The following is a 72089-nucleotide window of genomic DNA, read 5'->3' as shown; positions in this document are numbered from 1 at the left end:
TTAAACAGGAGGAAATTGAGGCAAGAAGATTAGCAACTTACCCGGATTCCCATGCTAATATCGTTGGCAGAGCTGGGAACTCACAGCACCCCGTTTATCCCATGACCTGTGGGTTAGACCCATAGCCACCCCAGGGGCACTCGTGGGACACTCAGAGCTCACCATTTGTGGCCCTCACACATTTTCATTATTTGCTTGTCACTCTGCCTTGACTTTCCACCACTAGCAAAACCAGTGCTTGAACAAGTTATTGTATCTCTACAAGAACCCCCTTTAAAGAATCGATTAATAACTATCATGCTTTAGTGTCTACCATGTGTGGCCTAAGCGGTTTATATACAATATTTCTAATCCTTAAAATAGCCCTGCCAGGTAAGTGTTAATATCTTAATTTTATAGAAGAAGCAGCTGAGGACTGTAGAGTTTAAGAAACTTGCACAAGGAGGAAAATGTAGCTCAGGGAGTTTAAATGATTTTTTCCAGGTGACTCAGATAAGAATTGCTGAAGCTCAAAATCGAGGGATGTCAGTTTCCAAAGCCTGCACTCTTTATATAGAGCCATGCTCCCTTCTTTAACCTTCTCCAAGAGAAACTTAAGCCAGTCCATCTTACTTACTAAATGTATCAAAGATTAATAGACTAATCGCCTTGTAAATTGGAGAGTGGAAGGGCAGGGAGCAGGTGGTGAGTTTTAGGGAGCTGGGGTGAAGGACAAGAAGGGAGATAGCCTAATATCAAAGACACACTTTGCCTCATTTCACAATCTTTCCTGGCCCTGCCAAGTTTACTTCTTGATGAGTAGGCTGTTGCCTGATGTTACAACTCAGCTTTTTAGGCACCTGCCCATTAGGAGAAAAGCCCCTGAATGTCACATTCCCCTGAACACATCCTTTCTGTGCAGACACGATTGTAACAAACTTGATCATACAGAGTGAGGCTCCTTAACACTTAGCCATCATTACATTGCTGTCTAGATTACAAGCTGCTCTAGGGCAAGGGACCGTGTCCTACTCACGTCTGTGCCCCCAGTACAGTGCCCTGACTCATTTGAGGTATTTGATAAATGTTTGTTAAATGTGTGAAAGAACAGCTAGAGGAGTATTGGTAATGACTTTGTTTTAGTTAGTGTCTTCATCACCATGACCTATAGGAGACAGAAAACTGGGTATTTATTTTTATTTTTTATTTATTTTTATTTCTATTGATTGATGGATTGATTGGTTTTTTGAGGTGGAGTCTCACTCTGTCACCCAGGCTGGAGTGTAGTGGTGCAATCTTGTCTCACTGCAACCTCTGCCCCCCGGGTTCCAGCTATTCTCCCACCTCAGTCTCCCAAGTAGCTGGGATTACAGGCGCCCCCCACCATGCCCAGCTAAGTTTTTGTACTTTTAGTAGAGATGGGCTCTCACCATGTTGACCAGGCTGGTCTCGAACTACTGACCTCAAGTGATCTGCCCTCCTCGGCCTCCCAAAGTGCTGGGATTACAGGTGTGAGCCACCACGCCCGGCTGAAAACTTGCTACTAAGATAAGAGGGAGTAGGGAAACCCCTAACTTTCACTTGTTAATCAAGAACCTCCTACATGCAAGGCATTGTGGAGAATACAAAGATTAGGAAAGCTCTTGTGGAGATTACACTGTACTTGAGGAAACAGAAAGGAAAAGAACAAACTGTAATAGAAATTAAGGTGCCTGGCAGCAGAATTCAATGAATTGTGCAATACAGGTCCAGAGATTGCATGGTGGAGTAACTGGTTAAGTTGATATGAGAAATGTTTAATGAAGAAGATGACACATACAACCTTGACTTGGAAGAGTAAGTAGATAGAGGACAGGGATCCCTAGAGGGGAGCTATTCTGCCTGAAGGAACAATATGAGTAAGGTCAACCAGAGGTGACTTCATTTAGAGGAAGGGCAAATAGAAAAATACACTGAGAGCATAGAATACATGGAGAGATATAGTGGAGCATGAAGTAGAAAAATAATTTGCAGAGAGGCTTAAACCTTGTTTTAGAGAAATAAGGAAGTCAGTGAAGATTTTTCAGAAGTCAAGCAACGTGATCAGACTTGTGTTTCAGAACCACCCTATGGATGCTATGGAAAGAAAATTGCTCCATGAAAGTGGGGCAAGCTAAGTGATTTCTTGACTATTTTCTTTGATCCTAAGGTAAGAGCCCTTTGCAACGTTTACTTTGTAGAGGCCATAAAACCACATCAAAATGAATCATGCACTATCATCCTCTATGTTTGTGGTTCCAGTAGGCATGATGAAATGCTAAGGTTTACTGAAATTTCAGGTAATCGGGGCAGGAGGGAAATCATTTTAGCAAACACAGGCCATTTGCATGGAACACCAGATCTACTCACAATCAAAGTCTGTGTCAAGGAGAGGCAGCACTGGGCAGGTACTGGAGAGCCCTCCTATTTTCAGTGCACAGTGTCCAGCCGAGTGGGGGTCCATTTTTTTCTCACCCAGGACAGTTATGACTTGAGACACCTTTTGCAGTGAATCTGAGAATCTCAGCCCCAGGAATACTTCGCCTAGTTTGGGTAGTTTGTGTTTTTGTTCCCTCAGGCATAATGCTGCAGAGCACTTAGAGGCACATTTTCCACACAGTGTGTAGGGATTTAGTCCCATTCGTGTTAATGGAAATCCCGCCAGGAAATCTCCATGCTGGGTCACACTGAAAATTCACCCCTGATTGTTCTGTTTGATTTGTTTCACCTGTGTCTTCCTCCATTCTGCTCTGAGGATGTTTGCGGGCTTGTTAGTGCCAGCCTGAACCCAGTGCTGAGTCTTAACCCCATACACAATCGAGGAGGCTCAGAGGCATCTTTACTACAGAAGAAAAGGGAATGCCTGGTTGGATTCAGTGCACTTACATGTGAAGCTATATTGGTTCTAAGAAAGCCAAGGATCCCCTGTGTTGCTCTCAGAACAGCAATATGCTCATATTCAAAGCTCGGTTTTGTTGCGTCAGTTCAGGAGGGAGAGAAAGGGAGTAAGCTCCCAGTATGACCAGGGGAGACCTAAGAGCCACTCACCTCGGTGTTGAGGACACAGTGAAGCCCAAACCTGAGCAGAAACAGGCTGGCCAAGTGCCCATGCCTGGGGAGGGCCCAGTGAGGGGAAAGAAGCTCTCTCACCCCCACGTATGGCTGGGAAGAGTGATCACCCTTTTCATAGCACCTGTCCTATATGGACTTCTGAGGGTAGCAAAGATTATTGCTAACAGTGCTGAGCTGTTATACATTAATATGTTTTCTCTAGCCTCTAATTTAATAGTTTTCTTCAGAATAGCTTGATTTGCTCTTGTGCATTTAGGTACCATGACGTGGTGATTATTGGACTTTTCTCTTCATGATGTGGGAGTGTGGTTGGCAGGTCTGACACCAGGACTCAGCTAACAAGTTGTTTCTGTCGTTGGCCACTGTCACATGTCCTGTCTGATGTTCATGCTCATCTGAGCACCACTTGTCTCTGTGCCCTTTCCATGTACTCTTGTGTGCTGACAAATAAATGAGGCCTAAAGCTGCGAACTCCAGCTCTCCCCTTGGGCTCTCAATGCTATACATTAAACCAAGAGCTTAGAAACTCGACTTTGGATTCAGGATAGAATTTTGCCTTACAGCCTCCTCATACCTAAAAATGTGATTAAGAGTGTGGGCTCAGGAGTCAGACTGCCATGGCTGACATTCCTGGTGTGCCCATGAACATATTTAACCTCTCAAGTCATAATTCTCACTTCTGTAAAATAAAAGTAATAATGGTACTATGAAATAGGTAAAAATTCAATGAGATAATCCATGCAAAGAACTTAGTTCTGTGCGTCTCTTACAATAAGAGCTCAAAAAATGATCAGTATTACTCTATTTTATTACTTCTGCAACTCCAAATAACGCTGCAGATATTTTATATGTAGAGGTGGAAATTGTAAAGGGGCCTTTGAGTATGCTATTTTTCATTCTGTGTATTGTCTGCTTATTTATGTCATGTTTCTTTAAATAATAATCTTTAAAATTCAGCTCCAGTAAAAAACCATTGTACACATAGGGCATCCTATGGCTTGGTCTCAGCAACCATGGGAGACAGGCAGCACTGGCATGCTCTGCTCATTTCACAGGTTGGGAAACTGAGTCTTAGAATGGTAAGTGGCTCCCTAAGAGCACATAAGCAGTATGTGATGTGACTGAGACTTAATCTCAGTTTTTGTTTTTTGAAATAGAGTGCCTTTTATACTTGTTGGGGAAACACAACATGGAAAGAAAAAAATTACAGGATTTTCTGAGCAAAAGAAATAGGAAAAAAAATCTGGGAGAGTCTGTGTAATTCATTATCAGAAGAAGCCAAACAACACTTTTTTTTTTTTTTTTTTTGATGCCTCATAAAGCCAGTGATCTTGGACTTGTAGATGTTTAATTGAAGATGATTTGGAAAAATACAATTCTCCTTCTGCAGTAGCACTTATTCCGCTAAGGGTAAGTTTACCCTTAAATGATTTCAATTTCTACGAAAAAGATATAAGCAAGAATATTGTACCCTGGTGTTTTCAAGGAGCAGCATTTTTAACATCATCATAAATTATTTATTAAGAAACAAGTTGCATGTGGGTACATGCCTAAAACAAATTTTCCAAACAGTCTACATGTCCTACAATTCATATTTGTCTCTGCAAGTCAATAATCTAATGCAATTCCACAAAAGCAAATACATACACAAACAAACAAAATAATATTAAGCCAAACAGGTCAACACGAAGTGAGTAATACTATATAATTGAGAGCCTCTGCATCTCTGTTAGGTATTTTCTTTTTCTTTTTCTTTCTTTTTTTTTTAAAAAAAAAAAAAACTTTTAAGTTCAGGGGTACACGTGCAGGATGTTCAGGTTTGTTACAAAGGCAAACTTGTGTCATGGGGGTTTGTTGTACAGATTATTTCATCACTCAGGTATTACGCCCAGTACCCATTAGTTATTTTTGCTGGTCCTCTCCCTCCTCCCACCCTCTACCCTCCAGTAGATCTCAGTGTGTGTTGTTCCCCTCTATGTGTCCATGTAAGTGAGAACATACGGTAGGTATTTTATTTTTCATGCCAAGTTTGAGTCTGAATGGCTTTATGAATTGGAGGAAAAGCAGCAAATGGTGCTACTTTTTTCAGCTTCTTGAGGACTGGTCTGAACTCATACCTTGCCTTATACTGTAAGCATTTGTCCTAGAGTTGGCACATAGGAAGCACCTGGTAGATGCTGGGTAAGTGAAATTGGGTAAAGCAAATGAGATAAAACAATAGATACGCAATTACTTGGAGACATATTGGTGAAGGGAAAATTTCTAGGGTATCCTGAACTACATCATGGAAAGGGTGACTGTATTAAACAAAGGAGCTTGACTGTTATATAACTCCTACTGAGCCTCCACAGAAGTCTAGTCACACAACCGGAACTCGAAATCGCTGAGGGAAGAAAAACTAAGAATGTCTCAGATACTTTGCAAAAAAAAGACATATAGATTTTAAACGTTTATATATACTAAAAATATTTAATGAAGTTTTATTTTTAGTTAGGACTAATATCATTATTTAGTGCAATGAGATGTGAAAAGCTCACTTTATTTTGTTATGTTTAGTCCAGCATATGGTAAAAAGTTCAGTTTGTAGATCAATTTACAAACAAATTAATGCTTTGAACTTGAGAAGTTAGATGTGAGAGGAAGAAGGGTACCAGAGGCTGATATTCAGAAAAAAAATTCCAGAATTAATTTCTCTTGCAATGATTGTCCACTTTACTTAACCCTTGGCTTAGAAGGCCATTCAAGTGAAAACTTTGAATAAGCAAAAGACAAAGTGTTTCCTCAAAAGTCTCAGAAATCTAGAGTTTGAATGGTCCTCAGTGTTTCAGAATCCCACGTTCTCTTTTTCCTTATGTCCCCTGGAAGAGTTTTGATTCACTCCTACAAAGCAATATCCCCTTTTCTTCAAAGAATGTCTGTATTTCAAGGCTTCTCTTTGAATGCCATGTCTCAGATGCATCTACACTAGAACTAGTTTAGCCAAGTTGGCCAGTGCAGCGGTTACCAGGCAGAAGAATCTCAATAGCTTGCCTCCCAGCTTGTACACAACCGGGAGGTGGCCATGGGGGCCTTGGTGTTTCTTGGTGAGAACTGGGGCTGTTTAAGCATCATCTGGGGTGGAACTAGAATTCCCAGGAAGACTGATTAGAACTAAATGTTCTTTTGTTTGATCTTGATCTTACTTTAAAATCTCTCTGTAACAAGGGAGATTGTGCTGGCTAAGACACATGTATATTTTCCCTTTCCTGTATATGGTATTCCCATTGAAATAAAAATGATTTGGCCAGGCTTACCATTTTGTGCCTACACATGCACTTACAAGCATATCAGTCCTTGTTTTCTTTGTGCCAAAGACCTCTCAGCACTCTTTCAAGTAGGAGAAATAATCTCCATTTTCTATTTGCTGTTGACTCCATTTCTCCATTTGGTTTGTTTAATAAACATTGAATTTACACATAACAGGGGGATAAGGTTCAGGACAAACAACCACAGTTCAAGGAAGAAAGTGACACAAGACAGAAAGGTTATGGGGTAACATGCACACCTATCATTCAGTTAAAACTATGGGTTTTGATGTTTGAATCAATTTGTGGGGTTGTTGGGGCTTTCTTTTTTGTGGCGATAATATTGGAGCTATGGAGGTAATTTGTGTTATTTTTCTTTTTTCATTCAGTCAATCGCTAATGGTTTAGGAATCCAGTGCATCCATGCCAACTTTGGAATTGCTTTTGTTTCCTAAATGTTTAATTAGAAATCAGAACCAATTTACAGAAATAAGGCTGAAATAAATTTCTCTGACATGTATGGTATTTCTTATTTCTTCAGTTTATGACATCACTATTCCTTTATCTCTGTGAATAATGAGAGCTGCAGAGATGTGACACTGAAAGATTGAAAACGGACTCGCTAACTTATAATGTGGCTTTCTCCAATAGCTAATATTTGAGCACTCAATCTCTACTAAGTAACTGCTTTTTGTGTTATTTTATTCAATACTCAGGAATCCTAAGAAGAGATACTATTATTCTTTGTATTTAACAAATAATCCAGATAAATTAAGTAATTTACCAAGGCCACACTAATCTAGGATTTAACCCCAGGCAGCCTGAGTCCAGAGCCCCCTGCTTTGCTATGTCACAGCTTTACTGGGGGCTTTCATTCTCCACCCAGACATTACATTCTCATCTTCAACAAAGAGTTAAGTGTTAACCTGTGCCTTCTACTAGATGCTAAATATTCCAGTCTAAGGATTATTTCCTTAATCAAATGGGATTACCCATTTGAACTAATTACTTCAAATATAGTAGATGCTCAAATATCTGAATTGATTACTTCAAATATAGTAGATGCTCAATACATTTTTATTAAGTTGAATTTAGCTCTTATCTTAGTCCATGTGTTGTTATAACAAAATACCATAAACTGAGTGGCTTATAAGCAACATAAATTTATTACTCACTGTTCTAAAGGCTAGAAAGTCCAAGATAAAGGTGTCAGCAGATAAAGGCTAATTTCCTGGTTCATCCATGTTACCTTCTTGCTGTACCTTCATATGGAGGAAAGAGTGAACTAGCTCCCTTAGGCTTATTTTATAAGGGCACTAATCCCATCTGTGACATAAACCAATTATATCCTGAAAAACCCTTCCTTCCTTCCTTCTTTCCTTCCTTCCTTCTTTCTTTCTTTCTCTTTCTTTCTTTTTCTTTTTCTTCCTTTCTTGCTCCTTCTTTCTTTTTCTCTCTCTTTCCCTTCCTTCCTTCCTTCCTTCCCTCCCTCCCTCCCTCCGTCCCTCCCTCCCTCCCTCCTTTCTTTCTTTCTTTCTTTCTTTTCTTTCTTTCCTTCCTTCCTTCCTTCCTTCCTTCCTTCCTTCCTTCCCTTCCCTTCCCTTCCCTTCCCTTCCCTTCCCTTCCCTTCCCTTCCCCTTCCTTCCTTCCTTCCTTTCTTTCTTTCTTTCTTTCTTTCTTTCTTTCTTTCTTTCTTTCTTTCTTTCTTTCTTTCATTCTGAGTCTCGCTCTGTTGCCTAGGCTGGAGTGCAGTGGTGCAGTTTTGGCTCACTGCAATCTCCAATTCTCCTGCCTCAGTCAGCCAAGTAGCTGGGACTATGGGAGCCCACCACCATGCCTGGCTAATTTTTGTATTTTTAGTAGACACGGGGTTTCACTATGTCGGCCAGGCTGGTCTCGAACTCCTGACCTCGTGATCTGCCTGCCTCAGCCTCCCAAAATGCTATGATTACAGGCGGGAGCCACCGCTCCCAGCCAAGGCCCCACTTTCTAATATCATCACCTTGGGGGTTAGGATTTCAACATAAAAATAGGGGTGGGGTGAGGTGGGACACAAATACTTAGATCAAAGCAGTCCTTAATACTATTCCTAATCTACATGTTCTTAATATACTGATAAATTAACTTCAAGTTTTCTTTTGAGCTCTCAGCCAGTCCTTAAGCAGCCTACTAGACATTTCCCGCTCAATGTCATACAACTAGTACTTCCAGTGCAACTCGTCCCAAATTCAGCTCAGTGTCTCTCCCTTTCCCTTTCCTCAGATTAGTTCTCCTTTGTGTTCTCTGTATCAGTTTATAGATAGCATTCCTATCCACTATGAGCCTACTAAAACTTAGGAGTCATCCTCCACATCTTAATTTTCAACACACTTTCCCTATCATCCAGGAAAAGTGAAGCTTCTTAGAAACATTATCACACATATCACATTTTAACATTCATTCATTCCTTTGAAATACATGTGTTGAGCACCTGCTCTGGGCCAGGTGCTTTCCTAGGGACACAGATGAATAAGATGAGGCCGTCCTGTGAGAAGACACAATATAGTGAGGAAGGAAGAGGTTGGGTATAAAGATGGATTGTAGTTATTTATTTCTGTTACCCGTGAGAGAATATAGCTGCATGGAGGGAGGGTTTTTTAAAATCTTCAATATTTAGCACAATACCTGGTGTGTAGTTGGTGACATATATAAAGGCTTAAATGATAAATGAATTAAACTACTACCTATATGGTATATTATGGATTCCTTCATTTGTTCTTTTCATAATATGCTACTTATGCTTGCCACCATTGAATTCTTATTTTCCTCTGATTTATTCTATGGTGAGTTGTTGGAGATCATCACTCAATCTATAGTATTAGCTCTCTGAGTCAAGAGGTAGTATGTGTAAACCCACATAGTTCATCACAGTGGTTCCGGGTCAACAGACACTCAATATTTATCAAACTGAGTGGGCATATGGGCCCTATTGGTTTGAAGTATGGGAGTCACTGGACACTGAACATTCTTACTTTAACCATTAGTTTATGCTATGTCTGAGTAATGGGTCATTAACATTAGGTTGGTCTTCAGGGTTTCCACCTGAATAATTTTATAGGATTGAGGGTAGGAAACAACCAATTTAGAACAGGATCACTCAATGAGTTAAGAAAAGTTCATATGCTTCTTTTGAGTTGATATTGGAGTCCCATTTAGTTAAATGGTAGGTAAACAGTAAGTAGAACATAGGGAGAAACTTGATGGTGTCTGCCAAACTTGCCCCTTCTGTTTGCAAGTCAGACTTGCTGCATCCTCACTCAGGTATGAAACAGTAAAGAGGAACCAATCAAGGTATTTATTTATTTAGCACCAGAGTCAGCAAAATCCTGTCTTCCCTCAAGTAGTTAAAAGGAATAGCACACTGGAGAGAGAATTGCAAACATTGGTTCCCATAAAAGAAATGTGAACTGGTTCTGATAATGCCAACGGTTACCTGACATACATTCTTCCTATAGTGTTTTAACAAGCGGGACTATTTTTAGGGAAATTCTTTGCCTTGAACTAAATTTATGGCCTTAAAGTCTTCTCGTCTATTTTTCGTGTGTGCGTGCTCCAACGGTCCAATTTATAACTGACACCTTTACTACCTACCAGCATATCAGTTTCATCTCCCAGAGGAAGAGAAAACCAGACCCTGTGACTAGTGAACTGGATTGAAAATCTAGTCTAATGCTGACAGATAAATGCACTAATTTTCCTCTGTGACCGGTTCTGCATTGCAGGGTGAGCCTGCTTCTAACAACTCCCTCAAAAGGCTCTGTAACCCGTCCAAAAGATGATGTCAAGTGCTACAAGGACCCAGGTCAGCCCTGCATCATAGGTAACAGTTACCCCAGTGATAAAGTTACCAGGCAGGTTTTGAATGAGATTGTGTTTTTAAATGAAAGACTGGCTGGAAATGTAGACTTGGACCAAGCATTAATAGGGGAAAATTTGAGACAAACAGAGGTTAGCATTTGGTTTCTTTGTGGTGTTCAGCAAAGGTCAGGGAAGGTTCTAATACAGAAGGAACCCAAAGTTTCAATGAGAAGTCGTGGTGCTCCAGCAATACACGAGCATGTAGCTTAGACAAAGTGAACTCTAGCTTTAGCCAAGAGCAATTTTATGACATGGGAGCCCCAGTCATTCAACTGAAACTGGTCACTTATCTTGGATAAATCCGTGAGCAGTTGAAGACCTGCTGAATATCTTATTTAATTTTATTCTGAGGAAGAAGTGGCACCCCTCAACCCCCATGCCAACTGTTTAGATCAAATGGGGAGGGAGGACATAAACAGCAGGCATGGGACCTGTCAGATAGCTTTAGAGATTAACTTTATGGTTTTTCTCCTATACACCAGAGTCATGGCTGTAGAGGCAGCTCATGAATTGACCAGACCCCAAATGGCAACCATGTTCCCATTATCCATCTGTTGTGTTCCTCACAAAGGTTTAAGTACAAGATTGATTATGCATGTCTGACAATGTGAAGTACCTCTGAGTAAAGAAACTAGAAACAGTTTCTCACTCTGGACAAAAGAAAGATGTATATCCAGAAGATAAATAGTGAAAATCCGGCAATAAATACATAGGAGATACCTATGTTGTCATAAAAAAAAAAGGGAACAGTTTTTGAATGATCTGAAAATTTTAATACCTTGATTTAAAGTGCCTATACAAGTTGATTTTAAAAATAAGTACGTGAAACTCTCTTCAAAGCAAACACAGCTAGTGAGAAACCACATCTCACTGAAAACAAGCTTTATGTGGAGAAAAGTAAGGAATTGTTACAGCACAAATCTAAAATTAAACTTGCTGCAACTAAAAGGAAAAATCAGATTGTTTGCTCAGATGAAGAGTTTATTATGTTGGCATAAACAAAATGAAAATATTTTCAGTTTTGAAAAGACAACAGAGAGGGAATGGTTTTGCATGGATGGTCACGAAGAGGGGGGATTAAAAGCACAGAGGTGCGGAGCATACGTGCTGCTGAGCTTCTCTCTGTGCAAGGTGGAGATTAGACTCACGGAAACTCTTGCTGCTGTAAACCCGAGGGGACGTGGTTCCTGACTCCTCCACCAGCTGCTGCCCAGCCGGCTCCAGCACAGGCTGCCCAGGCCATGCTTCCTGGCCGAGGGCCCTCCACGTGGGCGTCAGCCTAGTCCGGGAGAGCTGGCGGCTCCACGATGGTAATGTCTAACCCTGCATCCTTCCTCGGGCGCCACCTGTTTCTTTCTCTGTGACTCTTTTTTGATTGGGAAGAAAGATGTTTTGTCAATGATTCCTGACTCCAGAGAATTTTAGAAGGGTCTTCTTTCTTTCCCTCTTCATCCTGAAAGGGGACTTTGCTTGAAATTTCCTCAGTAGAAAGAAGTCAGAAAAATAATACCTTCACAGTGTGGAACTTTATCTACTTCAAAGCCCTTTCCCATACTTTATCTCCTTCAATACTACCCTATGAGGTGGTAGGGCAGGTGTTCTTAAGCCCCATTTTGCAGATGATGACCCTGAGGCTCAGAGAGGTTAAATGTTTTGCCCAAGCTCACACAGCTGGTAAGTGAAGTCCAGGGTAAGAACTCTGACTCCTGGCCTTGAACTTTTTCAGATTTTATCACAATGAGCATGTGCTGCTTTCTACAAAGAGATTTGGAATAATATAGATGACAAGATGTATTTTTCACTTCTTATTTACTCGTGTGTATTGCTACTACTGCCTTATTTTCACATTCCAAAGTAACTTATTTATTATTCATCTTCTTGAGAAGTGGGTAATTATGTTTTTATATGTTTTCTTTTAGATAACTATAGCCCTGTTGTGGGTTATATGCTACTTATGTGTCCTTGGGATCTTTCGATAGATAGATGATAGATAGATAGATAGATAGATAGATAGATAGATAGATAGATAGATAAACAGATAGATGACAAAGATATGCAGACATGTACTTTTTGATATTGACAGTAATGTATTCATTTGTATTTGTTTCCCAAAGAAATAGTTTTACTTGATGGTATTTTGTGTTTTTCTCTAATTCTCATTCAAAACTTATGCAAATTGTTAATGCCCAAAGATTTTTGAAGGAAAGAATTTAGGAGAAAACCTTAATCACGTTACACCCAATATCTTCCAATGATTTTAAAGTTTCACTAGAGGGCACTCCCACTTCATGGCCAGAAAGCAGTCAGGACAAAGGACCATAGTGGTTTGGATATTTAACTTGCTGTACATACTATTTTGTTTTCTCTTTCTCACTCTCTCTCCTCTCGCCTATTGTATAAAAACTAACTGAAATTATACAGGTCTTCCTTTAAACATATAAATAGAAATGAACTACATTGAAAAACTAGCAAACATCTACAACTGTGAATTATGGTTCACCTTGTGACATAGAGCATATTATTCAAAATCTTCTGCATTGAAGTTTTGGTTGTCAACATAAATAAAAGTATGAAATATAGTGTGAGACATTAGCTTAGTACATTAAGAAATATGTCCTTTATTGAGCAACCTGGGGAAGAAAGCCAATAACTACCCAGCACTTATTTCCAGCTTGCAGGATCATCATGGTCATCTTTTCTGGTAAATCTTTGGGTAAATCCAAATCACAAAGATGTGTAGGGTCAGAAAATGAGAATTAAAGGAAAATCCAAATGGATAATCAAATAATATTGCTTTAGAATAAATTAAACGTTAGGCCCCACTTTTTAATGTATATATTTTTATGTATTAAAGAATCTGAAGATTATTTTAAATACATATTTTAGCAAAACAGTAGAGCATTTCTTGTGAGAGGAAAATAAGGTATTTCAAAGTTAGAAGGGAAGTAGCCATTTGCCAAGTATAGAACCCCACAGAGCCCTTAGGCTTGAAGTTTCAAACTGATTTCAACCCTTTGGGGGTTTGAATTTCTCTACTGTTGGCAAAACACAACTTCTTGCTTCAAAGAGAAATGGCATTAAGAAGGCCTGTTACAGAGAGACTCAAAAGACTTGTTGGACACCAAATCACTCTTACAAAACACCATTTTGATGAGTTTAGTAAAGATTAATCACAAGCATATGGATTAAGTTTTTCTTTAAAATTATATTGGCTTATAAAACAAGGGAAAGGGGGCATGGTAAAAAAAAAAAATGTTTCAAGCTTTGCAAAACTCCAAAACATTTGAAAAACGGATTAAGATGCTGATGGACCCAGGGAAGCAACTGGATTTTCCCTGTGCTAACTTGAACCATCTTTATTTGATTTAAATTCATATCAAAGGCAAAATAAACAATATGACTGTCTGCCATTATTATCCACAAAGGGAAACACACATTTGCTTCTTAACCATCCACTTACATACTTCGGTGAAAATGTAGGCGTATGTGTTTATTTCACAATGATGTAAAACTTAATTATTCATATGACCTACAAGGTTTCATATTATATGAATAGAATGCAGTGCCTCTAATGTAGCCTAAGCTGAGGACTCCTTGGGAAACTTATCCCAAATAATTAATTACTGGAGTTAAATTCTTTTCTGACAACTCTAGAAGTAAAGTACACCTGATGTGAAAGACCTACAATGGCCATCATGTGGGGAAAATTCTCACTCCAATGGGTGATACCAAAACAACTTTACTACCAATCACCAAACCAACTAAGAGTGAATAGGCTTAAATAAATCATGTTTTAAAGGCATCTAAGGTGAACAACAAAGCAATCCTAGGCAATCAGGAATTGATGACAGAAATCACTAAAAATTGGCAGATCCTACTGAGTTTTCTCCCCCTAATCCAAGTAATCAGAACTGAAGTACAATGAAAAAGAAAAAAAAAAAAGAAATTTGAGATGCAACTAATGGATTTTATAAGTCATGAAATACAAAGTTTCTCCTTTCTGCCAATGAGTCAAGGGATATTATATGATATTATATGAAGTTGCCTTTATCATATATATATATATATATATATATATATACACACACACACATACATATATACACATATATATACACACATATATATGTGTATATATATACACACATATATGTGTATATATACACACACACATGTGTATATATACACACATATATATACACACATGTACATTTAAATATTTTAACTTTACTCTTATAAATGTTAAATAATCATTTGTAGCAAGAGTAGACAAATTTCAGAAGTCCTATCTTTAGATATATTTCTAATAAATGTTACCCTTTTATATAACAAAATAAAAATGTTTTCCCCAGGAAGTGTGGTGATGAACAGTTGGTCTATAATCAAAAGGTTCTTTCTATGAAGCATGTTCAGCTTTCCTTTTAAACATGTACATGGAAAATAATACCAACTCTACCAAGCGTTGGATTTAGCCCATTATCATGTGCAAATGTACCTGCCTATTAACTTACAGATTGGGCAGGTATTTTACTCTAAGGTGCAGTATTTCTGTCCTGGGTCATAGCTTGAGTTATTCTCCCTTTCAAGGTCCCCAATGCTTCATCTGTCACTCTTATTGTCAAATGTTCTATTTTTCCTGTCCCTGCCAGCAGTGATTTCAATTTGGGCTTGACTTCAAGACAGGCCACATTGTATCTGTGATGTCAATGGAAAGGGGATAAAAGTCATTAAAGATATTTGTTATTTTGAAAGGTTAAAAGAGTTTTTCTTGGTGGGTAACACTTTCTCTGGAAAGAACCTCAACTAATTGTCTGACCAGGGAATGGGCACCTAAGTGAGAAAAAAATATACTTAATAAAGCATTGACGTCTATTATTTTTCCCCTTTTATTGTCCAGTGCCTCTGGGCCTGGTGGGCTTTCTGGAGGCATCTGAGCTCAATATTCCTTCAAACAGCAGAGCAATGATTACACTGCTGGGCTGATTCTCTTTCTGTCTGCCCTAGGTAAGGGATTCTTGCTTCAAACACCATTTATTGTAGAAACTGTTGCTAGGGTTCTAGAAATTGTGTGTGTATCCTTAAAAGAGTACCAAAAAGACAGAATTAGAGGTTCACATAAAATACCATTTTGTTGTGCTTAGTACCCACCTCACGTAACATTCACTGCTCCATAGCAATACAGCAAGAAATTAAGAATAGAATGCTTTCTAAAGGGCCAATGGTACCCACATAATTTGAGTTCTTCTAAGAAAGGTAGTGATGGTAAAAAGCATATGAACTCAAGAACAATAAGCCAAACCCACACCAGCACACAACATCCATCTGTGTAATGCTTTGAAAATTAGAAAGAACCAACTTGTGTCATTTACTTTTGTCAGATTGTAGGGGAGAAAACACACAAAAAAATAGCATACTTTTAGTTACATTAGATTTGGGGTTTAATTTAAAAGACCCTCACAGATTATGAATGATCAAAATGGAATAAACTCATCCTTCAGTGGGAAAGTTAAGATTTTTCTCTTGATATCATTCACATGTGGATGGCAATGATTCTTTGACAGTCACTATTTTCTAAAATGTAGTTACCCGAACACATCTGAATAACACAAAAGAGAAAGGAACATTTTGATGTGTTGAGGAAAGTTGTTTTGACAAATGTCAGTGCCTGGGTCTTGCTGGCTGAGGCCTGTTGTTGACTCTGCAAGGCTGCCTGAGTACTATAGCTTATGCCACTCTGTCAGGGGGAATTGGACATGCCCAACACAATTCATTTCCATTTCTCTACAACATTACAAGCTTCCTTGGCAGCAAAATCACATATTCTTATCACAAAAATAAATGAGAGAAAAGAAGACATACATTTCTGTCAAGTTATGTCAAGACATATTTGGTATGTATTTCACTTCACTATCACTGACAGCAAAGATGTCACGTATTCTTAATACAAAGTAAAGAAGTATTTTCCTTTTTTTCCCCTGCAAGGCATCAATTTCATTTTATTCACTTATAAGCACTGGTGACAGGAAGGTGTCTTTTTAAAACAAAGCTTCAAAAAAGGCAAAAAAGGGAATAGTTTTTGTGTTTTGCTGGATTTCTGAATGGACATATTGTACATGCATTTAATTTGACAGTATCATAACAACCACGATAATAGTCATCTATCACCACTTTATTATACATTTTCACAACACACATTCATTGCTCTGATTTACCCTTTCCGTGCATGTAATAGGATGGTTTAAAACAAGTCATAGTGATATTGATTTTCCTTTAAAGATGCCAATGGACGAAAAAAGAAAGGAAGGACAGAAGGAAAGAAAGATGAAGGTAAGAAAGGAAGGAAGGAAAGCAAGATAAAAGGAAAGGAAGAAAGGAAAGAGAAATGAATTAGTTTACTCAGAAAGAGATACAAGTCCTTAATATTAAATAAAACAAAAATCTTGAAAGATCCAAGTGTGACACGTTAGAGAAAGTTAACATTAGATTATCATTTGGGCAGTTTATATTTGCATCAATATTATAATGAACGACCTTTATCTTTTACTTCATGATGTTCTAGTTAATTATATTTTGACAAATGTGCGTAAGAATTCAATTCAATAGAAGAATGTTTCCTCTAGCTACCTCACCAGAAGTGGGTGGAGCTCTTGCTTCTGTGGTTGACAACCAAACCACACTCAAGTGGGCCAATACCATTCAGAGGAAATGTGGGGTTTCCCAAGCCATTCTTATTCCCATCTTCAGGAAGAGCCTTCCCTAAGAATGTTTTGCTTATTGTTCTTTAAATGCCACTGTACTCATATCTATGACACTTATAAATCTATAGAATGTGGGAGCTAAGAGTTATTTTAGAGACTATTTAGTCAAACAACCTCATTTTACAGCTGAAAATAAAAAAACCCAGAGCAGATGAAATCAAACAGGCAGCTTGTCATCAAATTAGACTTAGGAAATAGTATTTAGTCTGGTAGTAATGAAAGATCATTAGAGATTTCTATGTAGGGAATTAATATAATAAAAGTAATAAGTATGCATCACTGTTTTCTAGGCTTTTCAGTTATACAAAAAGTCCAAAAAAGTTCTTAGAAATACATAGACAGCCAGATATACACAACTAAAAACTAAGGGAACCAAACATAGTGTTGCAACTTTTTTCATCAAGTGGAGAAATAAAAACAAATGCATTATCACTGAATAAATACTTAACTAAAATTTTGCATAAGAAATGTTTTTAATAGAAAAAAATGTTGAGGCCAGGCCCGGTGGCTCGTTGTCTGAAATCCCAACACTTGGGAGGTTGAGGTGGGAGGATCACTTGGAGCTGGGGAGTTTGAGGCTGAAGTGAGTTATTATCACATCACTGCATTCCAGCCTGGGTGACAGAGTGAGACCCTATTTCTAAAAAGAAAAAAAAAAGGAAAAAATTTCAAATTTTTTCAAAACTGAAATGTAAATCACTCCCTGGAGATTCTGAGTCCACAGGTCTAGGATGAGGCCAGGTTTGGCGGAACTACTGATTTATTTCACCTACCCCTCCAAAGCAGGACGCTTTCCCTCATCTTTGAGAGCCAGTGCCGCAGACTGCTGGATGCCTGTTCTATTTGGGATCCTTCCTCTTTGAAAGAGATGTTAAAAATCTGTGTCTGTAAGGGGCTGAAGATTTGGGATCTGAAGGTGGGCATCCAAGTTCAGCTCATTTTCCTCACATTAAAAAAAAAGAGAATTATGGTAAGGAATTCCCACTCCACAGGACTGTCATGAGGCTTAAATAGGAATATAAATGTGAGAATTTCTGTGTAAACTGTAAAACACTTCACAAATGTTAGTTACTGTAATAGTATGTAGGATCTGGCATTTGATTTGCCAATTTCCTTAAAGGCTAAATTAAAAGCCAAATAATATTCCTCTACCCTCACCCCATACCTGAGTACAAAAATTCTCAAAGTAGAACATGCTAAACCAGAGATATTTTGTCCTAGATGAAACCTGAGGTTATTGTTTGAGGTTTCATTTTAACGTTAAAATTACTAGAGAACAGAGGGATGTCTTAGAATCACACAGCTGTTTCTTGGAATCTTCGTCAAGAAGAAACGCCGTACTTGTGCCCTTTTCCTGACTCATGTTTCTATTGTAGAATTAAAGGGCATTCTTTTTCCAAGAAAACCAAAAGCACAAGAGAATCCAAGGCAGTGCTTATTGGCACCTACACTAACTGGGTATCAATAGCATTAGAAACAATGAATGCAATCCACGTTAGAACTGAAAGGTACTTTAGATTTCACAATCCAGCTCCCTTATTCTGTAGATGAGGAAACAGAGACCCTTTCAGTGAAGGGGAATGAGTTGCCTCACATACCACAGATCTCCCAGTCTCGTGTCCTTTCTGAGACAATACAACTGGAAAGGGCTTATCCTGCTGTTTCTATCCCACCTGTGAAGGTGCAGCTATTGAACATACACAAACAATGCATACACAATCACACATTCGTATATGGAACATACAAAAACAGCAAGACGGCACGTGAAGACGCTGCTCCCTTCCTCCCTCCACCTCTCCAGGGACCAGGTACATTCATTTGTTTGTTCCTTCCTTTGCTGATTCTTTCACTGGTTCATTCATTCAACAATCAAGTGACCCTCAAATATTTGGTGAACAGCTACTATGTGTAAAGCACTGAGCTCAGCAAAGCAAGAAATAGGAAAAGCAAAGGCAGTGTGAAAGGAAAGACTTATGCATGTGGAAAATAAACCATCACTGAAAATATAGAGGTCCAGTGTGAAATGCAAGAGTTAGAGCAAGACAGCATATTTCAGTAGCGCAAAGAATGACATAGATGAGCAGCGAGTAAATTTACAGCAGCTTGAAAAAGAAAAGCTTGGTTAGAAATAAAGACTCATTAAAAACAAACAAGCAAGAAAAGCCAATGAAGGGCTCAGTAGAACGTGAGTCCCACGACATCAGCCTCTTGTCTGTCTTACGCACTGTTGTACATTCAGTGGGTGTTCAGTAAATGTTTGTGAACTGAATGGCATAGTTGCAGGACGTCTTCTCCTTGAATCTGGACTCTCAGTTCCTAACCTGGGATAGGAACTTTAACCCACAATTAAGTGGACTTAAGACACTATATTTGTTAAATGTTTGGCCCAGAACTTGGGGCCTTTTCATTATGGTTGCTTTTGAGGAAATCACTGAATTTGAGGAGTGATTTTTGTATCATTTCATTCCTTTAGGAATAAAAATACACCCATATTTCAATGTTTCAAAAGGTTTAAACTACTTTAATGTTCCAGGAAAAATTAACTGCTAAAAAAGTAGATACAAACATGTTTACAGGTGGTGTACTTTTTTTTTTCACCTTAGGCTCCAATGTGGCTTGGCATCTTGGCATGGTACTGGACTTTATTCAAAATTTCAATGTTTGGTTATCATTGATTTTTGCATTAATTTTGATGCTTAAAATATTACATTGAGATAGTGTTGAGCTTGATTATGAGTTTTTTTGTTTCCCCCCACCTCCTAACCTTAAATTTTGTGCCCAAAGCAAGTGTCTCACTTGACTTAAGTTAATCCCAGCCTGAAGAACAACCTTTTCCAGTCAGTTTCACTGCAGCTCTGCCTGAGCTTCTTTACAAATTAGAGCCTGATAAGTTGTCTAAGGGGAACCTGGAGATTGACAGGAGATGGAGAAAGCAATGGATCCTGAGAAAAGAAGCTGGGGAAACTCGCATCTTCAAGAATCATATTGTGGTTGGGTGCCATGGCTCATGCCTGTAGTCCCAGCACTTTGGGAGGCCAGGGCAGGTGGATCACTGGAGGTCAGGAGTTCAAGACCAGCCTGGCCAACATGGTGAAAACCCAACTCTACCAAAAATACAAAAATTAGCCAGTCTTGGTGGTGGGCGCCTGTAATCCCAGCTACTCGGGAGGCTGAGGCAGGAGAATTGCTTAAACCCCAGAGGTGGAGGTTGCAGTGGGCTAAAATGGTGCCACTGCACTCCAGCCTGGGCGACAGAGTAAGACTCTGTCTCAAAAGGAAAAAAAAAAAAGAAGAATCAAATCGTATTTTAAATTCATTGCTGTAGATTCTAAAGGTGAACTTATGAATGTGAATTGTTTGTAAAACAAGGGATTGCTTTTTAAAAAATCATATATTTGTTTTTATAATACTGTTTTGACTCAGAACAAAGCACCCACCAAGGTGGGCAGATCACTTGAGGTCAGGAGTTTGAGATCAGCCTGACCAACATGGTGAAACCTCATCTCTACTAAAAATACAAAAAAAATTAGCCGAGCGTGGTGGTGCATGCCTGTAATCCCAGCTACTGGGGAGGCTGAGGCAGAAGAATCGCTTGAACTCGGGAGTTGGAGGTTGCAGTGAGCCGAGATTGTGCCACTGCACTCCGGCCTGGGTGACAGAGCAAGACTCTACCTCAAAACAAAACAACAACAACAACAAAATGCCACAAAGCACCCATATATACCTTCTCGCTCAGTGTGGCTGTTTATTATCTTTTTTTTTCTACCTCATTAATATGAGAGAGAAAGAATAAGGTGGGTTTTAAGACAGAAATTTACCAGTGGATAGAGAAAACAATGGGGTGGGGTGGGGCAGGTGGTGCAATTTGTGAATAGCTTTAGAGATCAGAATCTCTTGGGGACTGGGAGATCTGGGGGTGGGAGTGGACTCTGTTCAAAACTCGTATTTTATATCTATTATAAAGTTTAGTGGAATTTGTTATGAACAGAAATAATTAGTTCCTTTCATAAGGCCTAAAACAACTATAACTGTGCAGGGTTTTTTTTTATTGTGTTTTTAAACCAATTAAAAAGTATTACATGCATATAGTATATAAAGTTAGGAAATATTTATAATAGAAAATAAAATGAAAATCATCCATAATCTTACCACCCAAAGATAACCATTGTTAAACAGTTTAGTATGCTAATTGGTAACTTCCTCCCAGTCTTGTTATGGTGCATATAAGTGATATCATACTTCATTTGCAGTTCTGCATCCTTTTTATTTACTATTATATTTTGAGCATTTTCTCATGTCTTTAAAATCATCAACATATATCATTTCTTTTTCTTTTTTTTTTTTTTTTGAGATGGAGTCTCACTCTGTCGTCCAGGCTGGAGTGCAGTGGTGTGATCTCGACTCACTGCAACCTCCGCCTCCCAGATTGAAGTGATTCCTCTGCCTCAGCCTCGAGTAGCTGGGATTACAGGTGTGTGCCACCACGCCTGGCTAATTTTTGTATTTTAGTAGAGACGAGGTTTCACCATGTTGGGCAGGCTGGTCGTTTCTAATAACTATATAACATTCTATTGCATGGGTTTAACAGGTCCCCTGTTGTTGGACATTTAGTTCAGTTTTAATAATTACCATTATAATAATTCTATAATAAATATTCATCTTTGTACATAATTAATTGGTTTAACTTCTGTCCATTGGCTTAGGCCAGATTTTAAAAAGTGAATATCGACCAGGCGCGGTGGCTCACACCTGTAATCCCAGCACTTTGGGAGGCTGAGGTGGGTGGATCATGAGGTCAGGAGTTCGAGACCATCCTGGCCAGTATGGTGAAACCCCATCTCTACTAAAATACAAAAATTAGCCAGGCGTGGTGGCACGCGCCTGTAGTTCCAGCTACCTGGGAGGCTGGGGCAGGAGAATCTACTGAACCCGGGAGGTGGAGCTTGCAGTGAGCCGAGATCGTGTCACGCACTCCAACCTGGGCCACAGAGTGAGAATCCACCTCAAAAAAAAAAAAAAAAAAAAAAAAAAAGTGAATATCAAATGTTTTTATTTTTGAAGAACATATAAATTTTATTTATTTATTTAACTCTTTTTTTTAGGTATAACTTAAATACAATTTCACACTTTATTATATATGTTCTCAACTGATCTTTCTACTGATTTAGTGTCTATGAGATATACCAAGGTTCTTATAATAATTGGAAAAATGTATCAGTGCAAATGCTAATGAGTAAATATTTCAATCAGAAATTTTTCTGGAGAAACCCACTGCTATGGATTTTTTTCTTTTGAATAAAGATTCTTTGAGTTATTGAAAGTAAATAAGAATTTGCCTGTTTTTCTAATATTTTTTGAACATTTTATTTACTTTTGTATGTGATGTCCATGATAAATAGGATGATAGAAGAAATACAGCCTCTTTTGTACTTCAATTCCTCAAATTTTCCTGGGTCACAGTTAGGGTTAGTGCGCTGGATAGGCTGCATTTGAAGATATGACTATATTTCCTTTGTTTCCTAGTTTGGGTTAGTCTGGTATGTTTTAAAATATGGTTATGCAGACACATTTCTAAGCATTCCTTCCAGCTGCTGGCTGTTGCTTTCGTGGGTGGCCACCCCAGGGTTTCCTGAGGCCTTCTGTTGGTTCTACTCGCTGGCTGTCGCCAGGGCCTTCCCTCTTCCACTACCCTGGGTGTCTGTGCTTGTTACAATGGAGGCCGATCCCTCAGCCACACCAGGAGCAGATATGGACATAAGGGAAGTTTCTCAAGAGCCATCTGGTGGCCAATTGTGAAGTTTAATGTCGTTATTGAGAGATGCATCTCTGGGGCCATCAATTATTGGTTCCATGACCTTCTCACCTCCCCAGCTCCTGAAAATAATCAATGCAAATCTTTTTTTCAGTGCCTAACTTGTGTCAGACACTTATGCTGAACTCTTTACAAACATCATCTATTAAATCTTCAGAGCAACTTTCTGAAGTGGGTACTATTATTTCCATTTTACAGATGAGAAAACTGAGGCCAAAATATTCCAGAGCTCAGATTCAAGAGCCCATGCAGCCCTCTGCTGTGCAGCCTTTATCCACATTCTTATACATCACTTCTACATTCTGGGTGGGCCGAAGCTGATGGGTGCCTAATGACAAAAGGAACTGACTAGACAAAGATGGAAGCTCAAAAGCTCCCTCTCTGCCTTTAGGGTAGAGGGGTGGGGAGGGTGCAGGCCAGCAGCAAAATGTCAAAGCAGGGCTCCTCCTATCTCCTAACCTAGTCTCTACTACTTCCTAGAAACTTCTCTGTCTCCCTCCTGCCTCTCCCAAGAGCTTAATGACCTCTCTCTGACTCTGGATTGCCCAAAGTCCTCCTCTTTAGCCATCTACTGGCTGCAGCTCCTACCAAAATGCCTCACAGTCTAATAATGCACTGGAGACTAAAAGGAACACTCGCTTTTTACCTCTTTTTTTTTTTTTTCGAGATGGAGTTTCACTCTTGTTGCACAGGCTGGAGTGCAATGGCACAATCTCGGCTCACTGCAACCTCTGCCTCCTGGGTTCAAGCAATTCTCCTGCCTCAGCCTCCTGAGTAGCTGGGATTACAGGCGCGTGCCACCACGCCCAGCTAATTTTGTATTTTTAGTAGAAATGAGTTTTCTCCATGTTGGTCAGCCTGGTCTCGAACTCCCGACCTCAGGTGATCTGCCCGCCTTGGCCTCCCAAAGTACTGGGATTGCAGGCGTGAGCCACCACGCCCGGCTTTTTCTTACTTCTTTAGCTCCTCTCTCCGACACTGGCCTGCTCCACTCAGTATTCACAGAAGGTCTAGTGGTGCTGGGCTCTACTACACGAAAATGCTACCCCAACCTCTAATCATTTCCAAAATAAAACTCTCTTGGGAAACCACTGTGTGGGTATAGAAAAAGCTCTAGTTGGAGCACTGGAAACCTGATTCCTCACCCTAGATTTGCCATTGATTCAGCAGCGATTTGCAAGTGCCTTATGGACTAGGATTGTCTAGACAAAGGAAAGCACACTAAAGTAAAAAACATGGGTCCCTGTCCTCAAGAAACTCCACTGGGGAGCCTTGAGAATTTGGTCAAGTAAACTAACAGGCATCTAAAATGTATCATCCATAGAATGGTAACTAATAATATTTTCATTGTTTGCCTCACAGACTTGCAGTCTCTTCCTGCCCCATCACCACTTCCACTTTTCGTCTGCTAAATGACTGCTTTACAACACAGTACTGATTATGCCATTTCCTTGCTTAAGACCTTCCGCGATGCCCTATTTCCTTCAAGATAAAACTCTGTCTCATTGGCCTGCTGTGTAAGATACTTCATGGCCTGCTTGCCTATCCTGCTTCAGCTCTCTGTCCCACATGTCCTCACATGCAACCATGTCAACTATTCCACGGTGTTTTCTGTCTCCTCTGCAGGAAACCTTTCCTGATCCCAAGGCCCACTCCTGCGGTCTCTCTCCATGTTTTATGCTTGCTTCTACCAGCATTCTCACTCTTCTTAACCCTGAGCTTTTGAAGATGGAAACTGTGTCTAGCATTACGTTTAGCTTATAATAGGTGCTTAATAAATGTTGGATAAAAGAAGGGAAACTCCAAATGAGCGGAGTGGTTGTATTTCAATAGCTTACTCTTCCCGGTGACACTTAAATCCTCACACAGCAGAACTACTGTTTGGTAATGTTCAGTCCCAGTGGTGGGAGAAGCAGATGTCCCCAGGTCTCTTGTCACTAAGGGAAGAAGCTCATGATGGCTCATACTTTTTTTTTTCTCTTCAAAGGAGCATTTGTTAGACCACCGAAGACCTTCTGAACTACTAGAGCTCCCAGATTATTATAAATACACATGGATAATTCCATGAGATAGAGCCTTGGATGACCTTGTCAAGAAGGACCCAGAACCTCAACCCCTTTCCTGTTCTGGCCCCGGCATGCAGGGCAGACAGCCATACCAGCAGGGATCAGCCGATACAAGAGATGACTCAAGCCAAAGAAGTAGAGGACTTGCTGGGTATTGGATTGGGATTTAGGGGTCTTCAGAGAGTCTCAAAGCAGTGTCTAGTGCTAGTTCCTTTCTCCCAGCCAATTCCAAAAGTGCTGTCTGTGTCCCAATCCTCATAGTCCTTTTACTCCCACCCCACACCCAGTGCCTGGCCAATGGATTCTGCTGCAGAAACTTGGGCCCAGATTTCTGCTTTCCTGGCTAGTTTCTAAGAGAAAGCCTTGATCAGAAAACCAACTCACAAAAATCACTCCTGGTTCCAGCCCCACTCTGGTTGATCCCACCAGCTTGTGAAATTTCTTTGGGAAATAGGAGTATATTGAAATGTGAATAAACTGCATAGCTCACCCACTAAAGCCATACTCTAAAATCTCTAGCCTTTATAACCTACCAACCATGGATCATCATAGTGGGATCATCTGCCACATCAATAAAAAGAAAGATAACTATTTGGAATAGGTTCCCCTTTAAATCTTGTATCTAATTTTCGACCTATTTTTTTCTTCCACTTATATATCCTCTTCTCCTCTCTCCCTATCCTCCCCAGCCCCCATCCCATCCTGACACACAGACACACATGCAACACAGGGGTACCTGTCTTGTTTCCCCACTGTTATACCTTTGTTCGTGCTGATCCACCTACCTAGGGCTAACTTAGACCCAATTCATCCTGCAAAGCCAACTTAAGCCCTTTTCCTTCCATGTTCTTACAATATTCCCGAAAACCATTCCTAGCACTCACTCACTGCACCATTTAAACATTGCATGTTAATACGTCTTTCTTTACTGGTTCTAAGCTCCTTAGAGCAAAGGCTGCACCTTATTTAGCTCTGCCTCAGTATCTGATTCATAGCAGTCACTCACTGTGAGACACTCACCAAACCCAACACTTCTGTGCAGCTTTCCCTGATCATGGCAGCCCATGCCGTTACTTCTCTCCAATCCCATTGTGCACACTCAGTCCTGTGCAACTCGATGTCTAGACTCCTCTTGAGTTGGGTCATGCTCTTTCTGTGCTGTTCTTGCAGTGAGATCCTCAAGGATGCAGAACCTGTTGCATATCCCTTCTGTCAACCCCACAGTTCCTGGAAGTGCTGGACGAGAGAGGTACAAAAATTAGTTGTGGGTTATTTGTTTTCTGAGAAAGGAAGAGGTAGTAACAAACGGATCATGAACCACAACAAAAAAGAGGGATTTCAAGAATCGTGTGGGCCTGGATTTTCTCAGGAGTGGTATTGCCCTGGTTAAACACGATGGGTTTTATTTTTTATTTTTTGTAATTAACTCCCATTTCCTGAGTGCCATCTATAAGCCAGACATTTTACTGAACATGTTTACATGCATTAAACCATTTAATTTTCACAAAAAATACTGCAGGATAGACATCTTTGTCCCCATTTTACACATGAGGAAATTGAAGCTTGATAGGGTTTGTGACTTGCCAAGGTCACCCAGCTAGTTAGAGAAGGTCCAAGAGTCCAACCTAGTTCTGTGAGGCTTTAGACCTGTGTACTCTTTCCACATACTACTGAGTTTAGCCTGGCAAAGCACTCTTTGAGCCTTCTTTCCTCTTGTTTCTTAGTCATAGCAATAATCCCAACACATGGGTCTCTCCTCTGGCTCAGAGAACCTGGAGGAGGCCATGTTGATTTGGGCGCTACAGGGTGACTGAATTTCTGTTGGTGAGCCTGGATGTCCAGTTCATCTTGGGGCTGTGGAAAGCTTTGGAGGCTCTTGAAGCAATCTGGTTTACCCAGAGTTCAAGAGGTTGGGAGCAACCTAGAGCCAGCAAGGAGGCCCACAAGGGTCAATGCTAATTGGGGCAGATGCCCCAGGGGTACATAGCCCAGACTGTTCCCAAGGAGTTCAGCTGGAACCAGATTGCCTCAGGAATGTGAGTGAGGCAAACAACTACTTGATTGTTTGAGCCCCTACACTTGGTACTGGGTGCTGCTTCCCAGCTAAATGTAGGCCAACAGGATTTCTGAAAACTGTTTGCAAAGCTGAACGCAACACTTCCTTCATTTGCATTTAAAAAATAAACTCAGCCTTGAAATGGGCATTAGGCAGGCCCTTCCTGAAAACTGAGAAAGAGTGTAATGGGATAGATTTCTGCTGTCCAAATTGAGGGACTTGCAGGTAACACTAGAACTTTTCTCTAGCATTACGGTTTAAACCCTCCATCCTGAATGACCTACATTAAAGCACATGTTCAAAATCATTCCTAATCCGTAATATCCATTATTTCTAAATTAAGTTTAGGACAGCTCCTTGATTTCCCTCTTGATATCACAGTGGAAAGGCTCATATCAAACAGAAATAGCTAACACTTTCTGTTATCTAGCCTATCTGCTCTTGCCCTCTCAGTCTCCAGCCACCTATACTACATATTTAGTCAAACAAAAGTTTTGTATAACATTTTCTAGCTTTTGAGAAAGTGATTACATTTCTATTGCAAGTCCTCTGTATCTCTTGCATCAGATCTGGTCTAATAATACTGAGGCTGGGTGTAGTGGCTCATGCCTGTAATCCCAACACTTTAGGAAGCCAAGGCAGGTGGACCACTTGAGCCCAGGACTTTGAGAACAGCCTGGGCAACATAGTGAGACTCTGTCTCTACAAAATGATTTTTTAAAAAATTAGCCAGGCGTAGTGGTGCATGCCAATAGTCCCAGCTATTCAGTAGGCTGAGGTAGAAGGATTTCTTGAGCCAGGGAGGTCAAGGCTGCAGTGAGCCTGATAATAATATGAGAATAATAAGATAAAAACTTGCCAGATTTAATCTCGTCATATGCCTACTTTTTAAACATCAAACTCTTTGTAAAAGTACTGTGACATGTCATTCTGGGCTTCATGGATTTGCTCCCAGGGAAAAATACATCTGCATACATAGTGAGTTAATACATATGAATGAAGGTTTCTAGATGAGTTTTGAAGATGACCTCCATCTTTTTTTCTTCTTCTGGACTTTATCCACATAGCCATTTTTTTTTTTTTTTCAGGAATCAAGAATGACTGTTCTCACTGAGAGCAGATGTAGCTAAAATGAACAATACATATTCAACATGTGGCTGATACACTTACATATTAAATGATAGAGAAAACTTTCAGAAATATGCTTTCTTTCTTCCAAACTTAAAACATTTTTCTTCCTTTTGAAAGCTTACATTTCTCACTCCATTGAAATGGACTGTTTTAAGAAATCAGTGGGTAGAGTCACGTCTTCAATGTTCTTTCCTCTGATGACTAAACAAAATTATTATAGTTCACTGGTTTGAATGCAGTTTTGGGTTGCGTTTGCATGTTTGCCTGGTCATGTTATTTATAAAAACCATGCCTCTGTTGGAATAACTGCAGGGAAAAAAAAGACCTATCTGGAGAAGTTTGATTTGTTTTCTGTGTCTGTAATCAAATTACTTATAAATGATATGACATGGTTTATAATGCTTGAAATTTTGCTGTCAGAAACACATATATACACTTTGTGGTTGAATTCTCCCAGGTTTCCTTTTAAATCATGTAGGTCTCTGAGCCATTTCCACCAAAATGTGGTAAAATGCAGAAGTTGGCAATTCAATTTTATTCAGCCTTTCAAGAAGGAAGGCCTAGATAAGCTTTGCTTGTTCATGTCAGTGATAATATTCATCAGTGAGGCCTAAATGTAATTCTGTAGGCTTGCTACTGCTTTGTTGTACTGTCATTTCTGAACCTCAATCTCTCTCTCTCTCTCTCTCCCTCTCTCTCCCTCTCTTTTTTAATCACAGCAAAAAGTTTCTTAAGAGCTTAACTCACAGCCAAGTGCCAGCTCCCCCATTTAATTTGTCCTGCTTCCCCACAGCACTTGTACTTTATGTTCAGGCAGAGGTGAGGTCAGTTCTCAGGGCCCAGCTCGCTGGACACCCTCAATGATGACCTCATTAGAGTCACAGATGTTTGCTGCACTTTGGGAGATGTGGAAAAAACAGAGCAGTAAACTAGGCCAGCTTGCAGTAAGGCTGTTACCCACAATTCAAGATAAAATGCTGGATAGTTCCCACTAGGTTCTGGTCGGCTAGGAAACGGCAACTTATTAATCTTGTGTCAGAGAGCCAGCTGCAGCCGTGGCAGTTACCATATTTCACCACCAACTCCATGTCTGGACAGCCATTGTCTTTTTTTTATGAAAAAACTCTACAAATCAGCTGCGTTCTCCCACTCCCTCTCCCTCTCCTTTCCCCCTTACACTTAGCAAAGCCCCCCGCTTGTCCTCCTTGGAGAAATTGCGCTCCAGCACTGAGAGAGTTGGGTGTATCGTCGATCCTGTGGTTGGTTTACTAATTCAGAGAGACTGCTTACTTTCCAACTTTAATGATATTCCCTCAGCATATCACTTTGGTTGCCTGGCGACCGGATTTGAGCTAGGCCTCTCATTTGATTCCCACACATCAGACCCTGAAAAGCACTTTTTTTCCCCCGTCCCTCAGCTTTTGATTCTTTCTGCTCTGAAACCCTTCCCCCTGCGGTGTCAGTATGGGTGGGCAGAGCCGTGGTAGAAGAAGGGCAAGGGTGAAGGGCGGCCCGTAGCGCACTGGTCACACATCAAGGCCTCAAAACAAAGCCTCCAGGAACCCTTCCTGACGAACACAAATTCCCCTCAGAAAAAGCAAATTTGGCTTTCCCTTCATAGTGTGGGTGTCATTTTAAGACTTTCCTTAGATACTTTATTAAATCTGATGCTTTTTATTGTTTTTCATGCCGTTTCTCACAAAAGACTTCCTATTATCAACAAGTTGCTATAGGAGTAAGCAAACAGATTATGAAGAGCTGAAATAGTCTAATAAACACTAGCCTTCCATCCACCTCCGTATATGTTTTAATATTATAATACGCGTGTTAGTATAAGAATTATCTATCTTAATTTGTACAAGAATGCACCACTTTTCCCACAGTGAGAAGATGTTTTATGCTAAAATCTGCATGTGAAAATCCAGTGTTGCTTGTAAAGGAAAATGGAAAATTTGCTTCTTTTGGTCTTTTTAAAGAAAAATAGAGATGCTTTATCTATTGTTGAAAAGCCTCCTCTGAGAAAAAATGTAATGAACATATTTTTGTGTGTTTCATGGTTGAGCCTACTAAAAAAAACAGGGGAAAAAAAAGCAAAAGAAAAATTCATATGAAGTGCATTTGAGTTTTTCCATAGTATTATCTCAATTGTTTAAATTAAATCGTATATGCTGTAATCATGTCCTCAAAACAGCACACACACACACACAAAATACTAGGAGCACTTAATGAGCTGTTTTACTGACTAGAATTAGTGCATAATCACATAGATACATGCAGATTTCAAATATATACGTATATTTTATAGAGGTATATAAATACACATCTATTTAGACGTACTTATACATTATTCTTGAAATATTAAAATTCCTATAAGCATGTCTATTATGACGATTCATCTATTATAAAAGATAGTTCAAATATTCTTGTTAGAGTTTATTTTCTCACAGATCTCTGAAGGATTTGATCATGTAACTCCCATTCATTCTCATGTGCAAATCCCCTGTGTATTGATGGGCAAATGGACTTCTAATTCCACACTAGAACTGAAAGTAGGATTCTTAACCTTTACTCTCTTGTTGTTGAACTTATCTAAGGCTAACAAAAGTTCTTTACCCTTTTCTCAGCAATGATTAAAGTGTGTACAAAGTTACTGCTTTTCCAAAACCCTTTTTGGATTTCTCCCCACACTCACTCCCACAACTCCCTCCATTTTCTGTACTTACAAGATCTATTACCTGCTACCTTAATCCTTGCTTAGTTATTAAGTGGCTGAGCTGAGAGAGACAGTTTCATACTGCACATCCCTACATGCAAACAAAGAATGTTTTCAGATTAGCATTTAAATTTCATTTTTCTTTCCATTCTAAGTTTTAACTAATATATTATTTGCATTTTAGTGGTATAGATGGGCAAAACAAATATCTATTTATAAATTCTATTGATTCAGTTATTTTAATATTTGGTAGTTTTATACTTCATATATGCCAAGAACTTTCTTATTTTTAAAAATATTATTATACACATACACACATCTCTCAGAAGATATTGAATAAGTACTGTATAAAATATTTCTATGATGAGAGCTACTATTATTAACAAGACAAGCAGGCTCCATTCAATTTAACTTTTTTCTTCTGAGTGGAATGATTGGTAGATAAGACCAAAAAGATGCTTTCAAAAGTCCAGTAATAACCATACTAATACCAGCATCCCATATTTGGATTGTGTTTAAGGAGGCAAAAGGACAGGTAGAAAAGAAAATTCAATTGTTTGCAGGGGAAAAACCTATTGGGATACTCAATACAGAGTTAATGAAATGACTTAAACAACTGTGAAGGATATCTCAAGTATACTAAGAAAAAAAATGTTTAAAACCATCAATAAAGAGTTTACCTGAGTTTCTGTGACTTTTCATTAGTAAATATTAAAAATTAATGCTAGAAAATCAGTGTTCCTCAATGTAATGCAAAGTACAATTGTTATTCTCTTAGCTCTTTCCTTTTCTTTCTCACTCTAATTTGATATAGGCTAGAAATGTAGAAAAAACAGGAACACCTAAAAAGAATCTCCTTAAAATATTTCCAATCTTGCCAATATCAAGTTTCTAAAAATCCTGTGATGGAAACCTGATCATTTCTAGTTCCTTTTCAGGAACTAGATCACTGAACAGATATGTGCTTTTGGATGCTGGCCTAAACTGTTTTGTGCACATTCCTACCACTAATAGCAAATCACCTAGGCTGCAGGATGGTCTTGATTCTAGACCCCTGTTCATACAACAGGGACAGAAAGCATGGGTGAGGACTGGATGATGTTTTACTGTTTCTTTCTGTAGGGGACAAAACAGAGTCACGTCTGAGTTTGGGGAAAAAGAAAAAAGCTTATAACTCTTGTCAATGAATGGATGATCCTCAGAAACTTATAATTATTTTGTGTTAGTTATGTTCACATGACAAGCCGTGCATTTATGTAAGATAAAGTAATAGGCAGAAATAAAATATTTTTGATCCACGATTGTTGACCGAAATGAATGCTTCACTTGTTAAGAACTAGTCACAATTTTTATCATTATTGTCATCAATATGTATGCATAACATAGTCCCTACATCGAAAATAGTAAGTATGTCACATTCCCAACTGGTACCTGGCTCTTATTTATATGCTGTTCTTATAAACAATACCTATAAATGATGAGCTGAGTAATAATGAAAGGAACAGGAAAATAGAGAAATCTGCAGTTGTGTCCTCATTCTTGTCATGGCACATTGAGCCACAGTTTCCTCACCTGTAAATCCAGGGAATTGGGTCACAGAAAATCTCAACTGGTCCTTACTGTTTGCTTCTTACTACATGGTTCTGCGGCCTCTAGGAAGAAGGACCATAACGATAGTTTCTATTTCTATGTCATGGAGAGAAAAAGAAGGTTCCTGTTCACCTGTGTGTGGGGGTGTGTGTGGGTGTACCAGCCTTTCTAAAATGATGCTACTCAAATAGGTCTACATGGTGAATATCTGTACGGTCGCAGCCTTGAAACAAAGGCTCATGATGTGGGGGGAAGGAAATAGAAAAAGAAATCACTGCCCAATATACACTCCCCGAAGAAATCAGAAACCCTTCAATTTATTGCTCTTTGTGCATCTAACAGCTTTTAAAAGTCACAACAGACTTCTTTTTGAACGTTTCTAGCAGATCTCGCTGTTCCTGTTGTTGCATGTACCGAGTTTAAATTCTCAGCACAGATGAACACAGCCCAGCGGAAGTTCTAATCCTCAAAAAGTAGACAAATAACAGGGAAACTCCAACGGCCCCTTAATACAGCTGAACTCTCAGGCCTCCCCGGGATGCGGGATTCTGAGCAGTGCCGGAGTTGGGGTTGCTATTTTGTTTGTCCCCATGAGCCCCACCTCGGCGTGCCGATGCACTGATGTAAGAATTCCAAATGAGCTTGCTCAGAAGGGCCCAGATTAGCTGGGTTGCTAGGATCTGGCCATTCCAACCCCCTTTTCCACTTCAGTGGACTGAGCTTTTGACACTATGAAAAGCACCATTTAAAATTAATTAAAGCTTCTTATTTGGTACCAAATCTCATCACTGCTGACTACATTTAATATGTTTTATGTGTGGCTTTAAGTCCCTGTCGCATCATGTGTTGTATGATCCTGCAATGAAGCAGCTGCAAGTTAGAAAACACAGAAGCAACCTGAATTTAGCTCTTGGGTATTTTATCTGGTGTGTGTGTGTGTGTGTGTGTGTGTGTTAAACTGCAGAGCTAGTCTTCTAGTCTCCTGGGTCATGCAAATTTTGTTAAATGATAGAATGACATTCTATCTGGAATTGAAGGCAAGAGACCTGAGTTCTAGGCCTGCTCAGTCACCAATTTGTTATTAGGGTGATGAGAAAGACATAGTTCCTTTTTAAAACTTCAATTTTCTCATATGTACAAGAAAGAGGCTGGACTGCAGTCTCAGAGGTTGCTTTCAGCTTGACTATTTTAGGATTCAGAGTACAGAAGGCAAAGTTGTGTTGTAGATTAGTCCAACAGGTTTTGGGGTAAAAGAGATCTGGGTTTAAATCTCAGCTTAACAACTGACTCTGTAGCACTGAGCAAGTGATGATCTCTCTAAGCCTTGTTTTCACCATCTGTAGAGTGGGGTCAATAATAGTACTCTCTCATAGAGACTGTTGTGAAGTATAATGAGATAATGCATGCCAGTGCTTAGAACAGTGCTTTGTGCATAGTAAGCCCTCAATAAATGGGAACTGGTATCATTATAACAACAGATTACTTATTACCATTGCATTTAGACTCAATATCATTATTGAACAGTCCTGTGGGTTCTCAACTCCTAAACACTTGCTATAAGCAATGTCTTCAAATTAAGGATATTTTATCACTTACATAGGCCACAAATTATTTTTCCAGTCTATTAGTGACAAATGACTTATTAATAACCCTCTCCAAAAGCCAGAGACCCACTTGTCCATCTCATTATTGTTCTTTCAAAAGACTAATTGTGTCAGTTATGTTAAATGATAATAGTAATAATAATAAACACTCATTGAGGTAGAAGGAAGTCTTGTAGGCAGACAAAAAGGAAGTAAAATTACCAAAACCATGAAAAAATTTTCTTGGTATCCTGCTTGACTAAACCCAGTCTGAGGTTTTATCTGCCTCTAGGAGCTGTGATTTTTTAATGGTGCCTTTTATTTATTTATATATATATTTATTTATTTATTTTTAGTGTGCTATGAAAATGTTTGTTCTAGTTTTGTTTTCCATGAATTTTTTTAAATTTTACTTTAAGTTTACCTATGTATGGTGCCATTTTTAACAGCAGTCTGCAAAACTGCAACAGCAGTTTGCATGTTGCGTGTCTATTTGGACTAGAGAATTTTCCCCCAGTCCTGTTTGCATTTTGGTTTTAACAGGAGGGAAAAAATAAAGTCTGAGAAGGAATGATTATCCTGAATTGCATTTTAGGAGAATTTTGTCTATGTGGGAATCAAATTATTTGGTCTTATTGGTGAATCAAATAAGTATATGCTTGTATATAACCAATCTTCATATACAAGTAATCCAGGACTTGGATGTTTCTGGAAGACTTAACAAAACATGCTGTATTTGCTGGCCATGAAAAAACTTTGAACATTGAACAACAAATAGGGTGTTTCTTAAAACACTATTGTATCCTTGTATTTTTATATTTTTATCCTGCTCACACTCTGAAAAAAGAGTTTTAGAGAAGCATCAACATAAAAACTCCACGGTGGGAAAAAAATAGACTGTCACACACAGTGAGTGGTGAGTGGACTTCCATTTACCTGGTGTAGCAGCCGAAAACACAGGCTGGCCACTCTATCAGCGCTTTAAGCAAGGTCAGGAATCATCCCATGTTTTAAACAAGTGACTTATTCAAACTGAAAAATTCTCCAGTTACAGTAGTTTGTTGAACTGTCTTGAACGAAAATGCTTTTCAGAGCTTTTCCACCCAACTGAGGCTTTTATTTTTAGGTATCGGTTGGCAAGTTAATCAGAGTTGTGTAAGGTCTCAATTCAAACAATTTTGGAAAGTTACTACATCTGAGTCTCAGTTTCTTTATCTGCATAATGGGAAGGAAAATAATGGTATCTAGCTCATGAGGTTGTTGTGGTGTGATAGTTTATGTAATATATTTGCAGTATCTGCAATATATGCAGTGCCTGTCACAGAGCAGGTCTTCAGTAAATGGTATTTCTCATCCCCATTTTTACAGCAGGGTATCAAAAAGGGTTTAGACATTATTGTGTATTACCACAACTTTGATCAGATCTAAGCCATCCCCACCAATATTACGCGTAATTGGCCTTAATAGAAAAATCATAACAAAACCCTGAGAAGCATATGATTATCTCAGAAAGCACCAGAATGCTTTTCTCAGTGTAGGAATGCGACAAATACAAGGGGTTTCCTTGGAGGAGCAAATACAACTATTTCCTTGCCTAGAACCAGCCTTAACATTTAATAGCCAGCATACAGCTACTTTCAAAAGAAAGCCCTACTGTTCTGGACCTTTTGTTTCCTGGGTATGACTGAGAATCTCTGCGTATGACTGAGATCAACAGCCAAGATATCTAGGAGCTACAGATCAATTACTATTTCCCTCTAACGTGGCTGTATGCAACTTAGCAAAATGCTGGTATGTTTGTGTGGTCCTCTACCTAAGTAAAGCTTAATGAATAAGAGAACCAAATAGAAGTGATGAGGGGAAAGTTACACAGTTACCAGGTATACTTAAAAGAGAAAATGAATATGAAAATATTTATTCCCTCTGGCAGGCAACAACAGAATATTCATTAAATTTAAATTTCATTTGTGTTGTTTCTTTGTGCCTTTTCCCTCAACTTTAGTCATAAAATATTTTATGAAATTCAACTTGACTGTTAAATGTTTTCCGTAACAAAGATGTGTTGTGTTTTTTAGTGTATTGCTCTAACAATATAATTTATTTGGTAACAGTGGGGGACAATTATGAACATGAGATTTGGAAAAAATTAAAGTGTGTCTCCCAACAGAACATTTTGTTGCTGAATGTTCTATTAACTAATTATTACAAATGAGTGTCCTTCTAGACATATATGTACAAAAGTCTTAACGTATTACTCATCTAGTATTGTGTAATGCAAAAAAAAAGTACTACTAATTGCTTTTTTCTTTCATTTGGTCATTTAAAACATGTTTTAAACCAGAAAAGAATAATCAAGTTACTTCAGCTCTGGTATCAAGCAAACTGTGAGTAAACGTTTCTGTTTTTGCCCTAAGAATTCATCACATGAAGATAATTAGTGACTATAGATCAATCTTTGCACCAGTAACTATAGAAGGAAGTTTATTTTATTTCTCCTAAGTCTGATAAGGACAAAGTAAACCCACTAATACCTGCTATAGGCTGGTAAAAAGTTATCTCTCAAATAATCTCAACCCAGAGTCAAGATGTCACTAACAAAAAGATCCAAACCATGTAACCTGCATTGAATAGAATACAAATGAACAGAGATTTTATAAGTAAACATGTGGCATTTACACATCACTTTCCAAATTAGTGTTGTTCCTGGAGACCACCTGAATGAAAGTGGTAGATCTCTTCTATCACTATTACACACTTTGAAACACTAACAATAACATTAAGAGTATCTGTTATAACTATAGCTAAATAATTGTCCATACTGAGTCTAAATTTAAATGCTAGATTAATTTGATATCTAACCGATTAATTTATAATTCCTCAGATGACGTTTCGGCATTTGCCACTCACAAGATCAATATCTTCCCTCTTTTGATCAGCCCAATTTTGAACATGGATTTTCCTTAAATAAATCTTTAAAGAGAAAAACAATGTAAGAATACATTCTGCTTTCCTGTGAAAATACAATCGACAGGGAAGTAATTCCTTGCTGTATTTTAAAATTTCTCCCTACCCTTCCTTCTGCCTCAAAGATTAAGAACATTTGCTTTTCTTGTTTTCCTGAACCACTCTTTGAACATCACCAGTCTCCCGTTAGGCTTCAGGAAGTTTGCTGATCCTATCAGCTCAGGAGCAGCTAAGTTCACAGGAAGGACAATTCTGAAAGCTGTGTGAAGACATTGCCATCAGACTCATCTGCTTGTCATGGTGTGTAACTGAGATTAAATAAATGAATACTGAGAACTAATAGGTCAATTAATATTTAACCCTCGAGTTGCCAAAATAATTTCCACCTTGTGCCAACTGCCAATTGCCTGTCTTTAAATACTGGCTCAAATATTAGAGTAACTATGGATGAAGGTGATGTTTCCTGGTCTCTGAGACAAACTCCATAATTTTTAATTCATCATCCATAATCAAGATTCTCAGAACATTCTCAGCTCAAAGGAGAATGGGGTTGCAATAGTTGAATTGAAAATAAAGCATCTCAGTGATTTCACATTAAGAAGTTGTTATAAGACTTTAGATCTAAAAAGAGACTTGTTTCCTGTGAAATCTTCATTAGCTATTATGAAAAAGATGTTCCCAGGTTTTAGCATTTGGAAAGAGAGGAAGGGAAAGAGTATCATTGCAATGACAATGTCAGATCTAAAGCTATGGGACATTTCACCTGTACCAGATGAGAAGGAGGGAAGGAAATTGCCTTATTTGGCCAGAGGAATGAATCAGAGTTTCTGCTGGTTAATTGGGCAGTTAGTGTAAATAGCTAGTATGGAACAAATAGCTCCAGCAGAAAAGTCCTTAGAACCTTGGATAGGTAGGATGTGCTTTCATTGACTTCATAAAGGCACTAGAAGAGAGCTAAAGGAAAAATTGAGTTGTCGTAATTGTGTGTACTTAGCCTCTATAGATATACACAAACAGTACAAACAATTAACTTGTTTTCTGATAATAAAAAAGCTAGCATCTTTTAATTTCATGAAGAAATAGGCTGTAATCATGGACAAAGAGAAGCACATCCAAAAAGAAAACCAGATAATCTTTCTTCTGAGGTGGACCATGCATTAGTGAACTTAAAGCCCCCTCTGCCCCATTCATATTCGTGACCTAACATAATAGAAACCTAATATATTTGCTATTTTACAAGTGCTCACATGCCAAAAGACCATTCTTTATGTCATATGTAATATTTCCTTACTTTACTACCAATCAGAAAGTCACTAGATTATAATGCACGTAGAAGCAGTTATGCCTCTTGTTTGGTATGGATGGAACTTGACATCAAAGTTAAAATACAAAAAGGAGATGATTTTTTTTAAGCCAGGCAAATGTTAAATGAATTTATGGGAAAACATTTTTTAAATGTCAAATGTGTTGCCAATTAAGGGAATATTGCAATTTAATTGTTTTAAGTGTTTATTTTCACTAGGAAATGATGGCTTCAAGAAGAAATGCTTTATGTTCATTTGTAGGTTATGTCTTATTTAGAAGTAGGAAAAGATAAGAATGAAATACTTAAATAAAAATAATGAAAAAATAAAGTTATATTTCACTGGTGTCATTTGAATTCTGTATTCCTTGCAGGAATTTTAAATTGTGTGGCAGACTTGATTTTCTTTAAGTGACTTCTACTTGACATCTAAATCATAATAAATGGCTTGGGTATTGATTTCTTAAACGTACTTGATTTTCTGAGAAATAAATCATCAAACCAAATATTAACCAACCTACCAACTTACGTGAAGGGTAGGCAGTCAATTATATTTTTCAAAATCACCATTTCAACACCCGTCCCCCAACAAGTCAGTTCTCAGTATAGGGGGAGATAAAAGAAGAGACTGTACTTAACTCAATTAATACTATTAAATTCTACAGATGGTCATACCTCATTTTATCGATAAAATGTTATCAAACAGCATCCCATGCTATAGAGAAATTTTTCGTGAAAGGAAGAGACAGTTAATCTAGCAAACTTCATTGTTGTCTTGTTTTAAGAAATCGCAACAGCCACCCCAGCCTTCGGTAGCCACCACCCTGATTAGTCAGCAGCCATCAGCTGATATCAAGGTAAGATCTCCACCAGCAAAAAGATTCACTATCACTGAAGGCCCAAATGATCATTAACATTTTTTAGCAATAAAATATTTTTTAATTTAGGTATATACATTGGCTTTTTTTAAAGACATAATTCCATTGCACACTTAACAGACTACAGTATTGTGTAAACATAACTTACATTTACTGGGAAACCACAAAATTTGTGTGACTTGCTTTATTGTGATATTCACTTTATTGCACTTAGCAGACATGCTTTTTACAAATTAAAAGTTTGTGGCAACCCTGTGTCAAGCAAGTTTATCGGCACCATTTTTCCAGCAGCACTTGCTGACTTCATGTCTGTGTCACATTTGAACAATTCTCACAAATTCCAAATTTTTTCATTATTATTATACCTATGATGGTGATCTGTGATCAGTGCTCTCGATATTACTATTGTAAGGTCAAATGTTACTATCAGGGTGCTATGAATTGCACACATGTATAGATGACCAACTTAATCAATGAATGTTGTGCATGCTCTGACTGCTCCACCGCCTGGCCATTCCCCCATCTCTCTCCCTCTCCCTAGGCCTCCCTATTCCCTGAGACATAACAGTATTGAAATTAGGCCCATTAATGACTCTATAGTGGTCTCAAAGTGTTCAAGTAAAAGGAAGAGTCTCGTATCTCTCACTTTAAATCACAAGCGGGAAATGATTAAGCTTAGTGAGGAAGGCAGTTTGAAAGCTGAGATAGGCCAAAAGCTAGGCCTTGCACCAAACAGTTAACTAAGCTGCGAATGCAAAGGAAAAGTCCTTGAAGGAAGTTAAAAGTACTACTCCAGTGCACACACAAATGATAAGAAAGCAAAACAGCTTTATTGCTGATATGAAGAAAGTCTTAGTGATCTGAATAGAAGATCAAACTAGCCACAACATTCCCCTAAGCCAAAGCCTAATCCAGTGCAAGGCCCTTACTCTCTTCAATTCTGTGAAAGCGGGAGAGGTGAAGATGTAGAGGTTTGTTCATGAGGTTTAAGGAAGAAAGCTATGTCTATACCATAAAAATGCAGGGTGAAGCAGCAAGTGCTGATGGAGAGGCTGCCGCAAGTTATCCAGAAGATCCAGCTAAGATAATTGATGAAGGTGGCTACACTAAACAACAGGTTTTCAGCGTAGATGAAACAGCCTTATATTGGAAGAAGATGTCATCTGGGACTTTCACAGCTAGAGAGGGGAAGTCAATGCCTGGCTTAAAAGCTTTAAAGCAATAGGCTGGCTCTTATTAGGAGCCAAGGCAGCTGGTGACTTTAAGTTAAAGCCAGTGCTCATTTACCATTCTGAAAATCCCAGGGCCCTTAAAAACAATGCTAAATCTACTCTGCCTGGGTTCTGTAAATGGAGCAACAGAGCCTGGATGATAGCACATCTGTTTATGGTTTACTGAGTGTTCTAAGCCCACTATTGAGGCCGATTATTCAGAAAAAAAAAATTCTTCTCAATATATTACTGCTTATTGACAAGACACTTAGTCGCCCAAGAACTCTGATGGAGATGTACAAGGAGATTAGTGTTGTTTTTATGCCTGCTAACACAACATTCACTCTGCAGCCACACAGATCAAGGAGTAATTTTGACTTTCAAGTCTTATTCTTTAAGAAATACATTTTGAAAGGATATAACTGCCATAGCTAGTGATTCCTCTGATGGATCTGGGTAAAGCAAATTGAAAACCTTCTAGACAGGATTCACCGTTCTAGATGCCATTAAGAACATTTGTGAGTCATGGAAGGAGGTCAAAATATCAATGCTAACAGAAGTTTGGAAGAAGTTGATTCCCATCTTCGTGGGTGACTTTAAGATGCTCAGCACTTCAGTTGAGGAATTAGCCACAGATGTGGTAGAAATAGCGAGAAAACTAGAATTAGAAATAGAGCCTAAAGATGTGATTTAGTTGCCGTGAGCATACGATAAAACTAATGAATAAGGAGTTGTTTCTTACAGATGAGCAAAAAAAGTGGTTTCTTGAGATAGAATCTACTCATGGTTAAAATGCTATGAACATTGTTAAAATGACAATGAATGATTTAGAATATTACATAAACTAGTTGATGAGACAGCAGCGGGGTTTAAAAGGATTCCAATTTTGAAAGAGTTTCTGTTATGGATAAAATGTTATCAAACAGCATCCCATGCTATAGAGAAATTTTTCGTGAAAGGAAGAGACAGTTAATCTAGCAAACTTCATGGTTGTCTTATTTTAAGAAATTGCCACAGCCACCCCAGCCTTCAGTAGCCACCACCCTGATTAGTCAGCAGCCATCAGCTGATATCAAGGTAAGATCTCCACCAGCAAAAAGATTCACTATCACTGAAGGCCCAAATGATCATTAACATTTTTTAGCAATAAAGTATTTTTTAATTTAGGTCTGTACATTGACTTTTTTTAAAGACATAATTCTATTGCACACTTAACAGACTACAGTATTGTGTAAACATAACTTACATTTACTGGGAAACCACAAAATTTGTGTGACTTGATTTATTGTGATATTCACTTTATTGTGATGGTCTGGAACCAAATCCGCAGTATCTCTGAGGTTTGCCTGTATTTTATCAAAATGTTTAATTTAGAGGTAATAATTTAGTTTAAAAACAGTTGTTGAGACTAACTAGATGTGTTAAAGAAGTTGATACGAAAAATGTTGAGTGTCAGTGAAACTTAGCTGAAAGCCAATAGGATTGGCCATCTAATGGCGATTAAGTATGCTATAAATTTAAATCTTTGAAATACTTGTTAAGATTTATTCAGGCAGACAAACAAAGATAACAAAAGTCTTTTGTGTGTTTGTCAGTCATTTCCACTCCTCTGTTGTTGTAGTGTCAAATAATGTCAGTTATTTAAGGGCAATTACTGTAATTTTAAATTCTCAACAAATTAAACTATAAAGACTACAAGTCCAAGAAGGACCTTACTCATTTTTCAAGCACATTTTTCATCTTCCATTTTTTAAAGGTGTTTTAATTGCTTGAATGTGGAGAAAGGAAAAGGAGATTTTTGTGTGTGTGTTGCTGCTTTTTAATTTTTTTAAAATAAAAGAACCATGTTTGGATATTTCTTTTTCATTGAACTATGTTTTATGAAATTTTTCCAATGATACCCTGGTTTTTCAAATGGGTAAGTTAGATTATTTTTAATTAGATCTTATCTTTTTTTTATATTGGAGTAGCTATGTTTTTAGCCCTCTTTTGTATTCTATATATATAATCTAATGAATATAGGTTAGAGGCAAGAAAAAAAAGTCCATGGAAGCAAAATAAAGTCCAAAATGAGTGAAAAAAATGTGGTTAAATTGTGTTGGATAATAAAATGTCCTACCAATAAAAATATTGAAAATAAAATATAAGCATAATTAATTTGAATGAGATCATTAAGGTGGTTTCATAAAATAATTTCAAGTGAAGCAAGAAAATAATTACCTCCCCTAATCTTTAAGCTATGTTGACAAAGTTTAAATGTTATATAATTTAAGAGGAAGAATTCAATACATTTTATATTTCATGAGATCTTTTTTTTAAGATTTAGAGCAGCATCTAGGGTTTCTTTGCAGTAATAAAGACAATGATCCATTATGTTCTTCTATTACTAATTATTCTGTAAAGATTGTCTGTTCCAAAAGATAATTAGAAGGGGTGAAATTTAATTCCATTAAACAGAACTCAACTGGGACATAATGAAATTTTGCTGGGAAGTTGAAGACTTTGAAGCCAAATAAAAAGCTTTTACATAGAGAAATTAGACTGTAAATCTCACACCTTATTCATGCGGGGCATATTTAAGACATACCAGAATAAGATGATATTTAACATGACTTTTAAGTGTTCAGTTAGCCCAAATATTCATAAAGAATATTTCTTCACTTATTTAAATGAGAAGTTTAGTGATAGACAAAGGTACTTTTAGATTCCAAGTTTATTCATTCATTTATTCAACAATAATGTTTTGTGTAGCTGCTATGCATCTGACCCTAGACAAGATATTAAGGGTATCAAGATTAATAGGGAAGCAGTGACTGCCATGAAACAGCCCGAAGTCTAGTCCTTTTATGATAATCAATTGAGTTCATTTCATTTAGCAACAAAATTTGAAGTGTCCACCATGAAAACCTGGACTTAACAGATTTCCATTAAGTTCTTGCTTTCTGTGGTGGATAAATTTATGCAAATGAAGAGGACTGAGTTCTTGCTGTCAAAGAACTTATCAACCAGCAGAGGCAAACATGTACATTTACAACTGCAACAAACTCTAGCAAAATTAAAAAGAGATTTACATTCCCTTAAATTCTTGTCTATTGCACTTTACTTAAGTCACCATTGCACAATGCTTATTACACTGTCCTAAGATTTTTAATATGTCTTCCCCTTTAGATTGGAAGCAACATGAGGGCAATCTATTATATAGGTTATGTTTACCTTTGTGCTCTTCATACCAAGAACTTAGCACATAGTAGATGTTCAATGGATGAATAATAGAAAACAATGATGGATAACTAGCCTTCATGGCAAAGACAATGACCACTCTAACCTATGAATAGGTGAAAACAGAGTTCCAAGAGATTTCACTTTTCAAAAAGCACATTGTTGTTAAAAAGCAGAAACAGAGTTTGAAATCAGGTCTAGATGGTTCCAAAGACCTGTTCTTCCCACGTACTGAAGAGTCATACCACTCGAGGGAGCTATAAGCAATAGAGAAGGTGAGCCCAGTTGTTTTGTTTTGTGTTGTCTTTTGGAATAACAGAACGTTTTCCTCTAGTTCTATGTGCAGCAGAGTAGAACAAGAGCCCTCAATAGGAGGGGTAGTAGGAAGATGGATGACGTGAACCTTTATACAAAAAATAGAGACTCACAATGTAAAAGAAAAACGAAATCCCTGTTACCTAGCACTGCTCACTAAACCTAAAGGAGAAGATAGGGAAAATTCCTAGTACAAAGGAAAATAAGAGTTTACAGCTTCTAACAAGGTCAAAGTAACTAACACTAGAGAAGCCAGTTTCTGAACGCCTCCCTTTAGGTTCAAGAGAACTTTAGAATATCTTGTATTTAATCAAGAATAGTTATGTGAATTAGTAAGGTCTCCCCTCAAAAATCTGTTTTTAATGGTCAGTTTGGAATGATAGTTTATTTCCTTGGTCCTTGAATTAATTGAAGTCCGTAGCCCTTAAATATAAGAATGATATTTTGGCTCAGGGTAAATTGTACCTAAGGAGCCTAGGCCCTGAATATCTGGTAATTCTCAATAATGTCTCAGCAGAACTGAACTCATTTGACCCCCAAAATAAAGAGGGCCCAGAGCTATATATCAGGGTCCCATGTACAAACTAATTCTATTGTATTACACCTATTGAGGCTGATAGAATTGTTCTCTTTCTCTTTTTCTCTATTTCATTCTTTCTCCCGGTGCTCACAGATGAAAAAGTTTATAGCTCTGTGTAATAGACAGATAATGTCTCCCAAAGATATCTTGATCCTAATTCCTGAAACTGTGACTATGATACATCATACAAGAAAAGGAAATTAAGGTTGCAGATGTAACTAAGTTTGCTAATCAGCTGACCTTGAGATGGAGAGAGTATCCTGGATTATCCTTGTGAACCCAATGTAATCACAAAGGTCTTCCTTATATGTGAAAGAGGGAGGCAGAAGAGGGAGAACCAGAGAGATTGCAGTATGAGATGGTCTTGGCCAGACACTGCTGACGTTGAAGATGGAGGATGAAGCCCATGAATCCAGGAATGTGGTGACCTCTAGAAGCTGGAAAAGTCAAGGTAATGGATTTTGCCCTAAATCCTCCAGAAGGAACATGGCTCTGCCAACACCTTGATTTTAGCCCAGTGAGACACATTTCAGACTTTTGATTTCCAGAAATGTAAGATAATAAAGTTGTGTTGTTTAAAGCCACCAAATTTCTAGTACTTTGCCACAGCAGCAATAGAAAACTAATATACCATGGGAGCCTTTGTACCATCACAGGAAAAGTGACAGCACAGAAAGCAGGGTAGATAAAGAGGTTAGGCCTTTGGGGACATTGTTTAGCCACTGAAGTAAAATGTATTTTTGAGAGAGAAGGAACATATGTTCTCTACAGAAGGATTCCATATAATAAATGTAGAATGAAAATTAAATAACCTGCTTCTGAATGAATTTTGGGTAAATAATGAAATTAAGGCAGAAATCAAGAAGTTCTTTGAAACTAATGAGAACAAAAATACAATGTACCAAATTCTCTGGGACACAGCTAAGGCTGTGCTAAGAGGGAAATCCATAGCACTAAATGTCCATGTCAAAAAGTTAGAAAGATCTCAATTTCACGACCTAATATCAAACTAAAAGAACTAGAGAAGAAGAACAAACAAATCCCAAAGCTAGCAAAAGACAAGAAATAACCCAAGTCAGAGCTGAACTGAAGAAGACAGAGACACAAAGAACCATTCAAAAGATCAACAAATCCAGGAGCTGGTTTTTTGAAAAAAATAATAAAATAGATAGACCACTAGCTAGACTAATAAAGAAGAAAAAAGATAAGATACAAATAAACATAACCAGAAATGACAAGGGGGATATTACCACTGACCCCACAGAAATACAAACAACCATCAGAGAATATTATGAACACCTCTATGCACATAAACTAGAAAATCTAGAAGAAATGGATAAATTCCTGGACACATACATCCTTCCAACACTGAACCAGGAAGAAACTGAATCCTTGAACAGACCAAAAACGAATTCTGAAATTGAGGCAGTAACAAATGGCATAGCAACCAAAAAAAGCCCAGAACCAGGTGGATTCACAGCTGAATTCCACAAGATGTACAAAGAAGAGCTGGTACCATTCCTATAGAAACTATGCCAAAACACTGAGGAGGAGGGACTCCTCCCTAACTCATTCTATAAGGCCAGCATTATCCTCATACCAGAACCTGGCAGTGATACAACATAAAAAGAAAACTTTGAGTCAATATCCTTGATGAACATTGGCGCAAAAATCCTCAACAAAATGCTGGCAAGCTGAATCCAGCAGCACATCAAAAAGCCTATCCACCATGGTCAAGGAGGCTTCATTCCTGGGATGGAAGGTTGGTTCAACATACATAAATCAATAAATGTGGTTCATCACATAAACAAAACTAAAGACAAAAACCACATGATTATCTCAATACATGCAGAAAAAGGTTTTGATAAAATTCCATTCATGTTAAAAACTCTCAATAAACTAGGTATTAAAGGAACATACCTTAAAATAATAAGAGCCATCATCTATGACAAACCCACAGCCAACATCATACTGAATGGGCAAAAGCTGGAAGCATTCCCCTTGAAAACCAGCACAATTCAAGGATTCCTTCTCTCACCACTCCTATTTAACATAGTATCGGAAGTTCTGGCCAGGGCAGTCAGGAAAGAGAAAGGAATAAAAGGCATCCAAATAGGAAGAGGGAAGTCCAACTATCCCTGTTTGCAGATGACATGATCGTATACCTAGAAAACCCCATAGTCTCAGCCCAAAAGCTTTTTAAACTGATAAACAACTTCAGCAATGTCTCAAGATACAAAATCAATGTGCAAAAATCACTAGCATTCCTATATACCAACAACAGTCAAGCTGAGAGCCAAATCAGGAATGAACTCCCATTTGCAATTGCCATAAGAAGATTAAAATACCTAGGAATATAGCTAACTAGGGAGGTAAAAGATCTCTACAAGAAGAACTACAAACTGCTGCTCAAAGAAATCAGAGATGGCACACACAAATAGAAAAACATTCCATGTTCATGAATAGGAAGAATCAATATAATTATAATGGCCATCTGCCCAAAGCAATTTATAGATTCAATGCTATTCCTATTAAACTAACATTGACATTCTTCACAAAACTAGAGAAAACTATTTTAAAATTCATATGGAACCAAAAAAGAGCCCAAATAGCCAAGGCAATCTTAGGCAAAAAGAACAAAGCTGGAGGCATCATGCTACCCAACTTCAAACTATGCTACAGGGTTACAATAACGAAAACAGCATGGTTCTCATACAAAAACAGACACATAGACCAAGGAACAGAATAGAGAACCCAGAAATAAGGCTGCATGCCTACAACTATCTGATCTTCGACAAACCTGACAAAAACAAGCAATGGGGAAAGGATTCCCTATTCAATAGATGGTGCTGGGATAGTTGAGTAGCCATATGCAGAAGATTGAAACTGGACCCCTTCCTTCTACTATGTACAAAAATTAACGCAACATTGATTAAAGACTTAAATGTAAAACTCCAAGCTACAAAACCATGGAAGACAACCTAGGCAATACCATTCAGGACATAGGCACAGGCAAAGAGTTCATGATGAAGATGCCAAAAGCAAAAATTGACAAATGGGATCTAATTAAACTAAAGAGCTTCTGCACAGCAAAAGAAACTATCAACAGAATAAACAGACAACTTATGGAATAGGAGAAAATTTTTGCAAACTATGCATCCGACAAAGGTCTAATATCCAGAGTCTATAAGGAATTTGAACAAATTTACAAGAAAATAAACCCCATAAAAAAGTGGGCAAAGGACATAAATAGACACTTCAAAAGAAGACGTATATGTGGCCAACAATTGTATGAGAAAAAGCTCAACATCACTGATCATTAGAGAAATGCAAATCAAAACTGCAATGGGATATTACTTCACACCAGTCAGAATGGCTATTATTAAAAAGTCAAAAAATAACATGCTGATGAGGTTGTGGAGAAAAAGGAATGCTTATACACTGTTGATGAGAGTGTAAATTAGTTTAGACATTGTGGAAGGCAGTGTGATGATTGCTTAAATACCTAAAAACAGAAATACCATTCAGCCCAGCAATCCCATTACTGGATATATACCCAAAGGATTATAAATTATTCTGTTATAAAGACACATGCACACATATGTTCATTGCAGCACTATTCACAATAGCAAAAATATGGACTCAGCCTAAGTGCCCATCAATGATAGACTGGATAAAGAAAATCATAAACACCGTGGAATACTATGCAGCAACAAAAAAAGAACGAGATCATGTCCTTTGCAGGAACATGAGTGGAGCTGGAGGCCATAATCCTTAGCAAACTAACACGGGGACAGAAAACCAAATACCTCATGTTCTCACTTATAAGTAGGGCTAAATGATTAGAACACATGGACACAAAAAGGGGAACAACACACACTGGGGCCTATCAGAGGGTGGCAGTTGGGAGGAAGGAGAGGATCAAGAAAAGTAACTAATGGATACTAGGCTTAATACCTAGGTGATGAAATAATCTGTACAACAAACCCCCATGCCACAAGTTTGCCTATGTGACAAACCTGCACATGTACCCCTGAACTTACAATAAAAGTTAAATGAAAATAAATAAATGTAGAAGCAATGAGGACAAATAGAAAATTACCTTTAGAACTCCACAGTAATAATTTCTGTAAGCAAGATCCAGTACTGAATGCTAAAATTAGTGGGTGAAACTTTAATGAGAAACCAAACATTTCCATAGCCTCAAATGATCTCCACTCCCAAATGTTTATTACTTAATGTGCTGGTTTTACCATATCTCCACAAATTCTTTGATATTCCTCCTTCTAGAAGGTGGAGATTAGCTCACCTCCTCTTCCAGTACAGGTTAGATTTAGGGACTCTCTTCTAACAATTGAATATGGAAAGAGAAAAATGGTAACTTCACAGTGGAGAAACTCAAACTGAGTGACATTCTACAAAACATTTGATAAGTACTCTTCAAAAGTGTCAAGGTCATGAAAAGTAAGGAAAGATTAAAATTGTTATAAATTAGAGGAGACTAAGGTAACATGACAACAAAATGCAACGTGGTATTCTGGATTGGATCCTGGAACAGAAAAATATAGTGGAAAAAAATGGTGAAATCTAAATAAAGTCTATAGTTTTGTTAATGGTATTGTATCAATGTTAATTTTGATAATGGCATTGTGATTATGTAAGTTAACAGAGAAATCCAGATAAAGGATATGTGGGAGCTCATTGTACTACTTTTGAACTTCTCCCATAAATAAAACTGTTCAAAAATAAAAAGTTTAAAACAAACAAATAAATAAACAATTAAAAGCCAAAGAACGAATTGAAGAAAATGTTTAATACAGATGACAGAAAAAATGACTAGTAGTCTTACTACAAAGGGGCTTTCATAAACCCATTGAAAAGTAAGCAAATAAAATAAATAAGCAATACATAGTGAGAAATGCAAATGTGAGAATTATAGTGGGAAATACAAATAGACATATAGGAATAATCAACTTTACTAAGAATCAAAGTCATGAGAAATAAAATCATATTTCTCTTTTGTCAGCCTATCTAATTAGAAAAACGTTAAAAAGAGATAATACTCTGTCTTTGAGGTTATGAAAAGAATAGACACTCATATTTTCCTGTTACAATAAATAATTATGCAAAATGGAATACTATAAAGACAGAAAAATGATGTTATAAAAGAACTTTTAATGGCATAGAAAGATGCTCATGCTATTTTATAAAGTGATTTTTAAAAACCTTGGATTTTAAAAAAAATCACCTATGACATGATCTGTTTTCATATAAAATATACATTATGTGTCTCTTAAAAGCCTGGAAGGTAATATACCGAAATATTAACTGTGGTTACCTTTGTGTAGCAGGACACAGAATTTTCATGTTTTTCTTTCTCTTTATCTCCATTTTCTAAATTTTCTGTAAGAAATATATATTAACTTATGTTTTAAGATTTTTCCACAAACAAATGAAAAGGGGCCAAAAAATGGCAGTCAATCCATCTCAATCAGTCGTATTTATCATCAAAACTGTTATGGAGTGCCTGTCTCTGTGTGCGGCCCTGCCTGTCTTCAAGTTTATGGCTCCGTCAACCTATGTATTACAGGCTTTGGTGATCTGTTTTTGAAAGGAACATCTTTGATCCAGGCTCACAAGCCATAGGGAGTAGACTTTGAGTTGATGTTGGTTATGGTTGGGAACAAAAATAATCTTTTGTTGAAAACATCACTATTTTTATTGAGATAAAGATGATCTTAAATGGGTAATGAGCAAAAGATTCATATCAGGCATTGGTGAGGGGAGTGGAAGTCCCTCTTTCATTTTTTAGAAACAGTTTGAGAACCATTGCTCAGTCACTAACTTAGAAAAGAATGGCTGGTGAAATACAAAGCCATGTCAATTCATGTGGAAACAGGGGAACATTCCACAAAAGAGCTGATTTGCTAACGCAGGTCTGAGTACTCATCCCAGAATCTTGGTGGCATCTCTGACTTTTACCCTGGACTCAAAATTCCTCTAGGCACAAGTTACAGAACCAAGGATTAGTTGAAGAATACTCATAGGCTTCTGGCATATAAAGGGCTAATTAACTCCTGATTGGATCCTACTAAATCCCTATTTCCCTTTGAATTACATCCAGACTTTTCTTCTACCCCCTAAAAAAGTTAAAGTACTGTATAAAAAACAAAATTTGCAGCTGAGGGTCTTAATTTAATAATCTTACTTCTGCAATGGTATGTGAAAACACTGGTGTTTGAAAACAGTGTGTTTACCTTTCTGTTGAACAGTCACTTAAATTGTTCATGGCAATGATCTGCCAGGCAAAACAAGCACAAATCCAGGCCTGAACCAACAGTCTCAAACGGGAAAAAGATTCCCATGGGGAAAGATGATGTTTACATTGCGTAAGTGATGCTAAAGCAAACCTTGTTCATTTAGGTGGACAGAGTGAATAAAACCCTTGGGGTGGATTAATAGCAAAGATGTGTTTCAGAAGAAATGCTCTGTGCAAGTATCCATTTCTGCATTAGGGCCACAGGTACTGAGAGCTACCTCTGATGCTTCACACCTTTGCCAACATCTCCCTGTTTTCAGAAAGGAAAAGCACTCTCAAGCAAAACACAGGGCTTTGAATTCAGCGAGGCCTGCCTTTGGAACCTGTTACCTATTAGCAATGTGCCTCAGGCAAGTCAATAAATCCCTTTTTGGTCCTCAGTTTCCTCATCTATAGAATGTGAACTAAATAAAATAAAATGAAGACATTTTAGCAATAAATTCCTTAAAAGATTGTTGTGAGAACTCAATATGGTTCTATGTTAAAATGGCAGGTACACTTGAAATGGTAGTTATTATCACCATGAACTTCACATGCATGCTGACTCTCCATCTGAAAATATGGTTCCTGATACCCTGCCTTGAAATATTTAAAAGCAACTGGCATAGAGTTGAGGACAAGAGATCTCTTTTCTCTATTACATAAGCAGAAAGAAGCACCTGAATATAAACAGTGTTGGAAGCCCTAACATAACATTCTAATGATAGGGTATTGTCTAGCTAAAGATATGAAAAAAATCTTAGAGTGATGAATTTTTAACATTGAAATTTGACTTACCTCTTGGCTCCACTGCCTTAAATCCATTTTGGAAACAGGCAGAGTATAAATAAATAAACAGTCAACTCTTCTCTGGATGTTTGGGTGAAAGCAGATGGTGATTGAGAAGACATGGGTCAGTGTGTGTGAGAGAGTTAAAAACAAATGTCTTATGAGGTAAATAACTTGAACAATAAGAATGGAAATCTTTTTTGAATGGGAACCCAGGTCACTTGGGTCTTTGCTCTGGGAGCCTCTTTGTTCTGTTAGCAACATTTGGGTAAATTGCAAAGCACAGTCCTCCAAGTGTGGCCACTTTCTCTGTCCTTGCCTTATCCTCTTCCCTTTCCATTCCTTTATTGTGTGGCAGGATTTTTCTCTCACTTGATTCATCTTTCCCCATTGCTCTCCTCTGTTTGCCCACAGCTTCATGTTGGCTCACACATTACCTTGCCCCAATCCTCACCATTAGTAGGCATTCAATGGTATCTTTTGTTGGAAAACAGGAAAGAACATCTGATGCTACCCAAATGCCTTTCCCTTTTTGTTCTCCATACCAGCCTCACATATGCCCTTTCTAACTGGTTAGCCCAAAGGGATTGTTGAGGGCACCCTGGGGATACTGCCTGTTAACTGAGAGTCATTTCCTTCTCTTAGCACCACTAATAGAACATTCCATTTGAGCTCAGAACTTATATTTGGATAACTGTGTTGAGATGAAACTTTCTTCCCATGCCCTCTGCTCTGTACTCCCAGATCGTTCTGAGAGCTTGTAGCATCCTATATTGTAATGTAATAAATATGTGTGAAGACCAATGCTTCCTCCAGCTTATTGCTAAATTATCCACAGGAAAATTAAATACACACTTTGGGCTCTGGCAAAGCAGAGGCGTTAAACAAAACAAACTACTAAAACCATCAACACAAAAAACAAAAGCAGAAATGTGCAATTAGAAGACCTCGAAAGATGCAATTTTAATGTAGAACACTTCATTTTTATGTCTTTAAAACAGTTAAATTGTATTTTGAAACATCTGTGGGAAGGGAACACCACCAACCTTCCGGAATTCAGAGCCTCCTCAATTCGTACTCTGTGCCTGTTTTTGATGAGAGATTCTTAAGTGAAGTCTCCACCAGTCCCCTGAAACCATATTCAAAATCAAGTGTTGGTGCATTTTTTTCGAGGTAAAACCTTTTAAGTTTCATCGGACTCTCAAAGGGCTCTGGAAGCCTGTACTGTTTAAGAATCACGGCACTAGTGAGCTGGAGAGATGAACTATGTTTGATTCATCTTTGTACGTTAGGGGCTAGGGCAGTGTCCAGCAGGGTGGGCACACAATATTGGTTAATATACAGTGAGTCTTCCTGAGTATTGAGATTATTTTGGCACTTTTATGCATCAAAGAGATGTAATTCATGATTCTGTGACCCTATTGTTTTGCGGTTATTTAACATTTTGGTCTACTTGATGGTGATACATGCACACACACACACACACACACACACACACACTTTTTTCTTTCTAAATTATTAGATGGTCCCTAACACATTGGTAAGCTTAGACTAGCCCTAGGATCAAACTTGGTAAAATGATTGTTTGCAAATTGGAGTTTGCTACTACAGTTGTCCCTTTATACTCATGGTTTTGTATCCTCAGGTTCTGCATCTGCGGATCCTGCAGATAAAAATATATTTTTTAATAAAAATAGGAGTACAACATTAAAAACAGTATAACAACTATTTACATTTGCATTTATATTGTATAGATACTATAAGTAATCTAGAGATGATTTAAAGTGTACAGAAGGTTGTACATAGGTGATATGCAAATACTACACCATTTCGTATGAGGGAGTTGAGCAACCTCAAATTTTGCTACGCACAGGGGGTTTCTGAAACCAGTCCCAAACAGATATCAAAGGACAACTGAATTTAAATCAGAAATGTTTTTAGGTACTCCGTCTTCTCATTTGTCAATTTTAATTCAACCTGTTATTGCTTTGTTTTAAAAATTAGCTGGTGTTGTTTGCAGGCAAAATAAGTTCAGAAAATTTCATCCTCATTCATCTGAGTTTCTCCAATATCTTTGTGTGAGAGTCAGTCCTCCGGGAAGCCTGTTAAACGTGGGGATTCCAGGGCCTCCTCCCCAGAGGGTCAAGATAACTAGTCTGGAATCTACATTTTTAACAAAGACGTCAATTGATTCTGAGAAGGGTACTCTATCAGTCTTTGAAAAACACTATTTTATATTGGCTCACTCTCCCCATTAGTATTCATTGAGGTTCAAATCTAAATTTAGGGAAAAAAATGGGCATGTATCACTTCTGAAACTTTCCTTTGAATCTTCATTTCCATGAGACAAAGAGAATGTGGAAAAATGCTTTAGGGGAGAAGGAACTAACCCTATTTTAGACTTGCTGTGTTTTGTTTTTCATTTTTAATATGTGGATGATTTCTAAAGCAATCAGTGAAAACCTAGGTAGCACTGGAAAAACTTTTCATGTTTGCTTTATCTTTGGTGCCAGAGCACATTAAATGTTAACACTGCGACTTGCAAGGACCCCCAGCTGGTGGATCCCTGAGGACAAGGACAGAAGTTCACCATGCACGGCCACTCTGCTTGTAAGTTTGTCTTCATGGAGCCACAGCCTCAGTATATTATGGCAATTTATTGAGCTCTGCCCGTTGTTACAGATAAATGTGTTGATAGGGCAGAACCTTTCTCCTCACATACCCTCCTGACAAGAAGGGACTATGCTTGATTTGGTTATGTTTATTTTAAGAACATTTATTGAGTCCTTGTATGAGATAACTACAGATAGCTGATTTTACATACATTTCATTTCATTCTCACAATAACTCTGCAAATTAGGGTTGTAGTTGTTAGATATGACATATATGGGGTATGATATACAGTAAATCATGATTGATATGTCCCCACCCACATCTCATCTCAAGGGAGGAACCTGTAATCCCCACAGGTCGTGGGAGGGAGGTGATTGGATCATGGGAGTGGTTTCCCCCATACTGTTCTCATGCTAGCAAGTGAGTTCTTATGTGAGTGAAATCTGATGGTTTTGTAAGTGTTTGACAGTTCCTCCTTCACACACTCACACTCTCTCCTGCTGCCCTGTTAAGAAGGTGCCTGCTTCCCCTTCTGCCATGATTGTAAGTTTCCTGAGGCTTCCCCAGCCATGTGGGACTGTGAGTCAATTAAATCTCCTTTGTTTATAAATTACCCAGTCTCAGGTAGTATCTTTATGGCAGGTGAGAATGAACTAATACAATAATGATGATGGTGGTGGTGATGATTCCACATTCACCCCATGGACTCTGCAGTCCCGATGCTGTGCACAGCTGTCTCCTTCTTAGGCACCACACTGTAAAGTGCAAGATAAGCATCTTTTTTGATGCAATAGTAATAAAAACACGAACACTTTAAAGTAAAAAATGAATAAATATTATTCCTATTCCATAGAGAAGAAAGCTGAACTGAACAAGGTTAAGTGACTTAGCCAAAGTCACAGACAGTAACTACAACAACTGAAATTTGAATGCTTGTCTAATGACTTCTGTCTAATGGCTTGTATAGTTGTGCAACAGGTGTGTGTTCCAGGCCTGTCATGGATGTTTTTCCATAGCTAGTCACCTTCCCTGCAAAACAGAGGGTGGTCCTCAAGGAGAGCAGGATGTCTTCTGGAGCAGAGTCTTCCAAAGAGCACAGGAGACCAGGGGCTCCTTGAGGGGAAGCAACTTTGCCTTATTCTTATTTGTGTCTTTCAGCATCTGGCACAATAAATGCTTGTCTCTTGATATTTGTCAAGATGGGTACACAGACGCTCTTTATTGTAATATCATCTGTTTCCTTAAGTTTGGTATCTGAGTGACAGTAATAATGACTAACATTTATGGAGCTCTTGCCAGTTGCTTTACTGGTGGTACCTGTTATGGTCTGACTGTTTATGTCCTCCCCCAAATTCCCATGTCAATGCCCTAACTCCCAATGCAATGGTATAAAGAGGCAGGGCCTTTGGGGGGTAATAAGGTTTACATGATGCCCTCACGATAAGATTGGTGCCCTTATAAAATGAGACCAGAGCTCGCTCGCTCTCTCTCTCCTCTCTGTCCTGCCATGTGAGGATACAGCAAGAAGATGGCCATGTGCAAGCTAGGAAGAAGACAGCACTCACCAGGGACTGAAGTGGCCAGTACTTTGATCTTGGACTTCAAGCCTCCAGATCTGTGAGAAATAAATTTTTGTTGTTTAAGCAACCCAGTCTGTGGTGTTTTGTTGCAGCAGCCGAAGTAAACTAAGACAATACCCTATGAGCTAATACCATTTTATCAGTGAAGAAACTGAGGCTCAGGGAGCTTAGCAACTTTCTCAAAGTTTCTGTGTGCTAAGCTGTTTCCCTGCCCCTTTCTGTCTGAGGGGAAATTGAAATATAAAGCAACAACCTGTTGCAGAAATTTTTGAGTAAACAAACTTCAGAAAGAGTGTTAGAACCCAAACTAGCTTTCAAGTAGAAAAATCAAGGTATTCCTGGGAGCTGTTAGTGTGAAAATACAGGAAATGTCATTGGACCCATAGGTGGGAATTATGGGCAGGTCTCATAGAACAGGCACCTAGAAGGTAGTCGGTAATCAAGAAAACATTTCTTTCCACGAGGCTGCACGATCCCCCTCATCTCTGTGTGTCTCTCATCCTTTATCGGCCTGCTTCCCTCTTCACCTGATTCCTCTGCTTGTTCTTTTGGGGTGCAGCCCTACAAGGAACACCAACCTACATTCTGCTTGTCTCCACTGATCTGCTCTGTCTTTGAGTATTTCCAGTTCTAGAAATTGGTAGAAAGCCAGCTCATATGAGTGAGACCGTATGTACCACAGGCGGCTGGCCAGCTACTTCTCTGGTTCCTTATCAAAACTGTTGCATACATGTAGCTCAATCTATGATCATCTCTGCACAAACAAACAAACAAACAAACAAACAAAACCCAGCCCTGCACCCTTTCTGTGAATGGGAAGCAATGTACAGAACATATTAAGCCAAGAGGTAGGTAAGGCAGAATATTGAAAGATGATATCTGTTATTGATTTGGTATGAGTTAAAGGTACATGGCTCTGTTTTAGATATTTTATAATAATAAAAATGAAAAAAGAGAAAGGAATTGCCCCACAATTACGTTTTCAAAATATGTTTATTTTTTCCCCTAATTTTTCTTGAGGTTATTTAGATATTTCTTGACAAATCTTCATGGTAACATATGTGAAAGCAGACATGTTTATTTTCTTTGATTTGGTGGAATGAATTATCAAAATTCTGGTTTTTAACATTGTTAAAACTTCTGAGTAAAAAATTTCTGACAAATGAAGTGTTAATACCAAAAAAAGAGTGTTGGCTATGAGTGGTATGTAAATAAGTTGTCAAATATCATCAATAATAATTCTGATCACCATTTTCTTGGGTTTATTATAATAAGACACATGTTGCTCCCAAAGAAACTGCTGATTCTGGGGCAGGGACAAGAGCTCACCAAGAAATCCAGCTACCAAAATATTTTGCCTGGTCACCCGGCCACAGAGGCTGATGGCCAAATCACAGACTTGAAACCTAATGGCTGTGAGTGCACATCAACGTGCTCATCTGTCTGGTATTATTATGCAGTTTTTGGAAAGCCATGATCTCTACGTCAGATTGTTTTTTGCAAAATAAGAAATAATACTGGGGTCTTGCCTCAAAAAAAGCAGTGAAGATCAGCTCATAGAAATGTTTGAAATCTAGGTAGTACTGCAGATTTGTGGACGCTAGAGAATGACTGTAAGACGTGATCTTAGGTGGGAAAAGCCCACTGTTAGGTCTTGGCTCATGCTCCGCGTTGCCAATTCCCAACCTTGCAATTTTGGACAGGTTATTTAATCTGTAAGTGTGCTTCCATTTCATCACATATAAAACAGAAATATGAAAACCTGCCTTTGAGCATTGTCATGGGGATTAAATGAGATAAGTTCTGTCTGGCACATACCAATGCACAAATAAGCTTAGCAAATGTTTTTGTTTTTTAACTAGATGAAGATAAGTCTCTCCAGTGGTATATTTTTCTTTAGGAAAAAAATATCAGTACATGCTTTTAACATAAACCTGAATCTACCTTCTATATCATAATGGACAAGATAAGACTCCAGAAATATTTTAGAATTTTCTTAGATGAGCTCTATCAATCTGTGTTAAAACAGGAAAAACCTTTTACTATAGACTGAGAAGGAAGAGAAAGGAAAAAAAAATGGCCTATTTAAACAATGAGGAATATATATATATATATATTTGTCAGTATCTTAAAGAGGCTTTTCTTATACAAACAGGAGTATTTGCTGGTCAGTGCCCAGATTTTTTTTTCTTTTGATGTACATTAAAAAAATTAAAAGAAATATTCTTAGAAAGACATCTGTGCCTGGGGTGACTCACATTTGATCAATCCCTGTGAACTGAGCTTTTCAGGGGATGTGCAATTATTTGCTCAGTTAGGCTTAAACTTTTTATTTATCTAATCACCCCTCTGTAATGCTTTGATCTGAACTTCCAAGGCCTATTTTTCAACCACTTTAGCTACATATTTTAAGTCTTATAGTCTAATCAACCCTAGCCCATAAAACATGCAATGTCCTGTTTAATGCCTCCTATTAGGAAATCAGCTGCCACATGGATTTTGTAATCTCCCACTTTGTGACTGGGTGAGCTGTTTGGAAGTGTCATTAATGTCATTATTCCAGGAGAGCGAGAGAGAGCCAGCAGCCAAGTGCATCCTCTGTATCCCAGCTGGCTTCTCCTTGCTAACGTTTGCCGAGTGACTCAGAGGTGAATCATCGGTTTCTGCAGGTGTAAGCTTGGGAGTCCTGGAAGTCTTCCACATCCCAGTGGGGGCAAATGTTTACCTCATTAATTCATGGGGTTACTCAGTAGTTCCAGCCAACTTAATTTGACTGTATAATAGTTAAAAATATGTGTGTGTGTGTGTGTGTGTGCATATTTACTTATAGCCCAGGAGTGTGCTACAGCTTAGAAATTTAAAGGTAAAACCTGTCATTGAATAATTAGAAAATGTTGTGTTTATTTGAAATATTTAGAAAAAAAATTCTATGTATGTCATTTTACTGTAACATATACACTTGGTAATGATATTTCTCACTTTTCTCTCTTTGCTTGGATATATGTGAGGGACTGAGGTCCATAACAGTTGGTGAATTAGCCCACTCTAATTCCTTTCCCAGCCTTGGGGCTTATTTAGTTGAATGTTGTCAGAAACTTTAGCCTTCAGAGACTTTTTTCTTTTCAAAGGACACTCAATTTTTGGTTGTAAAAACAAAAAAGTAAATGTAAATATATTTCTTCACTTTATTCATCTCTGAACAAATCTTGCTTTTACATCTTAGTAGTGCCTAATGAAGATAACAACCATCAACTAAATTAGTAAGATTTAAGAATATAAAAATATAGTTACAGCACCAATTTGCTGAAAATTAATGGTCATTAATCAAGACCTATGATGCAATAGCTAATAATTGATTTCCTCCTATGTTCTAGCACAATGTAAAATGCTTTACAAATGCTAATTTATTTAATTATTAGAACACCCTACAACATTGGTGCTCTTATTGTCTGCATTTTACAGATGAGAAACTCCAGGCAGAGAGAGGTTAGCCAGCTTGCCTAAGGTCACACACAGATAATACATGATGAAGCTGGCATTTAAATCCAGACAGTCTGACCTTAGAACCTGAATTATAAAACACTATGTTATTATGGTCTAATGACAAATTTTTAAAAAACACAGAAGAATCTATGCATGTAAATGAATCCAGTCCATCTTAAAGTAGCCACCTATGTATGCTCTATACTTATTTCAAATTTTGCCGTGGCTTAACACTTCCAGAACTCTCTCTTTTCTTTCATTTCTAAAAAAATTCTTGTGGAAACTATGCCTTGTTGGTCTAAATATCACCAGTAAAAGCTTCACTCTTTGAAGTTGAATTTGATTTTGGAAATAGTTGAAAGTGATTCAAAACTCAGGTTGGTGAAGAGAGGAGGACTCAAGTTTGGTAAGATCACTATAAGTTAAGCTGTCTCTAAATATAATTTTCAAGCAGGGATTCTAGAATTCCAAAAATATTTTGTGTAATGGTAGCATCATTAAAATAAATGGAAAGCCTGCAAAGGTCATTCTGAAGAGCGTTAGAAAGACAGAGAACAGTAGCATAGATGTTTCTGCTACAGTGATTCATCCTCTAAACATATGAAACCATTCTATTAGGTCACAATTCAATAGATGCTATTTGACTACCTGACCTGTTAGAAGCCCCTTTCAATTCTTCTGTATCCAAATTTATATAGGGGACATTATCGGTCAAGACCCTGGTGAGAGAGTGACACAAAATGGGTAATTGAGGAGAGTTAAATAAAGAAACAGTTTACAGGGTTATAAGCAGGATTTGTGGAAACCAATAACAGAAAGTGCAAATCCCTGGATAGGCAGCATGGAGGCACCATCATGCCCCTCAGCCTGAAGGGGCGCAAGGAGAGGAGCAGGGGCAAGAACCAGGGAGGGCTGCTGCTGTGAACAGGGCTGCATGCAAGGGCCTGCATTGTGGGAGGCAGCCAGCCCATGTCAACCAAACGTAGGGGGGAGTCAGCTCAGAGCAAATACCCCATCTCACTCTCCTCCTGCCCTCTGAACTCTTGCTACTGCCCCACAGACCAAACCCAACCAGAATACACAGCAAAGAGCCAGCCTGTTGTCACGTGCCACAGAGATTACCTTTTGGGAGCACACAGTGGGGTCAAGCCTGCCTTCTCTCTGGTTCTCACCTTTCCTAGAGGAGAGGAACTGACTCATAGTAAAGACATTTCATATACAAATTTCAGTTACCCAACTGGCCTAGGAAAGGGAGGAGAGGAAGAATCTGACATTTATTGACATTTTTTACATTTAGTGAGTACTTACTATATACCCAATGTGCCAGGTGTTTTACTTATGTTAAAAATGAAGACGCATTATGTGAAGAGAATTTCACTTTACTTCTGTGGTTTCCCTCCCCTCACAATTACATTCTAATTATGAGAAAACATCAGATAAACCTTATCTCTATTGAGGGGCATTCAATAAAATATCTGAGCAGTATTCCTCAAAACTGTTAAGGTCTTCAAAAATAAAGAATTCCGAGAAACTATCACAACCAATGGGAGCCTCAGGAGACATGACCAACAAATATAATATGGTATCCCTGATGGGATCCTGGAAAAGAAAACAGACATTCGGTAAAAACTATGGAAATCTGGGCCAGGCGTGGTGGCTTACACCTGTAATGCCGGCACTTTGGGAGGCCGAGGCAGGTGGATCACCTGAGGTTTGGGAGTTCGAGGCCAGCCTGACCAACATGGAGAAACCCCGTCTCTACTAAAAATACAAAATTAGCCTGGTGTGGTGGTGCATGCCTGTAATCCCAGCTACTTGGGAGGCTGGAGCAGAAGAATCACTTGAACCCGGGAGGTGGGGGTTGTGGTGAGCCGAGATCACACCATTGCACTCTAGCCTGGGCAACAAGAGCGAACTCCATCTCAAAAAGAAAAACAAAAAAACAAAACAAAACAAAAACTATGGAAATCTGAGTAAAGTGTGGGCTTTAGTTAGTAACAATGTATCAGTATTGGTTGATTAATTGTGACAACTGTATGTACTAATGTAAGATGTTAATAACGGTGTGGGGTGTATGGAAACTCTCTTATCTTTGCAATATTTCTGTAAATCTAGAACTATTCTAAAATGAAAATTTTATTTAGAAAATAAAAGGCTAGTGCTTCACTTTTCTTGGAGAATAAGAATAAAACAAAGGAAGAAGAGAAAGAGGAAGAGAAAAGCACTCCTCGGTCATGCTTTCTTCACAGCCATTGCTCTGCCATAACGCCCAGCCAGCATTGTGCTGGTCAGGAGTTCCCACCACTGCTTCACTGGGCACTTAACGCAAATGACTTAAACATTCTCACCTTATGATGTGAGGTGTTAAGTTGGATTATTAAACTAAATTTTCTGAGATCTAAGGCATCAAACAATCATCATTTAATATGAAGGACACCATTAATAGCTCTCTTACAAAATCAACTCCTACTCCTTTAAAAACAACAACAGGCCAGGTGCAGTGGCTCACGTCTGTACCCAGCATTTTGGGAGGCCAAGACGGCCAGATCATTTGAGGTCAGGAGTTCGAGAGCAGTCTGGCCAACATAGTGAAACCCCATCTCTACTAAAAATACAAAAATTAGCTGGATGTGGTGGCACACGCCTGTAGTCCCAGCTACTGGGGAGGCTGAGGCAGGAGAATTGCTTGAACCTGGGAGGGGAGGTTACAGTGAGCCGAGATCGCACTACTGCACTCCAGCCTGGGTGACAAAGTGAGACTCTGTCTCAAAAATGACAACAACAACAACAAAATATGCCTAGTAAAAACAAAATAAGGGCACTTAAGTACTTTAGCAAGAAAAATTAACATTATTCGGATTTAACAATAGAAATAATAAATTCTACTCCCAAAGCCAGTTTTTACCTCGAAAATTTATCAGAAGGATGTTGTTTTATAAACAAGCTGTCTTCTAGTGATGTCAACCACTCTTATCTCTAACATGTATATGAAAATGTGTGTGCATCAATATATACAATATCACGAATCACTGACAGTACTGTCTATGGGAGGTGTGAATATAGGATATCAGAGAGCCACCTATTGCTGTGTAGGCTGCTGGTCCACCATCATAGCCCCAGAGATCCCATGACGGGGCCTTACACTTTTATTTCAGTTTGTGTTGAGCCAAGGTCTTTCCTGGGGCCATGAGAGATATGGAGGGTTCCAAGGCTGAGGGAGCGCCTCGTGACCCACCATGTGTGCCTGCCTGCACAGAGCAAAGTCCCTGACATGAACAGGCTTCTCTGGCAATGCCTGCCCAGCCCCTCCTAGCTCAGCTTATTTCCAGTATGGAATTTCTCCCCTCTTACTAGCATCCTCCCAAACTTGCCACTCTGCTCCATCTCCTGGCATCCATGTGTGTGTCCTATGGAGGCCACAAGAAGGGAAAGCGTAGCACTGGCCATGAGCCTTAGTTTGTTCCATACAGGAAAGCCTCCTTCTTTTCCTGAGGAGTGAAAGGGAGTAAAGGAGTGAAGAGGAGTAATGGGTGGAGTGGAAAGTGTGAGGACTTTGCAGCCTGCAGAACTAGGTGTGGATTTTGCTTCTGTCCACAGCTTCTGTGTATCTTTAGGTATGTCCCTTAATGTCTGCTTTCTCATCTTAGAAAGAAGGATGTGAACCAGAGATAATGTCTGTAAAGTGCCTGGCACATGATGAGAGTTCGGGGGATGGCAGCTAGCACTGGCAGCTAAAGACACAGCTTCTTCCGGTATGAGGCCATGAGTACTGTTATTTCTGTTTCTACAACTCTGACCACTCATTTGCCATAGATTAAGTAATAGCAGTTCTCAGTTAGGTACTTAGCATTTTATTTTCCTCTGGCTTCTTTCCCTTAATAGACTGGATCTGAGGATCCTTTGAATGCCATGCAATTGTCTAGAAGAGATGCACATGGGGTGTGCAAGGTAATATTTATTTAATGAATGAATCAACCTCTAGAAGGCAATTCCACAGCACATGTACCTATGAATGCAGAAGTGTATATGTGTATGTGGGCATGCACATAGACTTAGATCTGTACTATCCTTCTGTGCACACACACATCTGTGCTCAACAAACACATCGTTATGAAAAGCAATATAAGCATATTCATGACTCGGTTGGCGGGAGTTACAAGTCCTATGGATTTCAAATGGTTCTTTGCGCAACTTTAAATTAATTCTTTAAATGTGTGAATGAATGAAGATTGAATTGGTATGATTGTGCTAGAGAGCCTCTGAAATTGAATATTAAAGCTTCTACAAAACATTGCCAAAGAACAGCTACATATATCCATGAACAAATTTCCAACAATAAGTGGGCTTTTGAAGTTTTTAGGAAAACATTGTTTCCAGTGCTTACTTCAAACATAAAAGTGAAGATGTGCCAGATTCTGAAGTACTCTTCCTACTTCCATTCATGGAAATTCAATTCTGTCAAGATAATGCTATTCTAATTGCTCACCAAAAATAATGGCCACATCATATTTATTATTAGTCCTTTTGAATTCTAAAGAATCCATTCTGAAACGTTAGGTTCATATTACTTTTCCTAGCATAGACCTGATCAGCATTTTTCTTCTTCAGTTTTAGAACGTTTTCTCTGGGTGTGACAAGTGTGTACATGTGAAGTATGTCTCCAACCAACCCCATATGTCCAGAAGCTTTAATACAAGAAGTGTAACATGAAAAGGCATGAATATAGAACTATGTGGTTAAAAAACAAAAACAAAACACTAGCTTTGCACCAAAACCTGGCTTTACATTTACAAACTGTGTAACCTTGGGAAAGCTACTTAACATCTGTCTTTGTTTCTTGTTGGTAAACTGTGGGGGGAAAAAATTCACCTCACATGGGGTCTCTGAGCATTTTAAATGAGATGACTAACAGAAAATGTCTGGTGCGTAGTTGGAACAAAAGAACAACTAGTTACGAAAATGGATAATTAAGGACCCCAAAACAAGTGTATTAGGAAAGAGCCTTTCTTTCTTTGGAGGAATCTAAAACCATCTGCCATAGGTGTTGTGTCAAGGGTAACAGCTGCAGTGACCATTAACCTCCACAGTGTCCCTGTGTCCTGTGAGTCACCCAGGGATGAAAAGTCTGTTGGTGTCATCCATGACCATCTATCACTATGTAGAAACATGGTCTGCTCATGAGGAGCCCCCATTAAACATGGCATTTGCCAGGTTTCGACAAGCCAGAATTCCTGCATCAGTGGTGCCCTTGGTAGGGACTACAGACACAGCTACACTCTTACTGTCACAATAATAATTGTCATGGCACATCGGTTGCCCTCCATTATGTGGGTTTATCTAGGGCTCTTCCTGGGACAGAACAAGTCTTCACTAAAGATTTGTTGATGGAAAGAGAAAATGAAAGAATGAATAGATGTATCACAGTCTTGGTCTTCTCTTTGTGTAATTCTCCATGCTTAGTACTTCACCTATCCCTCCTGCTTTATTCAAATTATCAGTCCAGCATTTACTCATCTCTTGACAATAGTCACCTCCTCTGGGAAGCCTTCCCTACAATATCATACCTCCATCCCCAGCCCACAGAGTTCACTGTTTGCCTTTCCTTCAGAGCTCAGAGTATGGTGTTTGGATAATGCTTTTGCACTTGAGCTATCCCATGTTTTTATTTATTATCTCCCCATTAACCTTCCTGTAGGGCAGGAATTATCTTCAACATCTTGAAAAAGGTTTTTTAATGAGTTTTTTTCATATATTTTAATGGTTTTTTTCATATATTTTTAATGAGTTTTTTCATATATGTAGGCAGGGACCTATAATACAACAGGTTTTGTTTCTACAAAGTGAAATTAGACAATGGTTGTACCCTCAGAATGCTTTGTTTATACAAAGTGAAATTAGACAATGGTCCTACCCTCAGAATGCTTACTTGGCAGGGAAGACAAGCTGTAAAGTAGAAAGTGAAGAGTGCTGAATGACTGATGTAAATAAAGGGGCGATAGGAGAAAGTGGAGGATGATGATATCTCCCAGATGGCTTCTTCAGGGCATATTGCTGGGGGAGGCACCATTTGAGTCAGGCCTAGAAATATGGTAGAGAAAAGTACTGCTGGCAGAAAACAAACACAAAGGCATAGAGGAGGGAGAGGGAGGTGTGTGTGGCAAACATTTACATCACACTTCACAGTTTTCATAGGGCCTTTGCACTCTCTCTCTCATTTATTTTGCACAACAGTCGGTTGAAGAGAACAAGGAGGATATTGAATGTTCCCAACACAAAGTAATGATCAATGTTTTAGATGATGTATATGCTAAGAACCCTGATCTGATCACTATACATTATATGCATGGAAACATCACTATGATACATACATCACTATGTATCACATTATGCATTAACATGTATAATTATTATGTGTCAATTTAAAAAATAAAATGTAAATTATAAAAAGAGGACAAGCCAGAGATTTCCTGGCTGCTTCCATGGCGGTGCGGAGAGGTGAAGGGACTCACCAAGACTAGTGACTATTCCAGGACAGGATGTGACTGCTGGTAGAACTAAAGTCTGACTCCAAGTCCACTGGTAAAAACTCCCTCTTTGGATAGAGAAATGGCCCCATGGAAATCGGGCAGGGATTGCTTATTGATGACCAGTGGCTTGGATGGGGGGAAATGGTGAACTCCTTGCTTCTGAGAGGGCAACATTCCATGACAATCTGTGGGTACCTGGAAGGATCTTAAGAGCACTGGGTACCAAGAGTGAATTTGAAGTCACCAACTGCCTCTGATCCAACTCTGAATGATAGAGCACTGTGTAAGGTCAGTGACACCACAGGGTGGGATGGCCCACCAATAAGAAGGGTTAGCATCTGGGAGCCTGGCTCTGCTAGGCACTGTGCTCTGTATGTTGCAGGTGTCATCTCATTTGAGCCTCACAACAGATCTGTGAGGCGTAGACGTTCAGCAGCTACTTCCTGGGCCACTCAGCTGGTGAGGGCAGGATTCAGATGCAACCCTAACTGACTGCCCTTTAGCCTGTGGACCAGGGGATTTTAACTATTTGAGTGCCACAGACCCCTTTGGCTATCTGACAAAGCCCATGGATCCCTTCTCAGAAAAATGCTTTTAAATGTATAAAATAAAATATATAGGCTGAAAAAAGCCCAAATGTATTAAAATTTAATGACCAAATATTAAAAAGCAAATTTTTGTTATTATAATAGATGTGCTTCTTTGCTGATAAATAAAATAATAACAGCTGGTGGCAGGTCATGATTTGGAAGTTGTGATGAATGTAACACTATTTCAGCAATAACTGGAATTGGAAGTGAAAATATCTGTGACTTCTGTTGATGACAAAGTTATAGGTATGTGAATTCTACTGTTTTATTCCATTCAAAATGGAAGAAAATGCCAAATTTCAGTGAAAAGTTCATGAAAATTAAAATGTCATTTCTATTCAAGTTTAAAAGCTACTTAACTTTCAAATTCTCTTTAGTAACCCTTGGTTAAGGATTCCTGGGCCAGGCTATGCTGTCTTGTGGCCAGGAACTTGGCTAGCAGGGTCTGTGAAGCCCAGTCCTCAGCATAGACCCAGGCTATCTTTATTTGGGAGCCAGCAGGTGGAGGGGGAGGAGTGGATGCCTAGGGCTTAGGAGAATAACTCTGTAGCAGGGAACTTCTCAGGTAGAGCCAGACCTGGGATCAGAGGGCTGAATGGATAAACCCAAGAGAGTGATGGGAGAATGGGGAGGGGGACCTCTCAATGAAGGCTTGATAGATGGTGCAGGGTTATGGAGGTAAGGGTCATGGGCTCCATCCCAGAACACCATTCACCATGAGTACCTGGTGCCCAGAGCAGGAAAGGCTGATGGGAGGTGACATGGAGAGGAAGTGGGGAGTGAGCAGCAGGAACATTCTTTTCCTCCACTGGGGAAAACATGAGGGAACAAGGAATGAGTGAGCCCAAATTGGCCACATCCTGCCATGCTCCCTTCCCAGCCCTACGATTTAGGTAAATCTCATTGCCTTGCAGAGTCATTGTGGTCTCATCTGCTCAGGAAGAACAAAAACATCAAACTCACTGGTGATTTTTTTTTTTTTTTTTTTTTTTTTTTTTTTGAGATGGAGTTTCACTCTGTAGCCCAGGCTGGAGTGCAGTGGCGCAATCTCAGCTCACTGCAAGCCCCGCCTCCCAGGTTCACGCCATTCTCCTGCCACAGCCTCCCAAGTAGCTGGAACTACAGACACCCGCCACCACACCCGGCTAATTTTTTTGGTATTTTTAGTAGAGATGGGGTTTCACTGTGTTAGCCAGGATGGTCTCGATCTCCTGACTTCGTGATCCGTCCGTCTCGGCCTCCCAAAGTGCTGGGATTATAGGTGTGAGCCACTGCGCCCACCCTGAACTCACTGGTGATTTGAACGATTGAGTTACTGATGGACATTTGGCAGAGTTCCTGGCATGTAGTTGGCTTCTTAATACCATTTAGGTCGAATTATATGCACTCGTTGTTTTTGTAGGTCAAAAATGGTTGAATGTGGGTAGTTTCATATGGCTCAAATTATAGTTCCTGGCAAACAGGGATTGCTGTTGTGAGCATATTTGACTCCGTTTGGTGACTTCAGTTGTAACATGGGATTAAAGGAATCCAATCGCCTATCCTCCCCACTCCTCCTCCTTTGCTGCAGGGAGTGTTATTTGGAACTTCCTTGCCCTCTCCCTCCCCTCTGCCCCATGACCAGAGTGAACTCGGTAAAGGGATGCTCATGGCAGCATTCTCTTTGGCACTCCAGGGAATGAAAACTCACAAACCACCGTGTGGCATGAGAAGGACTCCTGTGACCTGTCAGTGGATGAAGAGGCAGAAGAAGGAAAAAGAAGCACTTTATATTCCTTGAACGAGCACTCCTATTTTTCTGGTATGAATAAAAAGTCCAGAGAGGTGAAATGGAAAAACCCATGGGCTAAACCCAGGCTCTCACCCATACTCTCTACTTAACACTTAACGACTTGCATGATGTTGGGTCCACCACAGCCACCCTGAATTCCAGTCTCCTTATTTATAAGAGGGGGGTATTAGACCAAAGCATCACCTAGATCCCATCCACAGGTAACTCTGACAATGGAGGCTTTGGTTTGCCACTCAGCTCTGCTGCCAAGATGCCAAAAGTTCTTTTGGAGCCTCAGTTTAGCCATCAGCTCAGCAGTGTAACAATAACTCAACCAGTATGATGGGCATAGGCAACCCAAACTAGGAGGTGCATTCATTGATCTGAAGCCTGCAGAACTGGACAGCTGTCTGAAGAGCTGCGGGAAAGGGCTCTGAGATGAAGCAAAGTGAGAGAAAATGGTTGGCGTCTGTGGTCAGTGGGGTGAGGTGGAGGAATAACTGTTCAGATTTGTTTTGAAGTGTAGTTTTTCTAGAAGCTCATTTCATATTAAATTATAAAAACCTCATGGAAAAGTGATTACAGGCTCTTTCTGTGGTAATAAAACAGCCCTCAGGGCAAAGAAGCACTAAGGCTTAATACATCTAAAAATATCTTATTTTTCTACGGCTTGATTGAAACTGGTGTAGGTGTGCTGGCATTTGACTTGGGGAGGTCGTACCTTTTCTTCTTCTTCTTCTTATAATACTGTTTGGCAGCTTTTCACTCTATCTTACCACAGATCTTTGCCAAAACTTGAATTTACTTCCGTCAGATTAACTGTCTCCAAAAACAAACTGGCATTTCTTCTAAGGGCTCCGATTAAAAGGATAAGCCTGAGTGACACCCCCTAAATGGCTGGATGTTCTCACACAGCTAGAAAATCAGAACTGGAAAAGTGGCAGGGGCTGTGTTTAGTCACACGGCAGCACAGGCATTTGGACGGTGAGAGGGGTTGCTGTTTCCCTGTGCTCCGTTTAGAAACGACGGGTGAATTATGACTTTTGAAAACACATCCCTCAAAAACCTGTCAGAAGAAATTCCTTGAAATCTCTCAACCACTGTTTTGTTCTAGGTCCCAGCCTTTCTGCTTTTTGTTTGTTTTAAATATCACCTTCGATAATTTTACTGATCAAATTATGTTGGCTTCCCCAACGCTCCAAGGAAACAGAGGGCCTCTCCCAGTTGCACAGCTGAATGCATATGGAATTTGAATGAGCCAACTATGTATAGGCCAAAGAACTTCCTCTCTTTAACATTCCAGTAGATGGAGAGGAGAGTCCAAGAAAGGCGGAAAGTGAGAAAAGATGAGAGACACATTTGTCCAGTTCTTCCCTCGCTCTTATATCATTTAATCCCTCAAGAATAAGAGTTAGGGTCAAAATTATTTTCCGAACAAGTATTTTTCTTTGTGTTTGTTCATTTATTGATTTTCTTTTAAATGTCCCTGTGTTGAAGAAGAAAATAAGGAGGGAATAGGGAAGAAAGAAACAAGGTTGCTAATTTACTTAACAGGTTACAAATATGAATGCCTAACAGATACAAAACATTTAATGAGATAACACTTGAGGAGTTGAAATGTGGGTCCTGAATATTCTCTAGCTGTGAATTTCCCCTTCTCCCTCCTTCTCACAAGTCTGTCTCACTCAGTGTAACAATACCTTGAATGCAGGGGCTCTGCGGCAAAGCTGGGGAAGAATTATGCTAAATTCTCTAATCCTGTATTGAAACCATCTAATAATGGAAGGCGAAACAACTATGATTGCTCATTTTTTAAAAAACTTTTATTACTTGACCTGAGAAGATGTATGATCAATAAATGATATTTTTAATTCATCTGAGAAAAAAAAATTTGCTCTATAAATATATAAGCCGATCGCTATATTTACTTAAAGTCTTTCATTGCCAAAATCCAAATTTCTGTGAGTTAGACACGGATTGGGCTTATCTAAGCATTGTGACATTATATTTTTATTTTATATCACTTGTCACTTTCGTTACTAGAAATGAAATCATCGTCACTTCTCTGGATAAGTTATCTGGATGACTCAGAAATCAACCAGCCTCAAGTCCATCAAGTTACCATGCCTCCTTCCATTCTCTCTGTACCAGTGAAAAGTGGAGTTAGCCCGTGGATCACTGGCTACTCCTCTGGTGCCCTCAGATGTGATATAAATATCCTACCAAGAATAAGGTTGTTCATAAAGACTTGGTATAAACTGAAGTGAATTTAAAAATATCTCTTAGTTCTCACTGACAGTCACCTCAGTAGAAATTCCTTAGTGCGTTAGATTGACAACCACTGGTGACAAGTGCTATTCCTGGGACTTTATACATATTTTCAGATCCGGTCCTTGAAACCAGTGGTTGCCAAACTTCTTTGATCATACACCCCGACAGTTTCACAATTTGGACCATGTATCCACAAAATATGCATATCCATTGATTTATTATATATATTTTCTACACTACCACTATATTATATACATTATAAAATGTGCACAAAAACAGGGATTTCAAAAGAATGATAAATATAAAACAAATTTTATTTTACATAAATTAGAATATTTTGCTTATAATTATTTATAATATTTTGCCTTCAAAAATACAACGAATAATATTTTAACAAGAACAATTGACTATGCTTCATGTTGTATGAAAATCCTGACTAATCAGTTTATAATAGGATCTAGCTCTAAGTTCACTTTGTTTTTATGCTTGCTATTAATGATATCAAAGCTTAAACATATTGTCGTTATCCTTAACTTAGTGTGGCTATTTTACTAGGAGACATGCTGGCTTTGCCATTGCCTTGTTCATTTGAATTTGCATTATTATTATGAATTTCAGTATGTGGTTTTACTATAGGGATCTTTTTAAGCCACTCATTCAATTTGTAAGTGATACTTTAGTTACACCAAATAATATAATCCACAATTCCTTTTAGCCGAACACAAGAAAACCATAATGCCTTATAATGTGCTGAAGGCAGCCTAACACATGAGGGTGCCCCGTCAGCCACCTGTGATGCGATCTGCCTTCCCTCCCTTACTGTCCTTCCTGGACTGTGTGAAACACACGGTCATCTGACACACGCAACAAGCAATGGCCCCAGGTCAATCACTCCATGGAACATTAAAGTCAGCAGAGTTGTAGATACATAAATATATGTGTACACAAAATTATAATGCATAACACACACGTGTGTGTGTGTGTGTGTGGTGTTTCACCCACTAGCTTGAGCATACTTGATTTTGGGGGCCACTTCTCTAGACTACCTTATAAAACATGGATTGTCCTCTTCATTTCACTGACAAGGAAAAAGAAACTAAGTTTCTGAGAGTTACAATTAGTAACTCTCATTTTTGCAGTTGGTCTTTTCTCATAACTACCGCCAGAAAAAAATAAAATAAAGCAAAATAGTTTGGTCACCAATGTTTTTGTTTTATTTTTTAATCTCATTCTTTAAAATTGTTGTTATAGGGTGGAAAAACATTTTCATTTAGTGGGATATGGAGACAAAAAACTTACGAACCAATTACTAATAATGATTATTAAAAATCAGTGATAGGATCTGCGGGGACTAAACTAACATCAGTCAATAGGACCCCTATATTAAATAGAGTACTCTTCCATTACTCCTGTTATCTGATTGTTCTAACCATTCCCTCTCTTTTTATTTCTTCCCACACACAATTGCTTTGTATCCAGATGATCCTTACCAGCACACCTACCAACTGGGGATAAGATTTCTTATTGGCACAAACTGAATTTTCATGCCTGGATGTAAAATAACTCCAGTGAAATGGAAGAATGCTTTTAAACATCACTTGAAAATATGACTAAACTCACACATTTCAGTTTGAATGAAGCGTTTTATGTTATGAAAATAACATATACTTGTTCTATACAAAATTTGGAAAATACAGAGAAAAGTGAAGAAAGATCACTCATAACTCTGTCACCCAAC

This window comes from Pan troglodytes, chromosome 2 (assembly GCF_028858775.2).
Source record: "Pan troglodytes isolate AG18354 chromosome 2, NHGRI_mPanTro3-v2.0_pri, whole genome shotgun sequence".
Classification (NCBI taxonomy): Eukaryota; Metazoa; Chordata; class Mammalia; order Primates; family Hominidae; genus Pan; species Pan troglodytes.
This window is presented reverse-complemented; position numbering follows the sequence as displayed.